Source organism: Octopus sinensis, linkage group LG4, assembly GCF_006345805.1.
Source record: "Octopus sinensis linkage group LG4, ASM634580v1, whole genome shotgun sequence".
Taxonomy (NCBI): Eukaryota; Metazoa; Mollusca; class Cephalopoda; order Octopoda; family Octopodidae; genus Octopus; species Octopus sinensis.
The window spans coordinates 23,648,937-23,713,983 of record NC_043000.1 but is presented as its reverse complement, the minus strand read 5'-3'; the positions used below and the strand labels follow the sequence as shown (position 1 = coordinate 23,713,983).

Genomic DNA, 65,047 nt, shown 5'->3' with positions numbered 1-65,047 from the left:
TGAAAATTTAAAATACTTCAAATGGTTGGAAGGAATTTCACAAGATCTTCTTGCATTTCCATAATAATCGCTTCAAATGTTGATACAAGGCCAGCAATTTTAGCGGAGGAGGTTATTCGATTACATCAACCCAGTACTTAACTGATGCTTTATTTTTATCAATCCCATAAGGATGAATTACAAAGTTGACCACGGCAAAATTTGAACTCAAAACGTAATAAGTCGGAAGAAATACCTATTTCTTTACTACCCACAAGGGGCTAAACACAGAGCGGACAAACAAGGACAGACAAACGGGTTAAGTCGATTATATCGACCCCAGTGCGTAACTGGTACTTAATTTATCGACCCCGAAAGGATGAAAAGCAAAGTCGACCTCGGCGGAATTTGAACTCAGAACGTAACGGCAGACGAAATACCACTAAGCATTTCGCCCGGCGTGCTAACGTTTCTACCACTAGGCATTTTGTCTGACACTCGGCGGAATTAAGAATGCCATATAACCCCTCATAACTTCTTAGTTTTTGGAATTTTTCAGTAAACTTTTGCGAATTTGTGTTCTACACTCAGGAATTCATACGACTATGCAACCTAACCCCACCAAAAACATTTGTGTGTGATTTAAGGGGTTCGGACTCACAATCATGAGATAGTGAGTTCGGTTCTTGGACTGAGTTGTGTGTTATGTTCTTGAGCAAGACACTTTATTTCACATTGCTCCTGTTCATTCACTGGTGCGAAGCTGTATCGGCCCCTTTGTCTTTCCCTTGAATAACATCGGTGACGCGGAGAGAAGAGGCTGGTATGCATGGGCGACTGCTGGTCTTCCATAAACAACCTTGCCCAGACTTGTGCCTCGGAGGGTAGTCCAATGGTCATTTACGACCGAAAGTGGTCTTTACCCTTTAAAGGATGTTTAGCTGTTATTTTTAGCACATCTCATGACCACCTCGTACCGTTCTCATTTGTTTGTCACTCCAAAAACTAAAATAAAAATTTGAGGGGTTTTATGATGTGCTTTAAGCAGAATTCTGCCCGACGCTCCAACGATTCTGCTACCTGGCCGAGCTATGCCGGAGCAGATCTATGATCAAAAGTTATCAATATCGTCTCTATATTTTTCTAGAATAGAGTACCTGAGATTATGTTAGCCAATGTTTCTGACTTTTTCTTAAAGCAGTGTGATTCGAAGGTGGTTTAACTGCTATTTCAAGCAGGTCCAGCAATCAAGTTAATAAATATATTATTAGCGGCTCCCTTGCCAGCTCGTGAATACATGAACTTACAGTTATACTCTTTGTGTGAGTGTGAATACGTATGTGTATGTGTGGAGTTATAGAATATTTAAACATTTAACGAAGACTCTTCGTTTCCTAATGATAGATTATTTTAATGTCCCATTGACGTATTTTACTGACAGCTTAAAACATTTCTCCTAATTTCAGTTAAGAGTTATCTCCCATGTGTTCAATATCTTTCAGGCCTCCAGAGATTAGTAAATGAAATATTTTCTTACACAATAACTATAAAATCTCGATCTTTCCTTACTTTTCGTTACATTTTAACTATTTCATTTTGGTTATTTCATTTATTCCTACTTTACATTACTGCATAAAAACATGTTTATTTTTTTTAAAGAATTATAATCTTTCTTTTAGTTAAATAATCTTTCTTTTCAGTTAAAAATTAATGCAAGAAATATCTTTTTGAAACATGTTCTATATGTTATATAGAAATACTGCAATCACTATTTTATTGAATTTAAACTGAACAGGTCAGAACAAACCAGCTTTTGATTCAAATCTTTAAATTAATTTTTTTTAGTATTTTTAAAAACAAAAACGGTAGAGTACTTAGTGCTGCATTGTTGTTGTTTTCCCCCATTTTTTTGTATTTTTCTTTTGTAAAATATATTTCTGTTCATATTTTGAATAAAAGATTTGTAAACGTAATCTACAAACCCTGGGTAAAAATGGTAGAGAAATTAGGTAATGTTTTGTACAAATCACTGAGATTTGAGTATTACATAAAATAAGCTGTGGCTGTGTGGTAAGTAGCTTGTTTACCAACCACATGGTTCCAGGTTCATTCCCACTGCGTGGCACCTTGGGCAAGTGTCTTCTACTATAGCCTCAAGCCGACCAAAGCCTTGTGAGTGGATTTGGTTGATGGAAACTGAAAGAAGCCCATCGTATATATGTGTGTGTGTATATATATATATATATATATATATATATATATATATATATATATATATATATGTACGTGTGTGTATATGTTTGTGTGTCTTTGTTTGTCCCCCAACATCACTTGACAACCGATGCTGGTGTGTTTACGTCCCTGTAACTTAGCAGTTCGGTAAAAGAAACTGATAGAATAAGTAGGGGGCTTCCAAAGAATAAGACTTGGGGTCGATTTGCTTGACAAAAAGCGGTGCTCCAGCATGGCCGCAGTCAAATGACTGAAACAAGTAAAAGAGTAATCCCAACTGCAATATATTAATTTTAAGTGATTACAAATTCATAAATTCCCTATTCTAGATATGGAGGCACTTTCTTTGCAGTATCTATACTCCTTCATATTTAATTTTCTTTATCTAAATATCAGTTTCAGTAACTGTGGTAAAAAGCAACTCCAAAATGTTACCTTTTGTAGGGGGAACTGGCACTCTGTAAGTTATGAGGACAAGGGTTCCAGTTGATCCAACCAACAGAATAACCTGCTTGTGAAATTAAGGGGCAAGTGGCTGAGCACTCCACAGACATCTTTGCCCTTAATGTAGTTCTCAGGAAGACTCACTGTGACTCACCAAATATTACAAGGCTGGTTCTTTGAAATACAGATTCTACTCATTTTTGCCAGCTGAGTTGACTGAAACAATGTGAAGTAAAGCATCTTGCTCAAGGACATAATGCACTGCCAGGTATCAAACTCATGACCTTATGGTTGTGAACTGAGTGTCCTAACCACTAAGTCACGTGTCTCCACTTTTGCAAGGGAGGTAGTTACTTGGGGCCCATTTGAATCCAGCACTAAATCTTGGAAATCGTTTACACTTTGTGGCCAGTGAAAGGTTTCCCAATCAATCATTAGGTTATTGTAATCCCCAGTGATAGAAACACAAGTAACTACTTTCTTAAATGCTGCTGCTCTGAAACTGTCAAAATGCTGTGTGTTTTGGTGATAGTTTGGGGAATGGTAACCAATTCTAAGTGGAAGTGTTGATGTACTTACATAAATATCTCCAAGAAATATCGCTTGTTGTGACTGGTTCAAATTCACCATAAAGAATTGCTGAAAAGCTTGAATAACATCAACCATCATACTACTTCCAAGGAATTAAACTAGATTTTGATTTTCTTTTCGTCTACCTTTTTCCTATTGAGATTGACCTGCAGATGGACACTTGCTGTAAAATTCTCACTTGTCAACGGGCAGGTGAGTAGTCAGAAAGCATAGGTATTGATATTCCGCTCCTGACCAACTCATTTATTAAACAGTATGGAAAATAAAATTTAGTACAAATAGCTATGCTATATAGCAGTGAAATATGAGCTGTTACTGTTAAGGACATGCAAAGGCTTGTAAGAAATGAAGTCAGTATGTTCTACTGGATGGGTAATGCCAGTGTGCATATATAACAGAGTGTAGGGGAGTTGAGAAAAAAACTGGGTATATGCATCATCAGATGTAGAGTGCAAGAGAGAAGACTGTGCAGGTACAGTCATATAATGTATATGAATGAAGACAGTTGCATCAAAAAGTGCCAAGTTCTAATTGTGGAGGGGACATGTGGGTGGAGGCACATGGCCTAGTGGTTAGAGCAGTGGATTCGCGGTCGAGGGATCGCGGGTTCAAATCTCAGACTGGGCAATGTGTGCGTTTATGAGCGAAACACCTAAGCTCCACGCAGCTCCAGCAGAAGGTAATGGTGAACTTCTGCTGACTCTTTCACCACAACTTTCTCTCACTCTTTCCTCCTGCATCTTGCAGCTCACCTGCAACGGACCAGCATCCCATCCAGGTGGGGAACCTATACGCCAAGAAACCAGAAACTGGCCCTTATGGTCCAGGCATGACTCGAGAAGGAACAAACTATGGTTCATGTGGAAAGAGTAGACCCAAGAAGACATACAATGACGTAGTGAGAAAGGATCTTTGGATTTTGGGCCTCACAGAGAGGATGACAGAAAACCAAGACTTCTTAAGGTTTGCAGTGCTTGAGAAGACGTGGTAATGATGATGATGGCAGTAGGATATTTGAAGAAGATTTGGCTGCTATTTTTAGCAGACTGATCAACCACATTTACTCATCGCTATATTATTTTACTTGACTCTATGCTTTCATTGGCTATATATATGAGGGGGTGCTGAGAAGTTCCTGGTTTTGTTTTAAAGAAAATATAGGCAGATCAGTTAATAATGATTTTACTCAACATATTCCCCTCTCAGATTCATACACTTGTTGCAGTGGTCCTTCAGTTTTTTAAAGTCTTGTAAAAGACCTCTCTCCATGTGTTCATTATATTGACTCTGCAAACTGAGGCACCAGCAACTAATGTTAAAACAATCGCAAATCCATGTTGTATGATCTGTATTACTTGAAATAGAATCACATCTTGAGCTGATTCGCTCCACAAGTGTGTGTGTGTACATGTGTGTGCATGCACATGCGTGTGTGTGTGGGGGAGAGAGAGAGGGTGAAAGAGAGAAGGTGAGAGAGAGGGGGCCCGATAATTGTATGTGTGTGTGTCAGGGACAGGCCAGCTGTTGATTGGGTGTGTATAATTGAAGGTCACCTGTTGACTGTGTTTGCATGTGTGTGTGTGTGAGAGAGAGAGAGGGGGAGGTCACTTCTTGACTGTGTGTGTGAGAGAGAGAGAGAGGTCAGCTGTTGATTGTGTGGGTATAAATGAAGGTCACCTGTTGACTGTGTTTGCATGTGTGTGTGTGTGAGAGAGAGAGGGGGGAGGTCACTTCTTGACTGTGTGTGTGTGAGAGAGAGAGGGGGGAGAGAGGTCACCTGTTGACTGTATGTGTGTGTGTGTGAGAGAGAGAGAGAGAGAGGTCAGCTGTTGATTGTGTGTGTGTGTGTCAGTGATAGGCTCACTGGTTCTATGTGTGCATGTAAATGACAGGCCAGCTGTGTCATTGACTGCCAGATGAAGATTGTGAGTGTGTCGGTGACAGGCTGTCTGTTGATTAATGCATACTGTGGAATTTTGTTGGAGAGTCTGTTCCTATTCATGAGTGGAACACTTAATCTGTTTAACACCACCAAATGATGCATTGGTGCTTTTGGAGGGCTTTGGACTGTTACAAGCATTCCCACCTGGTCTCTGATCTGAGGATAACTTCTAACCTTTTTCTAATCCCAGAAGCCCTTAAAGGTCTCTATCAATAAAGATTAATTTTTGTAACGGTTAAAGTTTATTGTATAACAGTTGAGTCACCAATTTGTAATGGTAGAAGTTTATGAATTTGTATGGTTGAAATTAACTTGTAAACAATAATATGGGATGTTGGAGTCGTAACCAGTTTGTAAGGATTGATTCTTTGTTGATTACCATTATGTAAAGATGAAAAAAAAGTGATTGAAGTTGTGAAGAAAATATTTATTTTACTGTTACATTATACAATACCTTGCCTTGATGGGCAGGTGATGAAATCATAAAGCATGCGAAGTAAAGATAGCTGTAGATTTTGCTTGTATATATTTGTGTACATGTTCTCTTAGTAGTAATCCACAGAAAGAGATAACGTGATGTTGTAAGAGGAAATCAAGTGAGCTAGTGAGAGTGAGAGGGTGTGGAAAGTTGTTTCATAGTTGCTGATTGTAAACTTCATTTCTCCCTCCGACCATTTATCTTTAGTAGCTGCCTGCTTGTGACCTGACTCGAGTTGTCACTCACTGACTAACTGAGTTGTCACCAAGTGACTAACTGATTTTTGCTTGGGGGTTCTTGTTTTTATAACTATCCAGTAGGATAGACATATCATTGAGAACAATAAATTTAGTTGGTGGTCTGTGATATCTTAATTCTAGCTTTTGGTGAAGTAGAAGAGGTTAGAAAGGTCAAGTGGTGAAGACATTATTTTGCTTAGTATCTGGAAAATGTAAAGTGCTGTCAAAGAAAAACTATTGTTTTACTGTGAGAAAAATTCTGTTGAAGTGTTAATTTAAACTTGACTATCTAGGATCGAATCTACTTCATGCCTGCAAGATTCAGTCTGAGGATAACTTCTAACCTTTTTCTAATCCCAGAAGCCCTTAAAGGTCCATGGGTGTTGCCTTCCTTTGTTGACAAAGTCATAAAAAATGGGAAACAAAATGTTTCCTTTGTATCTTTAACCCTCTAGTATTTAAACTGGCCATACCCTACCCAATCATTCAACCTATTTCATGTTCAAACTGGCCATATCCTACCCAATCATTCAACCTATTTCATGTTCAAACTGGCCAGATCTGGCTTCTCACACGGACCCTACAATGTCATTTTAAAAATAAACAATCACATCATCAAAATCTCAAAGCTAAAAAATAATACATGATTAATAAAGAGTAGAAATTAATATTATTAAATAATATTATTAAATAATATCAATTTCCACCAGTGGTCGTCAGCATGCTTAAAAAACGTCTGAAGACTGTGAATTCTTTTTAAATATAAACAATATGAGAGATCCCTATGTAGATCCCTTGTATGCTAAAAATAGATGTCAAACCGTCTTGAACAATTGAAAAGAAAAAGAAAGAAATATAGCACTATGTTTATTTTTTTTATTCATTTGTCTAGCTCGTAAACATCTAGTGTCTTGCTAATTTGAGAACACAGATTTTGTGGCAAGACAGTTTGCCATCTATTTTTAGCATACAAGGGATCCACTTAGTGAACTCTCATATTGCTTATATTTAAGAAAGACAATGTTAACAAATAAGCTTTACATTTGACAGAATAAACTGAATGGTAAACGGTTAATACTTATTTCTTTATTGCACAAAAAGCTAAACATAGAGGGGACAAACAAGGACAGACAAAGGGATTAAGTCAATTAGATCGACCCCAGTACACAACTGGTAATTAATTTATTGACCCAGAAAGGATGAAAGGCAAAGTCAACCTCGGCGGAATTTGAACTCAGTACGTAACGGCAGACAAAATACCGTTAAGCATTTCGCCCGGCGTGCTAACGATTTTGCCAGCTCGCCGCTAAAGGGTTAATACTGTTTTGATAAATATTGATTGAAACCAGTCTAAAATAATTCATATTTTGGCATCATTTTTATGGTTGTCTCTGGTGTCTTCTACCAGTTGTTCCTTATATTGGTACAATGCCATAAACACCCAAGAGAGGAAGTTAGTTGATTGAAATTCCTCCAATGCATGACAAGTGCCTTATTTCATCAGCCTTACCATCATGAGAATAACAAGGTGTCTCTGATTTCCTATCTCCAAGAAGAATAGGCACATACTACACCCTCTGGCTTTCTCCTACCCACTAGTTACCTTTCTCCCCCCCCCCCAACATCCTGTCTCCTCCTGTCTGGGCCTTCTTTTCCTTCCCTGTGCTGCTCTTCATTATCAATTCCTCACTTACTCGCTACCACCCTCAGTGCCCTCACATATCTACTGCAACCCCAGCCCCTGAGACCCCCCCCCTCACTATGTTTCTCAACATTATTTGCTTCAGTACATGAACAGAAGCCACTGTAGTAGTGTTAGAGAGGAAACCAGAACAGAACATTTGGTTGTAGTGAGCCGGTAAATGAGTCTTTACCAACCAGATGGATTAATGAATACTCATTCACCCTCCTCCCCCTTCTCCATCATCGTCGTTGTCGTCGTCGTCATCATCATCATCATCATCGTCGTCCTCCTCCTCCTCCTCCTCATCATCATCATCGTCGTTGTCATCATCATCATCATCATCGTCTTCATCATCGTCGTCATCGTCATCATCATCATCATCATCATCATCATCATCATCATCACTATTTAACATCCACTTTCCCATGCTTGCATGTGTCAGACAGAATTTATTGAGGCAAATTTTCTACGGCCAGAAGCCTTTCCTGTTGCCAACCCTCACCTCTTTCCAAGCAAGGTAATATTTCCCCATGGCCAGATATGTTTTCCATGGAAGACTTGAAATGAACAATATCACTTGTATGACACCGATGCTCATTTACCACCATTACATGGTGCCAACACAAGGGTACACACACACACACACACACACACATATGCATACAAACCACCTACTTACACACAATGGGCTTCTTTCAGTTTCTGTCTGTCAAATCCATGCACAAAACTTTGGTCGGTTCAAAACCTTTATAAAAGACTCTTGTTCAAGGTACAACACAGTGGAATTGAACCTGAGACCACATGATTACAAAGCAAGCATTAGCTAACTGCATCCACTCTATTTTATGTACTCATATCTCCCCATCCTTACACATCCTTATTGCATTGTTTCAATCCCCAGCACTAAACACATTTCCCAGTTATCTCCCCCTTTAGCTGCTACCTTCTCAAATTACCTATCTTTTAAAATTTGTTTTATAAAGTGGTAGGCATTTGGAAGGGCATCCAGCTGTAAGAACCATGCCAAAACTGACCTCACCTGTGCTGGTGCCTCATAAAAAGCATTCAGTTCACTCTGCAGAGTGGTTGGTGTTAGGAAGGGCATCCAGCTGTAAAAAAAACCATACCAAAACAGACAAAAGTATGGTTCAAGCTTCTACCTGGCCAGCTCCTGTCAAACCGTCCACCCATGCCAGCATGGAAAGAGAACGTTAAATGATGATCATCATCATGATCATGACCATCGTTTGTGCATGTGTATTTTTGTGTTTGTCTGTTGTCACCGCTTGACAAACTGATGTTGGTTTGTTTACGTCCCTGTGCATGGGTTAGACAGTTTGATAGGAGCTTCTATGCAGTCTCTCAATCTGCTTGAAATATCAGCCAGTTCTCCCTCAAATCCCACTCTCCTGTCTGAAATAGAGATGGATATATTGGACAATATATTTCTTGATATGAGATATAAGACCTGATTTTCACTGCTGAAATGCCTTTCAAAATAAGATACTTGTACATGGCCGACGTAGGGTTAAACAACTATAACAAACCTCAACCATAACAATCATATTAGTCAGGAAGTTCATAGCTATGTCCCTTATCTCTCTATATATAAAGCTGAAGTTGTCTGTGTATGGCAGGTTTGGTAGCCTTCAACTAACACTATCTCCTCCGAGACACTGCGGTGCAAGTTGACCAAAATTGAGAGTATGATAGAAGAAGGCTTGCTTTTCCTTCCATAGAAGAAAAAATTCAAATCGGACTATGTTAACACCAAAGATTATTTACATCAAAAAGGTGCTTTTTTTCTATGAAAATCCCTATTTTTTATGATTGCTGTGTCGCCATTTTTTGGTGTATTTCAACCAGAAAAAATGTTCACTTGCTACATAATGCAAAATTTTTACTTTTCAAAAATTCCAATTCTAAATGGTCGAAACAAACCCGAGCAACGCCGGGCGATACTGCTAGTTTTACATTATATTTTAATAAACAATTACATATCAGTCTTCTTTAAGCTCTTACTAAAAGTCACCTACTTCCAAAAATGCTATCATTTCATGCATGGCAACATTCACATAAAGTAGTTGATCACACAAGAAGTCAGTGAAATTACTATCACCTCCAGGTTAATCCTGAGAAAATATGCTACGTTTTGTATGTTAAATGATAAAGAATAATGGCAGCACGTTTGTTCAGGTTTCTTGGCAAAGTGCCATCTCTATTTTTATTATTTAGTTTCCTAAGAAGCACTATACATACATACACACTTACACACACACATACATACATACATACATACACACATACATACACACACATATACATACATACATACATACATACACACATACATACACACATACATACATACATACACACATACATAGATACATATATATATATATATATATATATATATATATATATATATATATATATATATATATATATGTATATATATATATGTATATATATTGTCTGCTAGCTTGAACAATTGGTTAGAAGCTATAGAATTACAGAATTTTGCATGTCTGGATATCTACCGTATAGTTAGTTAGTTCCATACAGGATACCTACCCCTTTGTTAGTTCACTAAAAATGTCACTAGCAAGTTAGTGTTGACAATGGCTTCGTTCCAAGTTAGAATTGGCATCTTCTGACTGGCGAATCTTTTGCAAGCAACACTTCTCTTCCTCATCTCAACCTATGCCTCTTGCAGCTGTTGCTGCCTTCCTCCTGCTCCTCTTACTACTACTACTAGTATGGTGTAGAGTACTTTTAAAGATGAGAGATAAACTAAGTGTTGTGTTATAAACTGGATGGATATACAACCTAGTTTCACTTTAATTCACAAAATACCTTGCAGAATGACATGAATATTACCACAGCCTTATTTCTCACCCAATATAACTTTACAAGCTGTCATTTATAGTTTTATATGCTTATCTACTTCAAATTGCTCTGTTAAGAATGAATGATTTCACATCCTCTGAAATTGCTAAATTCCTCTGCGTTTGTGTGTGTGTGTGAGTGAGAGAGAGAGAGAGGGAGTAATTTAATTTGTGTGTAAGAAAATTTCTATCAATATTAATGTTTTTTCTCCAATCCTAATGTTGTCCTAACAAGATGTGATGAATATTTACCAACATTTCAGGAATTCCTAGGTATTTTCATGATTTTCAGTTGTTGGATCACAATATGCCAAAGTCTCTAGATTCCCTTCAGTTCCCAGCTTTGCCAAGAGGAAAACCAACATGAATAAAGTCATGAACAGCACAACAACCAAATTTTTCCTGCCAAGTGTAAGCTATGGACACATAAAAGATGCAGTGGAATTGTGGGAAAGTTATCAAAAAGTTCACTTTTGTGTGTGGCAGATGCACAGGAACAGAATAACAAGCTACATAATGCAAAATTTTGACTTTTCAAAAATTCCAATTCTAAATGGTCGGAACAAACCCGAGCAACGCTGGGCAGTACTGCTAGTTTTACATAATATTTTAATAAACAATTACATATCAGTCTTCTTTAAGCTCTTACTAAAAGTCGCCTACTTCCAAAAATGCTATCATTTCATGCATGGCAACATTCACATAAAGTACTAAGAGCATGAGGGACTTAAACTCTCTCAAATGCCCAGGAGGCTCTCTTGAGGTAGTTTCTGCTATTTAGGTGACCAAATTAGTAATGTTGGTGGATGTTCTGAAAGTATTGTTTCTAGAATAAGAATAGGGTGGAGGAAGTTCAGAGAACTACTACCTCTGTTGGCAGCAAAAGGATTCTCTCTCAGAGTGAAAGGTAGACTATATGATGCTTGTGTGTGAACGGCTATACTCCATGGTAGTGAGACATGGGCTCTGATTGTGGAGGACATGCGTAGGCTGGAGAGGAATGAAGGTAATGTTCTGTTGGATTTACAACATCAGTGTGCATGACAGACAGAGCACAACTGTGTTGAAAGAAAAGTTAGGCATAAGAGGAATTAAATATGGTGTGCAGGAGAGGAGAATGCAATGGTTTGGACATGTGATGTGTATGAGTGAAGACAGCTGTATACAGCCTGTTACTGAAAGTGGATGGTACCTGTGGAAGAGAGAGACCCAGGAAGACATTGTGGTAAGGACTGATCTTAGGAAGTTGGGGCTCACAGAGGAAATGACAGTGGATCGAGATGTTTGGAGATATGAAGTTCTAGAGAAGACCCATTCATGAAAATTAGTGTTAGAAGAGTTGTGTCCCACCCACATGTAACAACACACTTTCACTCACTCTACCTTAAGAAATCAAACTATAACTCCTCTTCTAACTGCATCTTTCTCTTCCTCACATTTCCTCTTCATAAACTGTGATTGTTTTCCAATCCCCTTTCTTGCCCTCACTGCCCTGCTCCCACACCCCCAACACCCTATTTTTCTACCCAGATTCTACACTCATATTCTTGTTACTTATGAGTATACCCTAGCACTACACCATCTCTCTTCTACTCTCTATTACACTTTTGCTGTTTCCTACCCTCTCTCTCTCTTTCCCGTTGGTTACTCTCCTTCTCCTTCTCTTGTTTTTCCTCTGATTAGGAAACCAAGCATCTTCTTTACATCAGCACACTTGTTTCTGGCCTCTCTCTCTCTCTCTCTCAATGAGTAACCATGTACCTCCTCTATAGCAAGACGCCTATTTCTGCCTCTCTATTTCCATGTTACACTCTGACCTTTCATCATTTGATACTGGATCACCTCCTCTAATGCCCCCTCTGTTGTGGAAAGACACCTGCTTTTATCTCTCTGTCCCTTTGTCACACTCTAACCTTTCTTCCTCTGACACAAGTTCCCCATCCTCAAATGCCCTGCCCCTCTCACAATTCCTTGTCTTGTGAGTTACTTGGTTACCCTGCCAGTGCTGGTGCCATGTTAAAAGCATCCAATCCACACTGTAACATGGTTGGCATTTGGAAGGGCATCCATGCCAAAACTAACCTCACCTGTGCCAGTGTCACATAGAAAGCACTGAGTCCAGTCTGCAGAGTGGTTGGTGTTAGGAAGGGCATCCAGCTGTAAAATCCCTCCCAAAACAGACTCAGTAGCCTAGGGTAGTTTTTTCTACTTGGCTGGCTTCTGTCAACCGACCTAATCATGGAGGCAAGGAGATGGACGTTAAACGATAATGACGATGATGAAGTAATAAGGGAGCCTCTATGTGGCGGCTTCATCATCATCATCATCATCTTCATCACAGTCACTTAATGTCTGTTTTCCTTATTGGCATGGGTTGGCTGGTTTGACAACAGCTGGTAAACTTGAAGGCTGCATAAAGCTCTTAAGTCATCTGTTTTAGCATATTTTCTATGGCTGGATGCCCTTCCTAATGCCAACCACTTTGTAGAGTGTACTGGGTGCTTTTTACATGGTGCCAACTCAGGTGCTTCTGATGTGGCACCATCATGGGCGACTTCTTACATGGCACTTGCATGGGTGCTCTTTACATGGCACTAGCTTGATGTGTTAAAAAGTGCTGCTGGACTGGCTCCTGTGCAGGTGGCATGTAAAAAACACCATTTGAGCGTGGCCATTGCCAGTACTGCCTGACTGGCCCTCGTGCCGGTGGAAGGTAAAAGCACCCACTACATTCTAGGAGTGGTTGGCATTAGGAAGGGCATCAGCTGTAGAAACTCTGTCAGATCAGATTGGAGCCAGGTGCAGCCATCTGGTTCACCAGTCCTCAGTCAAACCGTCCAACTCATGCTAGCATGGAAAGTGGGCGTTAAATGATGATGATGATGATTATGATGAACATAGTTATCATTAAGCTAGTGTTAGGAACATAAATTGTGACTAAGGTTTGGTGGAAGATCTTAATTCAAAACTTATGAAAACAAGACATTTGTACTCAGAGCCAGAGCTGGTTTCAGCTGGGTTGGTAACAAAAGGGTTCATATAGTTCTCAGGGAGATTCAGTGAGACACAGAATGTGACAAGGCTGGCTCTTTGAAATACAGGTACAACTCGTTCTTGCTAGCTGAGTGGACTGCCTTCACTCCTGCTAAATTCAAGACACATCTTGATATCTTGTTCCAACTATTGTAATTCATTTGAGATAACTTTGCTGTTATCATTTGGAGCTAATCATGTACTGAAGCTGGCAAAATTTGTTAGCATGTCAGACGAAATGCCTTGCAGTATTTAGTTCTGGCTCTATGTTCTGAGTTAAAATCCCACCAAGGTGACTTTGCCTTTCATCCTTTCAGGGTCATCATCATCATTTAACGTCCGCTTTCCATGCTAGCATGGGTTGGACGAATGAATGAGGGCTGGTGAACCAAATGGCTTCACCAGGCTTCAATCTTGATCTGGCAGAGTTTCTACAGCTGGATGCCCTTCCTAATGCCAACAACTCTGAGAGTGTAGTGGGTGCTTTAATAAAATCAAATAGCTATTGACCATTGGGACCAATGAAATTGATTAACTCTCTCCACCAAAGACAGCTGGTCTCATATCAAAATTTAAAGCCAATTATCTTAGGAAATGGAAGGTGATGAGCTGGCAGAATTGTTAGCATGTTGGACAAAGTGCTAAGCTGCATTTCTTCAGGATCATTATGTTTTGAATTCAAAGACAGCAAGCTGGCAGAATTGTTAGCAGGCCGGACAAAATGCAGAGTGGTATTTCGCCAGTTGCTACATTCTGATTTCAAATTCCGCTGAGTTCAACTTTACCTTTCATCCTTTCGGGGTCAATAAATTAAGTACCAGTTGAGTACTGGGGTTGATGTAATTGACTATCCCTGCTCACCCAAATTTCAGGCCTTGTGCTTACAGTAAAAAGGATTATGTTCTGAGTTCAAATCTCACCAAGGTCAACTTCACCTTTCATAATTTCAGGGTCAATGCATAAGGGTCAATGCTATCAATTTATGCCTTCCCTCAAAATTCCTGGCCTTGACCCTGAATTAGAAGCTATTATTGAACATTCATCATCATCATCATTACCATTGTCATCATTTAACATCTGCTTTCCATGCTAGCGCAGGTTGAGTGGTTTGATGGAAGCTGGTGAGCTAGAGGGTTGCACCAAACCCTGTTGTCTGTTCTGGTATGGTTTCTTATTTCTTTATTGCCCACAAGGGGATAAACATAGAGGGGACAAACAAGGACAGACGAAGGGATTAAGTCGATTACATTGGCCCCAGTGTGTAACTGGTACTTATTTAATCGACCCCGAAAGGATGAAAGGCTAAGTCGACCTAGGCAGAATTTGAACTCAGAACATACTGCTAAGCATTTTGCCCGGTGTGCTAACGTTTCTGCCAGCTCACTGCCTGGTTTCTATAGTTTCTGGCTTGGTTTCTATGGCTAGATGCCCTTCCTAATGCCAATCACTTTACAGAATGTACAGGGTGCTTTTTATGTGACACCAACACACTCGTTTCAGTCATTGCACTGTGGCCATACTGGGGTACCACTTTGAATGGTTTAGTCAAAGGCATTGACCCCAGAACTTATTTTTTAAGGTTGGTACTTATTCTGCCAATCTCTTTTACTGAAACATTAAGGGGTCATAAAGAAACTTACACCAATTGTCCAGTGGTGTGGGGACGAACACAGACAGGCACACATGCATACGTATGCACACACACACACATACAATCCTTTCTACTATAGGCACAAGGCCTGAAAGTGGAAGAGCAGGATAGTTGATTACATCGACCCCAGTACTCAACTGGTACTTTTTCCATCGACCCCGAAAGGATGAAGGGTAAAGTTGACCTCAGCAGAATTTGAACTCAGAATGGAGCAAACGATTCTGCCAGCTCACCACCTTGCACATGCACACACACACGCACATGCACACACACACATGTATGCACACATACACACATACACACACATGTACACACACACACACACACACACACACATAATAACGGGCTTGAATGTAGTTTCAATCAACTACCCTAGGTGCCGTACAGTGAAACTGGACCCAAATCCCATGTGGTCACAAAATGAACTTCTTAACCACATAACCATATTTGCAATTTATTTTATTTTTATGTGAAATATTCTTTTCTACTTGAGGCATAAGGCCTGAAATTTTTGGGGAGGGAGGCAGTCGATTAGATTGATCCCAGTACGCAACTCGTACTTAATTTATTGACCCCGAAAGGATGAAAGGCAAAGTCAGCCTCGGCAGAATTTGAACTTAGAACATAAGGACAAATGAAATACTACTAAGCATTTCACCCGATGTGCTAATGTTTCTGCCAGCTTGCTGCCTTATTACTTCTGTAATTATAACACAGCTGAAGAAAAGAAGACGAAAAGAAGAGAAAGATTCGAGCCCCCCACCCCCCATTTTTTTTTGTGGACTGAAAGGGTGGTTTATTAGAGACCCCCTCCACATTTTTTTTTGGACCAGGAGGAGGTAGTGAGGTCATAGATCCTTGCTTCGGCTGAGATTAAATACCATAAATTTGTCCTATTGTAAAAAAGAAGAATAACAGAGAAGAAAAAAATGTATTTAAAGATTTACCCAGAAGCTTCTTAAGGGTACCAGAGTTGGAACTCCCCATCAACTATAAGAATAATATGATTTTTAAGAAAAATACTATTTTCAAGAGGTTCATATTTTATCCTTCTCTTCACATTGTTTCACAATCGGTTTGTAGTTGTTTAGTCTCAGTAATGACTTAAAAAACGTCTGAACAGAGATATTTCAGCTGTAACTGTTAAGTTTTTTTAATGGTTTCTTCTAGTAGCATCTCTTCTCTTTTCAAGATGATAAGACATGATTTGAGAGAGATTTGGCTGCTATTTGTAGCAGGGTGAATGACCTCATAGTGGCTCACATTTTTTACCACTAGGTCATTCCTGATATCGGAAATCCATGACCAAAGGTGTTCTAACTGTGACCATCCAACCACAGGCCATATTAGTGTGACATTCCAACATGCAATTAAGCGGAATCATCTGCATTACATTGTTAGATGAGTTTATGCCGTCTTTTCCTCACCGCATAAGTATTTCTGATTAGACTTGTGTGATATTCAGTGCATTAAGTATGTGCACACTAGCTTTATTGTTTTTATACAGTATCAGATGTCAACAAGGATTCTTTCATTGAAAGAGGTTGAAAAAACAGTTTTCTGATGCAGATATTTAGTTTGGTGTCTTACTGTTTACAGTTCCAATCCTACCGAAGCTGATTTTTACCCTCTAGCTATTCATTACATTAACGTACCATAAATAGCAAAGGCATTCCAATAAAAAGACAACTCATGCAAAGATGTTGTTGTATAGCCCTGGGAAGATCTGATCAGGCCAACAGAAGACCATCTTTAACATTCAGATTACTCTGTCTAATGTAATGCTTCGTTATTCACATTGTTTTGAATTAATCATGCTTTGAATTAATCTCATTGTTTCCATATTTCAATAATATCATCATCATCATCATCATCATCGTTTAACGTCCGCTTTCCATGCTAGCATGGGTTGGATGGTTCGACTGGGGTCTGGGAAGCCAGGAGGCTGCACCAGGCCCAGTCTGATCTGGCAGTGTTTCTACTGTTGGATGCTCTTCCTAACACCAACCGCTCCATGAGTGTAGTGGGTGCTTTTTACGTGCCACTGGCACAGGTGCCAAACAAGGCTGGCAATGGCCATAATCGGTTGGTGCTTTTTACGTACCACTGGCATGGAAGCCAGTCGAGGCAGCTCTGGCAACGGCCATGTTCAGATGGTTCTTTTACGTACCACCAGCACTGGTATCACAACTGCAATTTCCATTGATTTTTGATCGATTTTGATTGTTTATTTTTAGAATAACATTGCAGGGTATGTGTAAGAGGCCAGTCTGGCTGATCTGGACATAAAAGAGGTTGAATATTGGGGCCAGATACGGTCAGTTTATATAAATGCTAAAGGGTTAGAAAGATAAAACAGTGAAAATCAAAACGATAATGTTATTGCTTAATCCCAGGTCAACCTCATTTTAACAAACCTACAATCAAAAGCATTCCATCCATGACCATCACATCTTTTTAAGACTAACCAAAACTGCATCATCTGCACAGTTGAGTTGTTAAGTTCCTTTCACAACCATGAGGCACCACATTTGATTGACTCAAGCCTTGGACGGAAACTGTATGGAATCTCATTAGACAGATTGCATTTGTAATTCAAAGGTCCAGCCTTATCATGTAGTATGATGCTGATTTACCCTGATATGTTAACAGTGCATGTGTACACGGAATACTCAACCACTTTAACATAAATTTAACGAGTAGGTGGTTGAATGTTCAACAGTTGAATGTTCATTGCGGAAACTGAGGATTCATTACCATCATTTAACACTTCTACATCTAATGAGATTTTCTTTAAAATGGTAGGGTGTGATCTGATGAAGATTTGGTTGCTATTTCTAGCTGGTCGAACGACGACGTAAAGATTTTCTTATATGGCACTTGTTCCTGTTGCACTATTATGTCAGTGGTTAGAATCAGAATCACTAAAACAAGGGTAACCGATTATCAATGTTTGCCATTGAAACTGGGGGTGGTAGATTAGCAGTATCATGCTGAAATATGCAGATGACATCAAGCTGTAGCTCAAGATAAAGAGGACAGATCCTGTACATTATAGATCTTTATTGCAATCAGACCTGGACACAATGCAGCAATGGATCATGGACTGGCAACTCAAGCTGGCTGTTGACAAATGTACTACCATGCATTTTAGGAGGAAAGACCCAGCATCTACTTACTCCCTCCACATCACTAATCTCAAAAAGTCTTCTTGTGAATGTGACCTGGGCATTATTGTCAACAGCGATTTGATTTGGACACAACACATCGCTAAAATTGCCAATAAGGCTGAGGGTGTCTTGGCCACACTTACCACATCCTTTGTGAGCTGCTCTCTGGCTATCTATCTGAGGCTTTATATAGCTATGGTGCGACCTCACCTGGAATTTGCATCACTGGTCTGGAACCCCTATCTTGCCCAGGATATTAAACGTCTGGAAGCCGTTCAGCGACGTGCAACCAAGAGGATACCCTCCATCAGGCATTTGCCATATTCTGAATGCCTTACTTCCCTGGGCATGGATACATTGAAACTCCGACATCTGACTTGCCATCTTACAAACAATAACAATGAGCACCTTTTCAAACTCCACCTGTCTAACACCCATGGACATGTTTACAAAGTCAGAAAACAGCACAGCTCCCATGACTTTCAGAAATATTTTTTCACACTAAGAGTTACTGAAGCATGGAACAAACTGCTGGCATCAGTTGTTAGTTGTCGGAGCACTGCATCCTTCAAAACTTCCATGCTTCCTGAGATTCGCCAACACTACACCTGATTTTCTCCCCTCCATACACACGCAAGCATGTATCTGACTCATACACTGTTCACTTTCCAGACATTTATACATTACTGCACATGCTTTATATGCACTTTTAACAAGTTGTGGTGCACCTGAGCACTGTATACAATAATTTCGTTATTATTTTTTATTTTATGAGCATTTTAGGGTAGAACACCTGTTTCTCCTGGTGTGATATATATAAGGAAGGGCTGTGCAGGCCTCTGTTTCTATCATTCATTTACTGGTTTCCTTTCTTCTCCCTCTTTTTAGCTTCTCAATTTTCTTTCTTTTTTTTCATTGAATTGTAAATATTGGTAGGGCACTGATAGTGTTGTTAGAGAGACAGATGCTTGGGTGATAGATGGAACCTGTTTAACACCAGCACTGGGTCCTTGGGTGTCTTTTGTCACTATAGTTGGAAAACAATTCTTTTATTTGCCTCAGGCACATAATTGAGGAGGACACCACAAGGAGAGAAAACAAGGTGTAAGGATTTATGCAAAGGATGGGGGAAAAAGAAATGGAAAAGACAGTGAAAGTATACTTAGTATATAAAGTCTGTGATAACATGAATGATGCAATCCTCCTGATACAGGAAAAACTCCAATTAGGGCCAAACTCCAACTAGGGCCCCACAGATCCAGGATTACCCTGACCACAATAGGTATGAGCCCTCTCTCTGCTTTTCAATCTACAGGTGCATGTTTAGAGTAGAGCCATTCACTCTAACAATTTTTGTCAGTCACCCAGCTTTTCACAAATTCACTTGAAGGTGAAAATAATAATAAACTCCAGTTAAGTATTGGAGTTAATTTCATCAATTGTCCCTTCCTTCGAAATTTTTGTCTTTTTAGCTATATTAGAAATCCTTATTATTGCTGAAATACATGGGAAAACCCACGGGGAGGTTGCACATGAGGTTAGGTAGTACTGTGGAATGGGACAAATTGACATGTTTAATAAGATGAAGAGAGTTTCCAAACTTTTAAAATTTGCCAAACATCTTGTTGATGAAAAAAAATCACATAAAACATTTATCTTTTACTTGTTTCAATCATTTGACAGCGGCCATGCTGGGGCATCACCTTGAGGGTTTTTAGTCTAATAGATCAATCCCAGTGTTTATTTTCCAGCCTGGTACTTAAGCTGTCGATGTCTTTTGCCAAACCATTAAGCTACAAGGACATAAACAAACCAACACCAGTCATCAAGTGGTGGCGTCAGACAAGCACAGATACAAATACACACACATACACACATGACACGCTTCCACACAGTTCATTTCCATCTACCAAATTCACTCACAAGACATTGTGTCTCATATTACAGTAGAGGACACCCAAAGTGTTGTGGAGTAGGACTGAACTTGAAACAGCCAGGTTGCAAAGCAATACCTGTGCCTAGGGTAACATTTTATCTTCTCATTAATAGAGAAAAGGAGATGTGCCAAACACTTCCACAAACATTTGGCCAGGCTCTGTTTTATATTAGCTTTGAGAACTGCTGTAGGTGATGAGTAAAGTGGATTTGCGGGATTAAAAAGTGGAATCTGAGAAAAGCAGAAATTGTTTTTTAGGAGTGAAGGTTTTTATTCATGATTAATTACATAAGTTATATTATTAATCAACAATTTGCAAAAGTCAACAGTTAAAATGGTAAAAAAGAAATTAACCAACAAAAGTAAATAAAATAAAAAGGTACATAACACTTCCTTACTTATATATTGTACCAGGGTATATATGTGCCTCCACTAGAAATTGTTCAGGCGACCCAAAACATGGTTAAACTGTGGGTAGTCATGAGAAGTGAGGTACTGGAAACATCCGAGCACCATCACAGTCATGGCACTGACCTCTTACACAGCAACCAAGCTCCCACAATCTTCTCAAATGTCACAAGTTGAAAAAATGTAATTCACTGACAAATTACAGCATTTCAGTATTTTATTCCGTTCAATAGTTATCTATGATAGCGGAAAATTATTTGATAAAGTTTGTCAAATTGTGATAAATTTGATTTAAATGGTGAATTTTAATGTTTTGTGCAGGAAATTATATATATATATATATATCATTTGCTTGTTCTGCTTTACACCATGCATAATAGTTTGGAGTGTAAAATAAAATTATAAAAATTTATGTTAAATTTCTGTTGTATGAAACAGGAATACAGAGGCGGGAGATGAAAGTAAGGCGTTGGAGTGGCTGTGTGGTAAGTAGCTTGCTTACAAACCACTTGGTTCTGGGTTCAGTCCCACTGCGTGGCACCTTGGGCAAGTAAGTGTCTTCAGCTATAGCCTCAGGCTGACCAAAGCCTTGTAAGTGGATTTGGTAGATAGAAACTGAAAGAAGCCCATCGTATATATGTGTGTATATGTTTGTGTGTGTGTTTGTCCCCCCAACATCTCTTGACAACCGATGCTGGTGTGTTTACGTCCCCATAACTTAGCAGTTCAGCAAAAGATACTGATAGAATAAGTACTAGGCTTACAAAGAATAAGTCCTGGGGTCGATTTGCTCGACTAAAGGCAGTGCTGCAGCATGGCCACAGTCAAATGACTGAAACAAGTAAAAGAGTATATATATATATATATATATATATTACATACACACACACACGCACATATATATATATATATATATATATATATATATAGATAGATAGATAGATAGATAGATAGATAGATAGATATATATGTATGTCCTGTTTTTTGACTCCATAGACTGAGCAAAAGACTTTGGTAGAATGTAGATTAATGGCTGTCCTTCAAAGTCCCATACCTGATGAGAAATGAAAAGGGTACTTGTTTTACTTTCATCTCCCGCCTCTGTATTCCTGTTTCATACAACGGAAATTTAACATAAATTTTTATAATTTTAGTTTACACTCCAAACTATTATGCATGGTGTAAAACAGAACAAGCAAATATAATATGGGAAATCCCAAATGATATAAAAGTAACTTTGTTGTGCCACCTGACTGGCTCCTGTGCTGGTGGCACATAAAAAGCACCATTCAAGCGTGGTCAATGCCAGTACCGCCTGACTGGCTCCTGTGCTGGTGGCATGTAAAAAGCACCATTCAGATGTGGTCAATGCCAGTACCACTTGACTGGCTCCCATGGTGGTGGCACATTAAAAGTACTATTCAAGTGTGGTTGATGCCAGTGCACCTGACTGCTCCATGCTGGTGGCACATAAAAAGCACCATTCAAGCATGATCATTGCAAGTGCTGCCTGACTGGCTCCTGTGCTGGTGGCATGTAAAAAGTGCCATTCAAGCATGGTCGATGCCAGTACTGCCTGACTGGCTCTCTTGCCAGTGGCATGTAAAAAGCACCCTTCAAGCATGGTTGATACCAGTACCACCTGACTGGCCCTCATGCTAGTGGCATGTAAAATGCACCCACTACATTCTCAGAGTGGTTGGCATTAGGAAGGGTATCCAGCTGTAGAAATTTTTCCAGATTAGATTGGAGCCTGGTGCAGCCTTCTGGCTTGCCAGTGCTCAGTCAAACCGTCTAACCCATGCCTGCATGGAAAGCAGACGTTAAACGAAGATGATGATGATAATGATGAATCATATGTAACATATACATAATGTTGGTGGATTCATATCCGTTTATCCAATATCCAAAAATAAAACAAAGAAAAAGAAAAACAAGGAAAGAAAATTTCGATTCTGATTTTTTTTTTATACCCTCAATTTTCAATGTTTTATATTTTTGCCCTTCTCCTTAGTCCCATTCCTATTTCCTATCCCATGAGGTATGGGACTTCGAAAAACAGCTTTCCCAAAACTCTACCGGAGCCACTATGTGGTTGCCTGACCTGTTAAAACTGGCAGCCAAATTAGCCTCAAATCACATCCAACTGTTTGTAGTCCTAGATATACTGCACATGGAAAAAATAAATTTGGATAAAATAAATTGGTCACAGCAATAATGCCATCGATCGTGGATCGTGAGCAGTTCTGATATGAGGCTAGACATTAATTGAACCAGCCACTAATTTCCCATGTATATAGACTGCGGCTATGCTGGGGCACCGCCATGAAGAATTTTTAGTCGAACGTATCGACACTGGCGCTTAATTTTTTTAAAGCCCGGTACTTATTCTATTGGTTTCTTTGCCGAACAGCTTAGTCACGGGGACGTAAGCACACCAGCACCAGTTTCAAACATGGTAGTGGTTGGGGCACAAACACACACGCATAGATATATTTGTATACATATATACGGGCTTCTTTCAGTTTCCGTCTATCAAATCTTCTCACAAGGCTTTAGTCGGCCAGAGGCTATACTAGAAAACACTTGCCAAAGGTGCCAAGCAGTGGGACTGAACCCCGAACCACACAGTTGGGAAGCAAGCTTTTCACCACACAGCTACGCCTGTGCCTATATTTTTGTTAGATGGTACTACTTGAGAACAGTGGTCCCGGTGCGCGCACTCGCGTACTCGCGCTAGCTAGTCGATCCTTACTTTGTGTTTTTGTGTTATTTACTTTGTTTAAAAAATTATTTACTTTGTGTTTTTGTGTTTTATTTACTTTGCTAGGGAGTCGTTGTAGGATCGACTAGTCACGACTAGCTAGCGCGGATGCGCGACTACGCGAGTGCGCGCACCGGGACCACTGTTGTCAGGTAGTACCTTGTTAGATACAGCACATTGTAGAAGGAAAAAAAACCACAGCTGTAATGCCATTGATTACAAGTCTGTAAGGTGGGAGTAAACGTTTAACTAAACCTTCGGATTTCTCCCAAACACCTAGTTACAACTAACTATAACCATCGATATAGATAAATATATTTTCAGCAAAACAATCTTATTTCTTTATTGCCCTCAAGGGGGTAAACATAGAGTGACCTGTCAACATAATGTAAACGGTTTAATAACCGGAAGTAAATCTTTCGAATTAAAGTTAAACAACGTATATATTTACACTTTGCTGACAAGAGTTTGGTTTGACGACAGAGAGACAGAATGAAGGTCAGGGTCCGGTTTGGGTCGACAACCAAAGTAATTCCCATCGACGATGAAGTCGCAAATTTTGTTCAGTTGTCAGAACTTCGAAGACTTATCCACGAAGCATTTGGTGATTCCTTGACCGGGTGTGTGTGACTCGTTATTTTGGTTTTTTTTTTTTACTTCTTTTCCTCAGTTGATATTGATTTCTCGACACTGCATTCAGACCCGGTTTCACATTTACTTTTATTATAATTCTCTTCGCATTTAGGTTGCTTTATAGGAATATTCTAGATTTAACTGTGCACCTGTCCGCTACTCGGGTTTAATTCTAGTTTGCCAACCGTAAATGATATATAGAAAGAAAGTTTTGTTACATGCTACCGTCTATATCACAATGTTATATGAATGAAGCCTTAGTTACTTTTGAACGGAAAGGCAAACGAATTTGTAACGTTTTCACTTTTATTTTTCTCGAGAATAAATTACGTGATGGCCATAATCTCTACCCTTTTTCCTCAGAGGGTCGCAGATTCGATTTAGCGACGCTTCATGTTTGCTCTATGCGAAAAAATTGTTTTTTCCTATTACAGCTGTCTTGTAAAAGGTAATTGTTGTACTGAAAACGAACATAAAATTGGGGACAAGAATATTAAAAATTAAATTTTTTTGAACAAAAAGTTCTTTCACGGAGGGAATCAACCTCTTAATAACAAAGAAAACATTTAAATTTAAATAAACAAATGACTATGTTCGGATAAACAACAAATGTATTTGTAAATGACAAAATGTTTTTATTTCTATGGTTTAGAAGAGGAAGAGCAACTCTTATCGGCACCACTTAAATACAGAGGTCCCGAAGCATCTACGTAACGATATGTTTTTACAGTGCCCATTCGTAAGGGGGTTAGTTTTTAGGGTTACGTAGAGGCGTCGGGACCTCTGTATTTAAGTAGTGCCAACTTATCACCATTTTTCGATACCTCGGAGACTGGTGGGAACGAAGTTATCTACTGGCTGAAATGCTTGCAGCAATGTAGACTCCCTGCACTAAGCGTACTCAAAGGAACCGTAAGGTAGTGTTAAACCAGTTGACGGATTAAATATCCACCCATAGCAAAGTAATAACTTATAAACATTATGGCACTTTGCACAACAAAACAGTATTTTCTACTTCCTCATTTGAATCAACGAAGGGAAGCTCTCTGAAGTCGTTCGACCTGCTAAAAGTAGCAGCCTTTTAGAGAGGGCTGAGTTGGGGATAAACAAGAGCAACCTTAAAATTCAACAAGAATCTCAACGAGTGGGATTTGGGGATTGAGTACAAATTTATTAGTCAAAGGATTTACAAGGGTCCCCAATAGACTAAACAAGACTGAAGTGATTTGAAGCAGCCTCAAAATTGTGTAAAATTAGAGCGAAATATTTTTGTAACCGAAATATATATTTTAGAGTAAAATGTGTTCTATAAATCATTTGTGGAAATCTTAAATTATAATAATTTGTGTGTATTTTCGGTGATAGACTTGATTTTATTGTGTTAGTGATATATGTACACCATCATTTAACGTCTGTTATAGATGCTGGCATGGGTTGGACGGCTTGACCAGTCTGGTATGCTGAAAGGCTGCACCAGACTCCAGTCTGATTTCACATGGTTTTCTATGGCTGGATGCCCTTCCTAATGTTAACCATTCTGAGAGTGTTTATAAGTACCGTTCTTACAAAGATACTCTAAAATTGCTTTCTAAATTTGTAGAGGGATCAATAATATTCCGCAATCTTTTAAAAAAGGAATATCCATAATGCTGAATCATTTGCAAACAACAACTGTTTACTTGATGGGGCTACAGTGCCCAGAGAATGGCTGTAATATGAAACATCATTCGATATCTTTTCTATGTGGTGCTGGTAGAAACTTATCTAAGTATAACATGATTAGAAATGTTTGCATAGAGGTAAAATACTTGAGATATGGATAGATTTCAAAAGTCACCCTCAAACCACTAAAATTCGCCTGATTCAGTTACATATGGCAAAAGCCATTTGCAGAATATAACGACCAAAATTATTTAGAAAGCTTAAATTTTTAGAAATTGAAGGTAAACTTCTGAAGTGGTCTGAAAACTATTTGGAAAATAGAAAACTGTTCTGAAGATTGTTTCTCATTAAATTTGGATTTCATTTGGAGTTCTGCAAGGCAGCCTTATTGGGCTGGTACTTTTCCGAATTTCTATAAATGACTTGCAAACTGTAACTCATTTTTCTTGTTGTTTTCATAAGTTCTGAATTAAAATCTTCCATCAAACCTTAGTCATAATTTATGTTCCTAATACTAGCTTAATGATAACCAAGTTATTTTACTAAATTCTTTGTTATATCTAAAGTAATTGAAAGAAATACAGAGCATCTCAAAATAAATACTGTAACAAAAGGGTTAAAATCATATGTGGAAGATGTAAAATAATAGAACTTTGCTAATCTGTCTCCATGTTGGTTTTTCTTATGGCTCAAGGGATGCAGTTGTCTATCACAAAATATTTTATCTTACTCTTAGTTTGGAAAATTTTGATACTGAGTGTTTAAATTCCAAAAGTTTCTAATATATCTGATCTCGGGAATCTTTTGGCGTTTCGAATGCGTTCTGCTGAAATTGCCTCCAAAGATTTTCAAAAGATGCATTTAACCTTTTATGACTTTGCAGTTATGATAGAATCTTTTTGTTGGTCATGTTTCAAACTTACATAATAGATATGTATGCCTTGCTTCCCTAGGCATAGATACATTGAAGTTCCGATGTCTAGTAACTGACTTGGTAAATACCCACAAAATTATTAACCATTGTGCCAACAACCACCTTGAGCTCCATGTGTCTAACACATGTGGGCATGCCTACAAAGTCAGAAAACTGCACAGCTCCCATGACTTTTGGAAACATTTTTCCACACTGAGAGTTGTTGAAGCATGGAACAAATTACCTGCATCCTTTAAAACCTCCATACTTCCTGAAATTCACCAACACTGCACCTGATATTCCCTCCCTCCATACGCATGCACACATGTATTGGGTTGGTGCATAATTATTGCGGCTTTTTTTCAAATTTTATTCAACAAAAACAATAACAACGTGTAAGAAAAGCATCTTTAAATGATTATTCCGGAGCATATTCACCATCTACTTCAGTTACTGCTTTCCATTTGCTTGGCAGATGGACAGACCGTTATTTAAAGCTGTTTTTGTTAAATATTGTTTTTGTTGAATAACATTTGTTGAAAGAAGCTGCAACAATTATGCACCGACCCAATATATCAGGACTCATACACTGTTCACTTTCCTGGCTTTTGTACATAATTTTATGCACTGTACATGCACCTTTAATGGATTGTTGTGCACCTGAGCACTATAAACAATAGTTTCGTTATTATATATGTAAGTTGCTCTTTCAGATCCTGATAATTGATGTGTAAATACAAGGTTAAATAATTCAGTTCTAAGTTGCCTTGTGAAACTTAGATATTTAATACATCTAATGCACAGTTATCTCTTTTAATATTTATGTATTTTCTTCTTTCTTTTATGTTATTTTCAGCTCCTTCTCACTGAGCTTAAATAAAACAGATATTTTCAAAGATGAGACACAAACTCTAAAAGATTATGAAATTGTCTCTGGAGATTTACTGCACATAATCTCTGACAGTTCCTTCGCAGAACCCAATCAAAAGAAAACCAAACCTCTGGATCCACAGGTAAGGGAGAGTTATCTTCACAGAAATATTTATTACTTCAGAATTCCATTTTAGCTGATAACCATAACATTATTGTCATCATCATTTAATATCCATTTTCCAGGCTGGCATGGGTTGGGCAGTTTGACAGAAACCAGCAAGTCAGAAGACTGCACTACTAAGCTCTGCTCTCTGCTTTGGTATGGTTTCTATGACTGGATGCCCTTCCTAACAGCACCATTTATCCTTTTTTTTTTAGTAATATATCTGGAGAGGAGAAACCATATTCTTTTTCTTTTTTAAGATATTGATGAATAAATGCACCAAACTTATATTCCTTGTAAATTTAGGGAAGCAACATGTTTATAAATTCTCAGTCTTTGACGTTATGGGCAAAATTATATGCATTTTAGGAAAGATATTTTTAAAATGTATATCAAATGTTAAAGGACTCTTGCATAAATTTAGTAAAATTCCTCTTTAGAATAGCTTCAGTTTTTGGGTTTTTTTTCTAACTTAACTATATGTAGATTTCAAAAATGCAAAATTATGTTTAACAAGAAGTATTTGATATTTGAAATTACTATTAATCTCTATGGTAAAGACAAGCTTCGGTCATGAATGACCATGGGATTGCACCTAGAAAGTTACCCTCCGAGGCACAAGTCTAGGCAAGGTTCATTATGGAAAACCAGCACTCACCTATGCATGTCAGCTTCCCCTCTTCACATCACTGATGTTATCCAAGGGAAAGGAAAAGGCTGATACAGCTTGGCACCAGTGATGTCACAACTCATTTCTACAACTGAGTGAACTGGAGTAACGTGAAATAAAGTGTCTTGCTCAAGAACACAAAACACAGTCTGGTCCAGGAATCAAACTCACTACCTCATGATTGTGAGCCTGATGCTCAAACCACTGAGCCATGTGGTTAAGAAGTCTGCTTTCTAACCTGGTTTTTGGTTTCAGCCCCACTGCACGGCACCTTGGGCAAATGTCTTCTACTATAGCCTTGGACAGAAACTGAAAGAAGCTTGTTGTGTTTGTGTGTGTTGTAGCATGGAAAGCGGATGTTAAACAATGATGATTATCCAACAAATGTGGTGTTGAGCATTTACTGTCGTTGTTCAATGCTAGTGTGGGAATGTATGTATGCCTCTTCTATTTTTTAATTATAAATCTTCCACTGAGGAGGGAGCTGGTTTCCAACAAAGATACAAGGCTCCATCTTTGTGTATATATGAAAGTGTGTGTGTGTGTATATATATATATCATCATCATCGTTTAACATCCGTTTTCCATGCTAGCACGGGTTGGACGGTTTGACCGGGGTCTGGGAAGCCAGGAGGCTGCACCAGGCTCCAGTCTGATCAGGCAGTGTTTCTACAGCTGGATGCCCTTCCTAACGACAACCACTCCGTGATTGTAGTGGGTGCTTTTTACGTGTCACTGGCACGGAAGCTAGTCAAGGCGGTGCTGGCATCGACCATGTACAGATGGTGCTTTTTACGTGCCATCGGCACAACTGCCAGGGTAGGCTGGAAACGGCCATGATTGGATGGTGCTTTTTATATATATAAATATATATATATGTTCTTTTATTTGCTTCAGTCATTTAACTGCAACCATGCTGGAGTTACTGCCTTGAAGGGTTTTGGTTGAACAAATTGACCTTGGGACTTATTTTTTAAGCCTAATGCTTATTCTATTGGTCTCTTTTGCCAAACAGTTAAGTTACAGGAACATAAGCACATCAAGACTAGTTGTCAAGCAGTGACTGGGGGGGGGGGGGGGGCAGACACAAATACACACATACAACAGGCTTCCTTCAGCTTCTGTCTACCAAATCCATTCACAAGGTTTTGGTTGGCCCAAGGCTATAATAGAAAACACTTGCTTAAGTTGTCACGCAGTGGGATTGAACCCAGAACCATGTGGTTGGGAAGCAGAATTCTTACCACACAGCCAAAATTATATGTTCCAAATTTTGGCAGAAAGCCAGCATTTGGCATGAAGGGACTAGTTGATTACATTATTTTATTGCCCCCACTCTCCGTCCCCAAAAGGATGAAAGGCAAAGTTGACCTTGGCAGAATTTGAATTCAGAATGTAAAAACAGACGAAATGCTACCAAGCATTTTACCTGGTGTGCTAAAGATTCAGCCATCACACTGTTCTGTGTGTGTGTGAGAGAGAGAGTGTGCCTTCTTGTCTTAACATTGCATAATTGTTGTAAATAATAAATGTCATTTATTTCTAGTATTCTACAATAACATGTCTGGCCTTGGGAATTATTGCCTTGCTTGGAAAAAGATACAAGTTGGTGACAGGAAGGGCATCTGGCTGTAGAAACTGTACCTCAAAAAATTCTATCCAGTTTATGTAAACATGGATAAGTGGATATTAAAATGATGATGATGATCTCTTATCAAGTGTATTACAATTTATTGATGTTTTGTTTGATTATGGAAATAAGAAATATATTTTTAAAAATTTTATTTGAAGATGAATGTAAGTAACACCATAAAGGACAGTACATCCTCAAAAGATCCTGAAAATACCAATATTTCAACAGTGGAGATTGAACCAGAAGCTGCTACATCTCAGTCAACATGTGGTTTTGATACTTCCTATTCACCGCAATACATTAGTGGAGACAAAATATCACTTCAGATGCTCCTGTCAGAAACCCCTCCTAAAAATCTACATCAGTCTCTAATTGTTGCTCTCCACTATTTAATGCTTGACTCTGGATTTTATTTATGTGATGTAAGTTTACAAGGAAATGCTTTCTTTTGCTTGTTTTTTATTCCTTAATTCTAATAAGCTATTATGGCACCACGTATACCATATATTTCTGTGCCGTTGACTGAGCGGCTAACCGGCTTCCGTGCCAGTGGCACTTAAAAGGCACCATTCAAGCGTGATTGTTACCAGCATCACCTTACTGGCACTTGAGCCCCATGCTAGTAGGGTGCTAATCCACCATCCGAGTGTGATCGTTGCCAGAGCGTCTAACTGGCCTCCGTGCCAGTGACACGTAAAAGGCACCATTCGAACATGATTGTTACCAGTGTCGCCTTACTGGCACCTATGCCGGTGGCATGTGTAAAAAGATTCGAGCGAGGTCGTTGCCAGTACTGCCTGACTGGCTCCGTGCCAGTGGCACGTAAAAGCACCCACTACACTCTCGGAGTGGTTGGCGTTAGGAAGGGCATCCAACTGTAGAAACTCTGCCAGATCAGATTGTAGTCTGGTGCAGCCATTTGGTTCGCCAGACCTCAGTCAAATCGTCCAACCCATGCTAGCATGGAAAGCGGACATCAACTGAAAATACAATAACATAGCCCCTATCAGAATAGCAATTGTTCATTATCTGTTTCAGCTAATCTATTTCTGTTTTTTGTTGTCCATCCATCCATCTATCACCACTGACTTCATAATTTGTGTTAGTTTGTAAATTATCCTTATTGCTTTATTTTCAAAGTATTAAAATTTTAAGTATGTTTGTCTGTTGTGTGTTGCAGTTTTTAGCAAAGTTAGTACATTGTGCCATTAAAATTTTCTGACTAATGTACTTAGGTAACATGCCCTTTGCCTAAAATAACTTCCCCTTAATTTCTGACCCTTGGAACCAAAGAATGTGGATTATTGTATTGACATGTTTGTTCCTTCTTGAGCTGTGCCTGGCTCATAAGGACCGGTTTCCTTGGCGTATAGGTTCCCCACCTGGATGGGATGCTGGTCCGTCGCAGGTGAGCTGCAAGATGCAGGAGGAAAGAGTGAGAGAAAGTTGTGGTGAAAGAGTCAGCAGAAGTTCGCCATTACCTTCTGCTGGAGCTGCATGGAACACACACATCGCCGGGTCTGAGATTCGAACTTGCAATCCCTCGACCGCAAGTCTGCTGCTCTAACCACTGGGCCATGTGCCTCCACTTTGTATTGACATAGAAAAGTAATTTTCAGTCATTTTGATTGAAATAATAAATTCATGTGAAATTGCAAAGATTCTTACTTTACAAATTGGCCCTCAGCTGCTTTGCTTATTTCCTGGGTGATACTGAGTTTACCATATAATTGCAAACTTGCCATCAAAATACAACAGTGATTTTTTATTATATTCTTTCATAAATTCCTCTTTTAGTGATACACTTTTGACTCCCCTTCCTTATCTTCTTCTTGTAATTAAACATTTGATCTCCAATTCTATTTTTCTTCCATTTTTGAAGGAGAAACATCAATGTTAAAATGAATACATAAAATGAAACTAATTCTGTTTAAAGTGCTGTTTAAAAATATATAATACTAGCAGTAACGCCCGGCGTTGCTCGGGTTTGTTTCGACCCTTTAGAATTGGAATTTTTGAAAAGTAAAAATTTTGCTTTATGTAGCTTGTTATTGATCATTAAATGAACATTTTTCTGGTTGAAATACACCGAAAAATGTTGACACAGCAGTCAAAAAATCGTAAAAAATAGGGATTTTCATACAAAAAAAGCACCTTTTTGATGTAAATAATTTTTGGTGTTAACATGGTCTGATTTGAATTTTTTCTTCTACGGAAGGAAGAGCAAGCCTTCTTCTATCATACTCTCAATTTTGGTCAACTTGTGCCGCAGGGTCTCGGAAGAGATAGTGTTAGTTGAAGGCTCCAAACCTGCCATACACAGACAGCTTCAGCTTTATATATATTGAGAGATTTGCTTCAATTTTGCTGTTAAAAATTTACCTCTAGGCACAAAGAGAACTCCTTTGACATTTTGTATAATTAAAATTATTTTCTCATTTTATTCTCTTTTTCAGGGTTCTGAAGTCCCAGATGTTAATACATATGCAGCATGTTGTGATGTCAAAAACCAGTTGAGCAAGTTTGCCGATATTCTGAAAGCTACTGAATTTTACAAATTGTATTACTTCCACCCTTTCTGTAAAGGAGCGATGTGTTTAATGATCTGTGTTCCAATGGGGTCTAAGCTTGTTATCAATGGTAATCTTTTATATTTTGTATAAGCTTACTTGTAGCATTATTACCTGTTTCATTTTCGTGTTTGGTTTACAAGATTCTTGATGTGAACTTGTGTGTTAAAACATTTTGTTGAATCTTGGGAAGACCATTACACCAATAATAAATGCATGCACAGGTTGTATTTCACTTCTTTATTTTCCATTTATCATTATCCATTACTTCCTCCAGCTCGGCAGAATGAGTTAAACTCCACACTTTAAGCTAATGAAATATTTGTCACTGATGTTGTTTAGCCCCAGGTCTACCTTGACCAAACAGTCTTTTGATCAGAAGCAATCCAGCAATGATTACCATGGCCTGCCCTTGTGTATTGTGTATCTGTTGAGACCTCCTTCGGTCATGACTGATCATGGGATTGTACCTAGAAAGTTACCCTCCGAGGCACAAATCCGGACAAGGTTGTTTATGGAAGACCAGCAGTCACCCATGCATACCAGCTTCCCCTCTCCACGCCACCAGTGTTATCCAAGGGAAAGGCAAAGGGGTCGATACAGCTTGGCACCAGTGATGTCGCAACTCATTTCTGCAGCTGAGTGAACTGGAGCAACATGAAATAAAGTGTCTTGCTCAAGAACATAACACGCATCCTGGTCCGGGATTCGAACTCACAACCTCGCAATCGTAAGCTCGATGCTCTAACCACTGAGCCATGTGCCTTCATTGTGTATCTAGGACTACATTATTAAATGTCTCCTCCTTTTCAAGGTAGCAGGTTGAAATTTAAGGGAAATTTGGTTGCTATTTCTAGCAGTCAAACAACCACTAAATGATCTCTCGTTGGTCTCATTGGTACCACACTGCTGCTGTTGTCTACTAAGTAAATCATGCCACCAACCAGTGGTGCCTTTTGTAGAACTCTGTGAAGTTAGCTATTGAGAGCTGATTTTAGAATATTGTCCACAAACATACAAATCTAGTAACAGTGTACAGATTTCTAACTCGTTACTTCTCCACTACACAACCAACTCAATAATCTCTATTCTCCAATATAACATAGATAAGAATAAATATTATATCATCATCATTTAACATCTGCTTTCCATGCTAGCATGGGTTAGAGGACCTGCAAACCAGGAGGTTGCACCAGGCTCCAGTCTGATCTGGCAAGGTTTCTACAGCTGGATGCCCTTCCTAGCACCAACCACTCCGTGAGTGTAATGGGTGCTTTTTAGTGTCACTGGTACAGGAGCTAGTCAGGCAACCCTGGCATCAATCACATCATCATCATCATCGTTTAACGTCCGTTCTCCATGCTAGCATGGGTTGGACGGTTCGACCAGGGATCTGGAAAGCCAGAAGGCTGCACCAAGCTCCAGTCTTATCTGGCAGTGTTTCTACAGCTGGATGCCCTTCCTAACGCCAAGTTATACACACATGTATATATATATATATACATACAATGGGCTTCTTTCAGTTTCTATCTGCTAAATTCACTCACAAGCTTTGGTTGGTCTGAACTAGAATAGAGGACACTTGCTCATGGTGCCATGTGGTTGGGAAGCAGGCTTCTTACTACACAGCCACACCTGCACCTGATAATGTTTGAAAATTAAGGTATTTGTATGAATTTCATCAAAGCCATTATTTTTCCAATTAGTTGACTGAAATGACATAAATATGTACTTCAAATAAGTACCACCATCTTAGTTCCATCACCCATTCACAGTTTAATGTGTATAATGTGAAACATGAATAATATTGATTTTTAAGGCGGCCAGCTGGCAGAAACGTTAGCACGCCGGGTGAAATGCTTAGCAGTATTTCGTCTGCCATTATGTTCTGAGTTCAAATTCTGCTGAGGTCGACTTTGCCTTTCATCCTTTCGGGTCGATTAAATAAGTACCAGTTACGCACTGGGGTCAATGTAATCGACTTAATCCGTTTGTCTGTCCTTGTTTGTCCCTCTGTGAGTAGCCCCTTGTGGGTAGTAAAGAAATAGGTATTTTGTCTGCCCCTACATTCTGAGTTCAAATTCCGCTGTTGTCGACGTTGCCTTTGATCCTTTTGGGGTCAATTAAATAAGTACCAGTTACGCACTAGTGTCGATGTAATCGACTTTCTCTCTTTGTCTGTCCTTGTTTGTCCCCTCTACGTTTAATCCCCTGTGGGCAATAAAGAAATAAATATTGATTTCTGATTTGGGCACAAGATCAATAATTGAGAAAAAGGGATTTACCATATTTGGTGGCATGAAAGATGCACAGATTTATTAGATGCACTGAAATTTGTCAGCAGTGCATATTGAAGAAAAATGCTTTTAGTGCCCTAAAGCATGTAATATAGGGCCCAGGGTGATCCTTCAGAAACATCTTTTTGAGAAAAAAAGTACATTTATACCATCAAATATGGTAGTTGATTATTTGAACTTCAGTACTTGAGTCGTACTTTAATTAATTGACTCCATAATAGTGAAAGATGAAATTTACCTGAGCAAGATTCTAACCCAGATTCTAAATAGATATAATTAAACACCATCTGCTTTTTTGTCTCATTCTACCTGTTTCACAAATCCAAAATACATTCGAGCAAGGTCATTGCCAGTGCCACTGGACTGGCTCCTGTGCTGCTGGCACATAAAAAAACACCATTTGAGTGTGGCCGTTGCCAGTAATGCCTGACTGGCCCTCGTGCCGGTGGCATGTAAAAGCACCCACTACACTCTCGGAGTGGTTGGCGTTAGGAAGGGCATCCAGCTGTAGAAATTCTGCCAGATCAGATCGGAGCCTGGTGTAGCCCTCTGGTTCGCCAGTCCTCAGTCAAATTGTCCAACCCATGCTAGCATGGAAAGTGGACGTTAAACGATGAACCAATTGAAACTTCCTGAAGTTGGTTCACCTACTTAAGTAATTACAATCATATCAGATTCACTTTAAGTTTGCATAAAACTATCATTTTTCTCTTTAGTCAGGGAAGTTTTGCATAACTTTTTAAGACCAGAACAAATTAATACTGATTTAATATGATTTTCTTCTGCTGTTAGGTAAAGTTGTGACACCTAAAGTGGAAAACAGCAGTTTACCAAAAGCTATTTTGTGCCCTAAGGAATATGTCAATGAAGAGAACAACTCAGGTTTGTGTTTTTTAATGCTTTTGATGCCAACCCATCTGAGACTACCCTCGTTCAGATACAAACTTCCTGTTTTAAAGTGATCTAAATTAAAACTTTTCATTAAAATTTAATGTTAATTTATATTTTAAATACTTGGTTAATAACGACAATTATTTTACTAAATTACTCATTTTCAAAAGGTGGTTTTATAATGAAATCGGTATTCAAAATTATACACCCTGGTATTTCTAATCCCTGTGTTTTTAAAGTGTCTTAATATATGCAGAGGTTGGCATAAAACAAAGCTGTTTGTTAGGTTTCTGTTGGTTAAAACCTATTTGTAACCAAGGCAAAAAAAATCATCATCATCATACGTCTGTTCTCCGTGTTGGACAGTTTGACAGGATCTGGCAAGCACAGAGCTGAATCAAGCTCCTATGTCAGCTTTGATTGCTTTCTATGGCTGAATGCCCTTCCTAATGCCAAACACTTGACTGAATGTATTGAATGCTTTTTCTGAACCACTAGCACTAGTGTGGCTGCTAGGAAGAGAACAAGAAAAGGAAAAAAAGCCCCTTTGCCTAAGTATTTGTGTGTCATCATCATCATACAGTGTTTTAAATTTGGCTTTTGTCCCTGTTAACAGGGGTGGCCAGATCTACCTCAGTGCCATAGCAACCACTCTCACACCCTCTCGCCATCTTGCCCAGTTTTGGGCGTCCTCCTTTTTCAAGCCAAACCTCCCAATCTCTTCCTCCACCTGTCTCCTCCACATTTTCCTCAGTCTATTTTCCTTTCGCTTTCCATTTACCTCAAATACAATTACCCTCCTCAGAACATGCTCTTCATCCCACCTCATTCCATTCACCCACCAACCGTTCCACCGGTTCCTCTAACCCCAGTATCCCCATCAAATCGTCAATCCTCCTCTTATCAAACAGCTTCACTCCACACATTTCTCTCGCCATTGCTCTCTCAGTCCTCAAAATTGCCATCAGTGTGTGTGTGTGGGGGGGGTTAGTATTTGGGGGGAGTAGCTTTAGGCTAGGTGTTGAATGGCTAAAGTATGATAGAGGAACAAGTGTAGATATCTTGCTATAAAGGAGATAGATGGCTGCCCCACATTATATAAAGTGGAGTGGGAGCAGTTGGGAAGAAAATAAGATGTTTAAAAGATAAAACAAAAGTCTTCTCTCTTCCTCTCAAAACTTTTGGTTTAAGTACTATCAGTTTTTAAAATGGTGTTATTTTGACTTTCAGTTTTATCATGTTTATGATGTAAATTTCTAATGATATCTTAACCATCCAAATTAAGCAATTTTAACCATGAAATATAAAAGTTTTAGCATGAAGTATTCTCAAAAAAATCATTTGTTTTTGTCTTTCAGAGTCTTTTACAACTTCCTACCAAAAGCTGTCTAAGCTGACTCGCATTTTTAAAGATACTTTTGTCTTATGTATGTTGGGAGAACTAAAACATGGTTAGTACTTTGACGCTTTTTATAAATTTGTTTGAAAAATACGATTTAAAGACAGTTTCTTTAAAATTGTGTTTGATCAGCTGTGCTCAGACACACAATATAGTGGTTGATTATCAAATACAACCTTTAGATTGAAACCCAAGACACAGGAACACAGCAGAAACAGAATCAATGTGGTAGTTTGTTAATGCTTAAGGGCGGCAAGCTGGCAGAAACGTTAATACGCTGGGCGAAATGCTTAGCGTTATTTCGTCTGCCATTACGTTCTGAGTTCAAATTCCACCGAGGTCGACTTTGCCTTTCATCCTTTTGGGGGGTCGATTAAATAAGTACCAGTTACGCACTGGGGTTGATATAATCGACTTAATCCCTTTGTCTGACCTTGTTTGTCCCCTCTATGCTTAGCCCCTTGTGGGTAATAAAGAAATAGGTATTTCATGAAGGAGAGCTGGCAGAAACGTTAGCATGTTGGGTGAAATGCTTACCGGTATTTCGTCTGCCGCTACATTCTGAGTTCAAATTCCGCTGAAGTCGATTTTGCCTTTCATTCTTTCAGGGTCGATTAAATAAGTACCAGTTACGCACTGGGGTCGATATGATTGACTTAATCCGTTTGTCTGTCCCCTTTGTGTGTAGCCCCTTGTGGGCAGTAAAGAAATAGGTATGCCGACTGTCGTTACGTTCTGAGTTCAAATTCCGCCGAGGTCGACTTTGCCTTTCATCCTTTCGGGGTCGATAAATTAAGTACCAGTTACTCACTGGGGTCGATGTAATTGACTTAATCCCCTTGTCTGTCCTTGTTTGTCCCATCTACGTTTAGCCCCTTGTGGGCAATAAAGAAATGCCTTCATTATCATCAGCAGCAACATTTTATGCACATTTTCCGATGCTTGCAAGTTGATCAGATCTTCTAGCACAGCATCCCACCAATTGTTTGCAGTCTATTGTTAGCTTCCTGAGATCAGTCTTCACCACTTCTACCCATGCCTTCCCCTACTGTAGTTTCCCTTTATTTGGACCTTTTGGCACTTTTTACCCAGCTATCATCTTTCATATACATTCAATAATATATCTGTATCAATACAGTTTCCTCTCTGCTACACTACTTAGCAGTGATTATTCCGGTTCTTTACATTCTAAGTTCAAATATCGCGGAGTTCAGCTTTACATTCTATTGTTTTGGGATTTATAAAATACGATAGTATCAAGTACTAGTGTTAATATGTGTTTCTAGCTCCACACCCCCAAATTTCACATCTTGTTTAACTCAACATTGGGAGTGGTGTTGCTTTCGTCATAAGAATTTAAAAACTTCTAGAACATGTGAAATGATACTCTTTTGCATACTTCGTGATGCGATGCACTTAAAATTGAAATTATTCATGCTTACTTGACATTTACGCATGAAGTATTGTTTAACGTCCGCTTTCCATGCTGGCATGGGTTGGATGGTTTGACTGAGGGCTGGCAAACTAGAAGACTGCACCAGGCTCCAATCTGATCTGGCAAAGTTTCTACAGCTGGATGCCCTTCCTAACGCCAACAACTCCAAGAGTGTAGTGGGTGCTTTTTATGTGCCACCAGCATGAGGTCCAGTCAGGCGGTACTGGCATCGACCACGCTTGAATGGTGCTTTTTACATGCCACTAGTACTGGAGCTAGTCAGGCAGTACTGGCAACGACCACACTTCAGTGGTACTTCTTATGTGCCACCAGCACATGAATCCAATAGTCGGTACAAGAATTTGGCAACCTTATTCACTGTCCATGGAAGAGGAAATTCTTCTAAATCTGGCCCCTAATAGAGCATGCTCACCTCATTTCTTTCCATGCAATGTTGAACTTTGTCCTTCATTCTGAAGGAGAATTTCTTTGTTGCCAATTCATGTAGTAGATCCCTGATCTTTTCTCACCCTGGCTGTTTTACTTTTACAAAACATATCCACAGATAATTAGACGGATGCTAAATCACCTGTAAAGGATTTTGTTAACAAAAATAAGGTGCAACAGTTAAAAATGGATTGAAATCAAATTCTGAATGTTTGTCTTGCAGAAATTGCTCCCCTTCGACTAATCCCTTCTGATTACGTTATATTCCCTGGCAAAGCTATTTCCGAGAAAACATTTGGAAATTAAAACAAGTTTTTTTTCTCAGTATATAGCTAGAATACACTGCTGCTTACTAGGCCAACATCTCACCTTTCATATCTTTATCTTGTCTTTGCCACCTGAATAAAGGCTAACAAATCCTCTGGAGCTCTTACATTCATTAGCATAATAGTGTCAACCTATGGCTTTTGAACTTATTTCTGTAAATATGTACCTTGAGTCATGGAATCATTCTATCTTGCACTTCCAATGTCAAGAACATCACTGTATCCAGAAATCTTGTCTTTTTTTTTTTACACTTGACCTGTTTAATACTAACCTGCTTGAGATTATCCCTAAGATACAAATTCCTTTTTAAAAGTGATCTAAAATAAAACTTTCTGTTTGAATGTTAATTTAGATTTCCAACACCAGCTTTTAATGACAAAGTTAATTTAATGAATTCTTCAGTACTTTCAAAATTAATTGAAACAAATGTAGATAGAAGTTTGCTTCCCAGCCACATGGCTCCGGGTTCAGTCCCACTGTGTGGCACCTTCAGCAAGTGTCTTCTACTATAGCCTCAGGCCGACCAAAGCCTTGTGAGTAGATTTGGTAGACGTAAACTAAAAAAAGCCTAAATACCTACATACATACATACATGCATACATATATATATGTATGTATTTGTGTGTCTGTGTTTGTCCCCCCAACATCGCTTGACCACCGATGCTGGTGTGTTTACATCCCTGTAACTTAGCAGTCCAGCAAAATCAAGCAATAGAATAAGGTACTAGACTTACAAAGAATAAGTCCTGGGGTCGATTTCTTCGATTAAAAGTGGTGCTCCAGCATGGCCTCAGTCAAATGACTGAAACAAGTAAAAGAATAAAAGAATATATTATTACAGAAAGGTTAAAATCTAGAGATGCTAGGGCTTAGCTATCTTCCTAGGCTTTATCATGGTTCAGAGACAAAATTTAAATATTTTTATTAACATTAAGATGCAGACATAAACATGTCATTGACCAATCCACTTTGTAACCATGTGGTTCTTCATTTTTTTATTGTTTATTTTTGTGATAAGTAGCTTGCTTACCAACCACATGGTTCCAGGTTCAGTCCTACTGCGTGACACCTTGGGCAAGTGTTTTCTACTATAGCCTCAGGCCAACCAAAGCCTTATGAGTGAATTTGGTAGATGAAAACTGAAAGAAGTCCGTCGTATATATATGTGTGTGTGTGTGTATGTTTGTGTGTCTGTGTTTGTCCCCCCAACATCGCTTGACCACCGATGCTGGTGTGTTTACATCCCTGTAACTTAGCAGTCCAGCAAAATCAAGCAATAGAATAAGGTACTAGACTTACAAAGAATAAGTCCTGGGGTCGATTTCTTCGATTAAAAGTGGTGCTCCAGCATGGCCTCAGTCAAATGACTGAAACAAATAAAAGAATATATTATTACAGAAAGGTTAAAATTTAGAGATGCTAGGGCTTAGCTATCTTCCTAGGCTTTATCATGGTTCAGAGACAAAATTTAAATATTTTTATTAACATTAAGATGCAGACATAAACATGTCATTGAGCAATCCACTTTGTAACCATGTGGTTCTTCATTTTTTTATTGTTTTATTTTTGTGATAAGTAGCTTGCTTACCAACCACATGGTTCCAGGTTCAGTCCTACTGCGTGACACCTTGGGCAAGTGTTTTCTACTATAGCCTCAGGCCAACCAAAGCCTTATGAGTGAATTTGGTAGATGAAAACTGAAAGAAGTCCGTCGTATATATATATGTGTGTGTGTGTCTGTGTTTGTCCCCACAACATCGCTTAACAACCGATGTTGGTATATTTACATCCCCGTAACTTAGCAGTTCAGCAAAAGAAATATCGATAGAATAAGTACTAGGCTTACAAAGAATGTCTTAGGATCGACTAAAGGCAGTGCTCCAGCATGGCTGCAGTCAAATGACTGAAATAAGTAAAAGAATAAAAGAATATGGTGCAGCCATGAGGAAATATTACCTTGTTCAGATACAGTTGAGGGTTGGTGATAGGAAGGTCATCCTGGTCATAGAAAATCCATCTTAAATTCTGTCCGATCCAAGCAAGCAAGGAAAAGTGGACGTTAAAAAAAAATAAAAGTGAAAACAACAATAATAAAATCTGTCTCTCTTAATTTTTTGCAGCCCTCGGGTTTCCAGACTACACAGGATTACTTGCTTTACATTCTGAAATCATGGTAAGTACATTTTTGCTAATTTTTTTCAACATTAATGTCCTGTTATCATTTCATAAAATTCCAGCAACAAAGAATATTAATCCTTATTGTCGATGTAATGCCAGTGCCCCACCTTAGCTACAGTTTGCTAGTAAAAGAGTATTTATATATGTATGGAGACCACTCTGTTGCAAGCATTTGAGCCAGGACTCCAATTTGAAACTATCTTCCTTCCTCTCTTCCACCAACCTCAAAGGCCTTGTAAAATGCTATGGGCACTACCCATCCCTCTTGATTAAAGGGATATGAAAAAGCTAGACATATTATTTGGTCAGCAAGTAGTGATTGCAAGATTATGATTCTGTTGTTTTAAAGAGGAATCTTGTTTCTGTTGGATGTTTTACTTCCTAGTCACTTCATTAAGTTTCTGTTTATACAATCCAAAATATATTAAAATAGCTGTTCTCATTACTGTTGATTGAGTTCTGATTACATTGCAGCTTCGAGAAGCTTTACAAATAATAAAACTAGAAGCTTTTATAATAAGGTTTGAGGCTTTCTCACTGAATAATAATAATAATAATGATAATAATAATAATTGTGTACAGTGCTCAGGTGCACTACAACTCATCTAAAGTGTATATATAATCAGGTGCAGTTTCGGCGGATTTCGGAAAGCATGAGGGCCTTAAAGGATGCAGTGTCATGGCAGTCAACAACTGACGCAGGCAGTTTATTCCATGCTTCAGCAACTCTGAGCGTGAAAAAATGTTTCCGAAAGTCATGGGAGCTGTGTTGTTTTCTGACTTTGTAGGCGTGTCCACGTGTGTAAGACACATGGAGATCAAAAAGGTGTTCAGTGTTGTTGGTGAGGTGGTTGATAACTTTGTGGGTGTTTACCAAGTCCGTCGCCAGACGCCGGAGCTTCAGTGAATCCATGCCCAGGGAAACAAGGCGCTCAGAATATGGTAGGTGTCTGATGGAGGGTATGCGTTTGGTTGCACGTCTCTGGACAGATTCCAGGAGGTCAATGTTCTGAGCAAGATAGGGGTTCCAAACTGATGATGCGAATTCCAAGTGTGGTCGTACCATAGCTGTATACAGTTATAAATAGATGGCTGGAGAGTTTACAATACTGAATGTTTACAATACTTAAGGCTTTTTCTCCATGCATATAAACAACAACTTTCATCATCATCATATATCCATTTTCTGTGCTAGCACAGGTTGGACGGTTCGACCGGGGTCTGGGAAGCCAGGAGGCTGCACCAGGCTCCAGTTTGATCTGGCAGTGTTTCTACAGCTGGATGCCCTTCCTAATGCCAACCACTCCATGAGTGTAGTGGGTGCTTTTTACGTGCCACCGGCAGAGGTACCAGGGGAGGCTGGCAGTGGCCACAATCGGTCGGTGCTTTTTACGTGCCACCGGCACAGAAGCCAGTCAAGGCGTCGCTGGCATCAGTCACATTCGGATGGTGCTTTTTACGTGTCACTGGCAGAAAACTAGGGGCTTGTTCATACATTTATTTTTCACACTCCAAGTGGAAGAAAAGGATGAAAAGTTATGAAAGATCAGAAGAGATGTGTAAGCATTCTTAAAACAAAAATTCTCAACTTTTAGCCTTATATCTTAAGTAGAATTGATATATCTCTTATAGGAAATGTGCCAACCACCCAATCACCTGCCAATCAGGTAAACACAAAACCTGATAGATTTTATTCTCAACAGGAAATAAGATTTTGAAATCCAAATCTGTTGCAACAATAAGAGAGGAATCCCTGTTGAGTTATGTCTTTTCTTTTCTTTTGTGAAACAGCTAAACATCATGAGTCACCTTGATGTGAAAAGCCTCTCAAAATTTAGTCAAGTCTGTCGACATTTATGGATTTTAAGTCAAGATAACCTTTTATGGAGAACATTGTGCCAAAGAGACTTCAAAGGTAAGTTGAATGAAAGTTAAAAAGACCATCGTCATCACTGGTTCTCAACTAGGGTCCATTTAAGATTTCATTAAAATATATTTTGCTTACGAACCTCATGGTTCTGGGTTCAGTCCCACTGCATGGCATCTTGGGCAGGTGTCTTCTATAGCCTCGGGCTGACCAAAGCCTTGTAAGTGGATTTGGTAGACGGAAACTGAAAGAAGCCTGTTGTATGTATGTGTATATATATATATATATATATGTACTTGTGTGTATATGTTTGTCCCCCAACATTGCTTGACAACCGATGCTGGTGTGTTTACGTTCCCGTAACTTAGCAGTTCGGCAAAAAGAAACTGATAGAATAAGTACTAGGCTTGCAAAGAATAAGTCCTGGGATCGATTTGCTCGACCAAAGGCAGTGCTCCAGCATGGCCACAGTCACATGACTGAAGCAAGTAAAAGCATAAAGACTAATTAATCGATTATAGTTTTACGATACACAAAATACATGAACAATGTTTTTAACACAATTCCTAATTGATTTTAATATCCACTTTTCCATGCTTATGTGGATTGGATGGAGCTAATTGAAAAAGATTCTCGATAGCCAGATGCCTTTCCTGTCACTAACACTTACATGTTTCAAGCAAGGTAGTATTTTACCATGTCCAGACCAGACATGTTATTGCAACATATTGGAAATGAATGACATTGTTTCTATGACAGAACATTCATTTACATCTATCATATGAGATGTCGATATAAGGAGACACACACATATATATCTAATAGGATTCTTTCAGTTTCCATCTGCTGAATCTACTTACAAACTTTAGTTGGCCTGGAGCTATATGACATTTGCCTGAGGTGACATGTTGGGGAACTGAACCCGAAACTGCATGTTTGTCAAGTGATGGTGGGGGACAAAAACAAACATACATAAGTACGTACACACACACACATATATATATACATACATACATACACACGCGATGAGCTTCTTTCAGTTTCTGTCTACCAAATTCACTCACAAGGCTTTGGTTCACCCATGGCTATAGTAGGAAACACCCAAGGTGCTACACAGTGGGACTCAACCTGGAATCATGTGGTTGGGAAACCAGCTTCTTACCACACAGCTACTCCTTGTTGATCGTGTTTCAATTATATAGAATTACCCACATTTTAACATAAAAGTTTGGACAGAATTGCAATTCCACCAGCTTAATCTCTTTCTGATCACACTCTGCCCTCTGTGAAAAACAATATATTAGATAATATAGTCCTAGATAGACTGTGGCTGAAAATATTACTGGAAGGTCAGGGCTGCTCAGTCTGGGTTGAGCTTTGAGTAAACAAGCATACAATATTCACTTTATACTGCAACACAACAGGTGTCCCATCCAGAATATATCTACTCCCTGGACAGGAGTAAATATATTCATCATGGAAACCAAGAAACCAACCGTGTGAGTCTATATGATTCAGAAAGGATCTCCTCTATTATCATTCACTGTATGGTTATCTCATCATAATCATCATCATCGTTTAAAATCCACTTTCCATGCTAGCATGGGTTGGACAATTTGTTTGAGGACTGGTGAACCAGATGGCTGCACCAGGCTCCAATCTGATCTGGCAGAGTTTCTACAGCTGGATGCCCTTCCTAACGCCAACCACTCCGAGAGTGTAGTGGATGCTTTTACGTGCCACCGGCACGAGGGCCAGTCGGGCGGTACTGGCAACGGCCACACTCAAATGGTGTTTTTTACATGCTACCTGCACAGGAGCCAGTCCAGCGGCACTGGCAACGACCTCGCTCGAATGTTTTTTCACATGCCACCAGCACAAGTGCCAGTAAGGCGTCGCTGGTAACAATCACGCTCAAATGGTGCCCGTGTGTCAATAAGTGCAAATTACTTTGCTCTTTGCCAAATTCTCACAAGAAATATCCCCAATTCAGTTTTATGGGGACAGGGTTCTTGGCATTTTTTGTTTACTACAATGTCCTTTTTTGAAATTACTATTATTGTCTTTATCTAAATGGACTTCAAATCTTTTTCAGGATGTGACACAACAGATGTTGCTAATGACTGGAGAAAAGTAAGTCTCTAATAATAATAATTCTTTCTACTAAAGGCACAAGGCCTGAAATTCAAGGGAGGGAGATTATCGATTAGATTGACCCCAGTGCATAACTGGTACTTCATTTATTGACCCTGAAAGAATGACAGGCAAAGTTGACCTCAGAACATAGCGACAGATGAAATACTGCTAAGCATTTTGCCTGGCATGCTAACGATTCTGCCAGCTCGCTGCCTTAATAATAATAATAATCCTTTCTATTAAAGGCACAAGGCCTGAAAACTAGTCAGTTGTGTACTGACTCCAGTACACAACTGGTACTTAATTTATCAACTCTGAAAAAATGAAAAGCAAAGTCTACGTCAGTGGAATTTGAACTCAGAATGTAAAGCCATAAGAAATGCTGCCAAGCATTTTGTTTGATATACTCACAATTCTGCCATCTTGTCACTTTATTTCATCCTCATCATCATCATTTAACATTCGTTTTCCATGCTGATATGGGTTGGACGGTTTGACTGGAGACTGGCAGTCCAGGAGGCCACACCAGGCTGCAATCTGATCTGGCAATGTTTCTACAGCTGGATGCCCTTCCTAATGCCAACCACTCCAAGAGTGTAGTGGGTGCTTTTTATGTGCCACCGGCACGGGAGCCAGTCAGGCGGCACTGGCATTGGCCTTGTTAGGATGGTGCTTTTTACATGCTACCAGCACAGGAGCCAGTTCAGGCTAGCATCAACCACATTCAGATGGTGCTTTTTATGTGCCACCGCACAGGGAGCCAGTCAGGCAGCACTGGCAATGACCCACGCATTTCATAATAATAATCCTAATTTCCCACTGTAGGGCACCTTTGGCAATGATTCTGCCAGCTCAGTCTTACCCCAGCTTTATAATTGACAACAATTTTACTAAATTCTGAAGTTAATTTTTGCATTCCATCCTTTTGGGGGTCAATAAAATAAATACAAGTTGAGCAGTAGGGTCAATGTAACAAACTAGTCCCCACCCCTGTAATTGCTGGCCTTGTGCCCAAATTCAAAACCAATGTTGATATTTCTTCTAATCAATATAATAGCTTGCCAGCATCACCAGGTAAGTAGATAAACTACAGGATCTACCAATTAGTTTAAATAATTACATTTTGTTGTCATTCCATAATTAACTCAAATTATATTCCACTCACAAATTAAAAAATAAACTGGAGGAAGTTGTTTAAGTTTCCAATATTCTATGCAAGTTGATTTTTTCTTTTTCTTTTTTTTTTTTTTTTTTGTTATGCTTAACAATGAAAATATTTTCTCCACAGAAATATAAGGGACTGTATCAGTCTCAGAAACGAACTGAAGTGTTGCGAGGTCCACTAAATCCTTTGTGCTTCCAGATGCCTCATCCTTTTTGCTTCCCCCCTCCCGCACCACAGCCATCACCTTTCTCAACTATTGGCGGAGACTATGACCTACAACCAGCGTACTTTAGCAGTAAGTATGTTTCTGGATAATTTTATCTGTGTACCAAAGATGCAGGAAATTATTTAGGGAGGGGAATAAACTGAAATATGGCTCACTTAACTGTCGATCTTCATCATTGTTTAACATCTGTTTTCCATGCTGGCATGGGTTGGACGGTTTGACTGAGGTCTGGAGAGCTGGTGGCTGTACCAGGCTCCAATCTGATCTGGCAATGTTTCTACAGCTGGATGACCATCCTAATGCTAACCACTCTGAGAGTGTAGTGGGTGCTTGTTATGTGCCACCAGCACAGGAGCCAGTCAAGCAAGCCTGGCATCAACTATGGTGCTTTTTGCATGCTACTGGCATGGGAGCCTGTCAGGGGGAACTGGACACAGCTACGATATTGGTTTTACTTCTCAAGCATATCATATCACCCAATGCATCAGGAGTATTCTCAACAGGGCCAGACATGCGTGGCTGCGATCTCACTTTAGTTACCGGGCCTTCTCAATCTGTCTGCTGAAGAAAGGACTGAGTGCACCAGAGATGCTTGAAAATGCAGACATAGCTGTGTGATTTTAAGAAGTTTACTTTGCACTTAGGTGTTGAGAGTTCAGTCCCACTGTGCAACACTTTAGGCAATGTTTCCTACTATCCAAAACCTTGTAAATGGCATTTGGTAGATGGAAACTGTGTGAAAGCCCATCACAGAGATTGTTTCTGTTTGTGGGTGGTAGACTTAATCCATCATTCAGTTTACCACCACCTCCTGGTCCTTTCGGGGTCGATAAATTAAGTACCAGTTACTCACTGGGGTCAATATAATCGACTTAATCCGTTTGTTTGTCCTCTCTGTGTTTAGCCCCTTGTGGGTAGTAAAGAAATAGGTATTTTATCTGTCTTTACGTTCTTTCGGGGTCGATAAATTAAGTACCAGTTACTCACTGGAGTCGATGTAATCGACTTAATCCATTTGTCTGTCCTTGTTTGTCCCCTCTATGTTTAGCCCCATATGGGTAAGAAAGAAATAAGAAACCACAGGCTTTTACCAAATTTACCCCCCTCTGGGGAAACAAAATAATTGCTTAATTTTTTTAGCAAAATGAGAGTACGTTGGATATAATCAGCTTTTAAAATTCAGTTTTAACTATCTTTTGCAGCCAGGTCAAGACTCTTCCGAGATCCATTCATGTAGGCAATATCAGAAAAGTCTACTTCAATTACTACTCACTGAGATCAAAGAAGATGAAGAAACTTTCTTTTTTACCATCAGTTTTCAAACACAGATAATCCTTGCAATAAAATATTAATTTTATTATTGATTTATGTAATTCGTGATATTTTTTGTTTTGTACACAGTTTACCAGGTTTGGTATTGTTTGTAATCTCAGAATGTAAATAACCTCAGTTGCTTTTCATGTAAAATATATTGATGACTACTGTAAATATATAAATGCAACATTGTGTAATAAAGTTTATTTATCTTAGTTTTTATCTTATTTTATTTTAATACAGGTTTCCAATAGGTCAATCATTGATTCATTACATTTCGGATAGTGAGAATTATAAAGGGAGTGCCTGTAACTAAGTGCAGAACAAATATTGTAAAGGGTTTTGTTCAAAGAGCACTGACTTTGTTTTCTTCACCAAAATTTACATGGAGACACACACAAGTCTTCTTTCAGTTTCCATCAAATGAATCCACTCATAAGGCTTTGGTCAGCCTGGGGCTGTAGAAGACACTTGCCCAAGGTGCCATACACCTGAAACTCTTTATCAACCAATTGGCTGCTCTTCCTACTGTTTTTTAAATGAACAGTGAAAGAATAGTGTCTATTGTAAGCCAAAGCTATGGACCTTGTTTCCCAATACAATAACTGCATGGAGGCACATGGCCTAGTGGTTAGAGCAGGGGTCGCGGGTTCAAATCTCAGACCGGGTGATGTGTGTGTTTATGAGCGAAACACCTAAGCTCCATGTGGCTCCAGCAGAAGGTAATGGCGAACTTCTGCTAACTCTTTTGCCATAACTTTCTCTCACTCTTTCCTCCTGCATCTTGCAGCTCACCTGTGACGGACTGGCATCCCATCCAGGTGGGGAACCTATACGCCAAGGAAACCGGCCCTTATGAGCCAGGCATAGCTCAAGAAGGAACACAATAACTGTGACAAGGTTTGATTTCCTGATTATTTTATCTGGTTTATTTTCAGTTCTATTCTACAAAAATTTTATCTGGGCAAGACAGCGTTAGCTTGTTCTATAAATTCAAATATTTCCTGGATTTTTTTGATCAGATTTTAGAATTTATCTTGTAAACACCTTTCTTCTAGAGTCATGTGATTAGCAATTGAATCGCTACCTCACTAAAGAAATTTTACTTTTCATCTTTTAATCAGGAGGGGAAACCGGCACCCATGACCTTTTAAAGGGCCTCTGAGGCTGGTGGAATGGAAGGAGAGAGTGGGAGTGGATTCTGAAACCTGGCTCAAATGTTTGTAAGAGAATGGACTCTGCTAAAGGCACTCAAGACACCAGATTATGTCTACAATCCCAGTAAGCTATGGCAGGATTTCAAACGCAACACAAAGAACCACAACAACCAGCACAAGGAATCGACCATAGCACTTTTTCTGTTGACCCCTAAAAAGATGAAAGCAAAATTTACCTTGGTGCAATCTGAATTCAGTGTCAGGTGTCAGAAGAAATATTACAAAGTACCTATTTCTTTACTACCCACAAGGGGCTAAACACAGAGGAAACTAACAAGGATAGACAAACGGATTAAGTCGATTATATCGACACCAGTGTGTAACTGGTACTTATTTAATCGACCTCGGTGGAATTTGAACTCAGAACACAGTGGCGGACGAAATACCGCTAAGCATTTCGCCCTGCGGTCCAACATTTCTGCCATCTCGCAAAGTACCTTATCAGTATGCTAATGACTCCTCCAACTCGCTGCTGACATAAATCACTATCACAATACTTTATCTCTAAAATGGTCTATATTCCAAATGAAACATGCCTAATTAAATAACATTAATTGTTTTTATTCATTTATCTAATCCACAGTGAAAAAAAAAAAAAAAGGCTTGCATATAAAAATTAGGCAGAAGCAAGTGAAGAAATGTAGAAAAGGATCAACAGATCCTAAGAATGTCTTTCGTTTTGGTTTTGGATAATAATGGCAGGCTTCTTATTTTTCCATGTGACTCGTCAAGTTTAATTTAAAGGTGATTGATGTGGGTGTTGTCTGGTCAGCAACATATATTTCTTGACCATTCGTTAAACCAAGCTCTGAAAAACAAAAGAAAAAATGGTAAAAGTAAGAATTGTTTACATTTAGTTCTATCAATATTTCTTTTATGTCTGTGAGATGTGGAAGAGCACCATGAAAACTGACAGCTAGATGTGTTCCACCAAAGATACTTGTACTTGTGGCGACATTCACCCTGGGCGGGTTGAGTCGGCTTCTTCTACTCATGGAAGAAGTTTCGTGAGAATATGTGGATTTCACAAGCGGTCCCCAACAATCCTGCATGTGGAGACATCCTGTTTGCCGAAGTTCCCAATGGCATAGCTCTGACACTACCCGTTGCCAGTGTCCCCACCACCGTGAGGAGGGGATGGACTTTGGGGCATGTTTGAAAAGGATTCTTAGAAAGGACTAGCGAGACCACATGACCAATGAAGACATTCTCAAGAGAACCATCACAAGATCACTTACCAAATCATCACGGAATGAAGATTAAAAACAAGCAGGTCACATATCCCAGCAACCAGAACAACACCATTCTAAAACAGCTTTCAAATGGACACCACTGGAGGGTAAAAGAAAAGGGGGAAGACCGAAAACAGAACATTCATAGCCAACACGAGAGAGGCCAATATCACCATGGCTGGCTGCAGAGAAATAAACCAGTGGCATCAACTTACTGCTCAATGTGCTCAAGAGAATAGGAGATACTGACATACAGATGTACAGGTTTAAGATTTATAGGAGTGAGGTGAGGATGGGATTAAGCGATGTTCATCCTGTTTTGTTTTTTTTATCTTTTTTTTGTGAATGGTACAAGTGGAGTAGAACAAAATCACTGAGACTCCATAGATATGGATTGCTAGATAGCATACATGGCACTTCCTATAATCATAATTTTAATATCCACTTTTCCATGCTTGCATGGATCAGATAGAATTTCATTGAGGCAAACATTTCTTTTGTTTTTTTATGACAAGATGTACATCTTGTTGCCAGCCCTCATATTTCCCCATGGCCAAATAAATTTGCAGAAGAGATTAGGGAGGGCATCCAGCCATAGAAACCATGCCAAAACAGACAATTGGAGCCCTGGTGCAGCTCTCCAGCTCCTGTCAAACCATCCAACTCATGCCAGCATAGAAAAAGGACATTAAATGTTGATAATGATGATTTGAAACATGATACTACTTGAAAAACTGATACTCGTTTATAACAAGGAACCACAAACACACACAACAAGCTTCTTTCAGTTTCTGTCTATCAAAAACACCATTCATCATCATCGTTTAACGTCCATGCTGGCATGGGTTGGACGATTTTGACTGAGGGCTGGTGAACCAGATGGCTGCACCAGGCTCCAATCTTGATTTTCTACAGCTGGATGCCCTTCCTAATGCCAACCACTCCGAGAGTGCAGTGGCTGCTTTTTACGTGCCACCGGCACGGGGGCCAGTTAGGTGGTACTGGCAACGACCTCGCTCGAATCCTTTTACACATACCACCAGCACAGGTGCCAGTAAGGCAACATTGGTAACGATCATGCTCGAATGTTGCCCTTTTACGTGCCACTGGTACGGAAGCCAGTTGGCTGCTCTGGCAACGATCACGCTCAGATGGTGTTCTTGGCATCCTACTAGTATGGACACCAGTCATCGAATTGATTTTGCTTTAGATTGATTTGATTGATTTCATTCCTGAATTGAAAAAGCCTATTTCTAATCTCCACAAATGATAATCTCACAATCATTACTACCTTGCAAAGTATATAACATGGCAATGTTAACATTATTAGTAAAGTTTAGAAAACGATCTTCATCATTTAATGGCTGTATTTTACGTTGGCATGGGTTGCATGGTTTGTATGGTTTAATAGGATCTGATGGGCCCAAGGGCCACATCATGTTCCAGTGTCTGTTTGGCATGGTTTCCGCTCCTGGATGCCCTTCCTAAATAGCAAACACTTTACAGCATGTACAGGGTATGTTTTCATGCCACCAAGCACCACTGAGGTCACCATGCAACTTGCAAGACTACAAACCTCGAATGAGAAAGAGGACCTTTATGCTGGAAGAGTAAGGAATAGATAGGGGTAAAGTAGAAGAAATGAAGAGCCAGAGCAGAACGGGTTTCTTGCTGAAGAGGGGCTACATAACCACTCAGATTTTAGAAAAGAGGGAGCTGGAGCTGGAAAGTGATATAAGTAGTAACAAGATGTCAAAGCAGGTGGCAACTGGGATAATCCAATCAGTCAACAATAGGTGGAACTAATGAATAAAATTTACATAATTTAGGACCATACCTTTTAGTGTTTTCTTCAAGTTGTCTCGCGTCTTTACTTCAATTGATTTTACAGATTTCATGTACAGAGTTTTAGATTTTCCATCAATCACTGTAGTAATGCCAGGAGATTTCATTTGACTGCAGGCAGAAAGAAAACATTTTTGAATTAATATTTAAAAAAATATTAAGGCAGCAAGCTGGCAGAAACGTTAGCATGCCAGGCGAAATGCTTAGCGGTATTTCGTCTGCTGTTATGTTCTGAGTTCAAATTCTGCCGAGGTTATTTTTGCCTTTCATCCTTTCGGGATCAATTAAATAAGTACCAGTTATGTACTGGGGTCAATGTAATCGACTTAATCCCTTTGTTTCCCCTTGTTTGTCCCCTCTATGTTTAGCTTCCTGTGGGCAATAAATAAATATTTCAAAAATATTAAAGCAGCGAGCTGGCAGAAATGTTAGCATCTCAGGCCGAAATGCTTAGCGTATTTCATCTGTTTTTATGTTCTGAGTTCAAATTCTGCTGCGGTCAACTTTGCCTTTCATCCTTTCGGCGGTCGATAAATTAAGTACCAGTTGCATACTGGGATTGCTCTAATCAACTGGCCATCTCCCCTCCTTAAAAATTTTGGGCCATGTGCCTAGAGTAGAAAATAATATTTTAAAAAATACAAAGAATATAGCAATGTGAACCATCTTCAGGGAAAGAGAATTGATACATCATCAAATTATTTTTACTCTCTCTCTCTCTCTCTCTCTCACACATATAACATTACAGTGTTTGCCAAAGAGAAAACTCAGCTGCTTTCAAGACTTGGTCCTTCAGTTTCAAGCCTCTATTAATATTCCAGCAGCGAGCTGGCTGAAATGTTAGCATGCCAGGAAAAATGCTTAGCAGTATTTCATCTGTCTTTACGTTCTAAGTTCAAATTCTAAGGTCGATTTTTGCCTTTCATCCTTTCAGGGTCGATAAATTAAGTACCAGTTGCATACAAGGGTCGATCTAATTGACTGGGGCCCTCCCCCAAAACTTCTGGCCTTGTGCGTAGAGTAGAAAAGATTATTCCTTTTTAGTGCATCTCCTTTGTTCATTTGAGGAGTTGACAATAATAGTACAACACCTGTCACTGATTATAACACAAGGGCCAGTCAGGCAGCACTGGCAACTACCACGCTCAAATGATGCTTTTTATGTGCCACCAGCACGAGGGCCAGTCAGGTGGCACTGGCAACGACCATGCTCGAATGGTGCTTTTTATGTGCCACCAGCACAAGACCAGTCATGTATTTTATTAAAGGGGATTGCATTATATTGAAATAAAACAAACTTACTATGCTGCACTTTCTATAAGGTAATCATAAATATCCCGTAGTTTACTGTCTTCAGAAAAAGTCAGGGTCTGTGGGATGAGGCTGCAAGCCAGACAGTCTTCCTGGAAATAGAAACAGAGGCAAATATATAACTAATTTAATATAAAAAACAAAAAAAAAAACAGACAGAACCATCCAAGAGCAGAATAAATAACCATAAAAAACAGATTCCTTAAAACTATTGGGGCATCATTTAACTCTTTTGATACCAACTTGGCCGAAACCACCTCTGGCTCTGTAGTATAAACCTCTTTGTTTTCATAAGTTTTGAATTAAAATCTTTTCCCAAACCTTAGTCGCAATTTATGTTGCTAACACCAGCTTTAATGATAATTAAGTTATTTAACTAAATTCTTTTATATTTAAAATAATTGAAAGAAACACAAAGGATCTGAAAATAAATATGTTAATGAAAAGGTTAAAGTTATATAAATTTTAATACTTCAGCATTTGGAAAAAGAACTAAAAAGACAAGGAGAAAATTTTTAGGATATAGTTTCTTGATTCTAAGAGATTTAAGACAAGTTAATATGTGTCAGTCAATGGTTTAAGGATATTTCATTTTTGTATTTGGTTTGCAAGAGTTTTGATGTGAAGCAGCGTGTTGAAACAGATTTTGTTGTATCTTGAGTGGGTCATTATGCCAATAATAAACACATACACTGATTATATTTCACATCTTTTGTTATTAGTTTATTCATTAGCTATTTAACCAATTAACTAATTGATTATTTGATTAATTGTTCAGGCAATCAATCAATCATCTAGATCTGTCAAAGTCCTTTTGACACTATTCGTAACCTCATCAGCGATATGGCCTTTCTATACTGAAGCAGATCTGGAGTAAACTGAGAGAGAAAGAGCATGTCACTGATGTGGTTGTGAAGAATAGCAAAGATAGGACTTGCTGATGATAGATTCACTGACCCATTCATTATAATTATTATCATTATCATTATGCCACGTAATAAAGCATCTGTGCTGGTGCCACATAAAAAGCACCCAGTACACTCTGTAGAGTTGCTGGCATTAGGAAGGGCTTCAAGCTGGAGAAACCAAACTAAAACTGACTATGGAATCTGGTGTGACTCCTGGTCTTGCCAGTTCCAGTGAAACCATTGAACCCATGCCAACATAGAAAAAGGGACATTAAATGATGATGATGAGGTTCCATGCTGGCATGGGTTGGATGGTTTGACAGGAACTGATGTGTCCAAGATTGGTTAATTGGTTTAATAGTTAACCACAAGGAGTGAAATAGAACCAGAGTAATATTTTTACTATTAGTATAACAAACCTACTGAGATACAACAAAGTTTAAAGTCATTAATTTGGGGTTAGGTAAATGCTTTGTATTTTGGTTTATTAACTTAAAAAAAATTTGAATACTTTTGTTCTTACAGCATGCATAAAAGGAAAAGGGTCATTGAAGGTAATGTACTGTTAACAGCAATCATGGAAATGAAGCAAAATGTCAATGAAATGCTTGTAGGAAGTCTGATTGCTAATGGCTACAGTTTGGCATAGACGTGAAGATTGCAGTAGAGGTGTAACTAGTGTAGGGCTGCTTTGCAGGCAACATTTTTGGTATTTCCTTCAGGAGCATAGATGAATAAGTTATCTGGATGGCCAACTCTGGAACAACTGATGGAGAACTGTTCATGTGAAAAGCATGATGTTCGAAGGTCCAATCTGACAACTTTCAACAACTGACCTTGTGCTTTGTTAATTGTTATGGTGAAGCTGAGTTTGAGAGGTAACTGAAATCTCCACCTAGAGTAAGGGCAGTCTGTTGAGATTAGCAGCTTTTAGGAATAAAAACGGTATCATTTTTGTCGTGTTCCATTATTTGTTTGACCACAAGGCAAGTTCCACTGCATAGTGTGGGTGTATTTAGATTGCGTAGGAGGAACTTTTAAGTGAAGTTCACGCATTGTAACAACTGTATAATTGTCACAACTTTGTATGAGTAAAAGCAGAGAATATATATATAATATAGATTAATTGCTGAAAGTTTTTTAAAAAATAATTAAAAGTTGATTTAAACTGCATGGCTACTTCAAGGAAATGCTAATGTGCAAATATAAGCAGTTTGCAGTGAATGAGCATTGTAAAAACTGTAGTAGAAGACGAAGTGAAAGTAGCAAAACTGTGTCATCAAGAGTAATGTCCCTTGAAGCAATGATCATTGGTATTTGTTATTTACCTATGAGAAGGTGTTTTTGTCCACTAGGGGCAGCATTACTCATTATGTGGAAAGTTTGAAGAGTCTATGACCATCTCTGGAACATAAGTGATGTATGTTCCCAGTGTGAACAAAATCGGATGAAAAATATTGATTTTAAGGGTGATCAAGAAAAAGGCCTATACACACACACGCATATCTTCCATTTTATTATAAGATATATATACATAAATATATGTGTGCATGGTGAACATGACACTATCTTCACCACTTCCTCTCTCTCATTGCTATTACTTTCTCTCAGTCCCTGTCAGTTATGGCTATTTCTCTCACTACTTCTCCTTCACTGAATTACTATTTTCTCTCACTACTTCTCCTTCACTGAGTTACTATTTTCTCTCCTTTCCCTTCACTTATACTACTCTTTCTCTCACTCCCTCCTACTGAATGATTTTGAACATTTTAGATATATATATGTATGTGTGTGTGTGTGTGTATATATATATATATATATATAAACATTACACTCATTAATATATTAGAAGATTGCAAATATGTTAAAATATTTAAACACTGAATTATGTGCGTCCTATTACAAAGAGCAGGCATGACTATGAGCTTGAGAAGTTAGCTTTTCCAACCACATAGTCTCAGGTTCAGGCCTACCTTGGGCAAGTGTCTCCCATTATAGACTTGAGCTGACCAAAACCTTGTGAGTGAATTCAGCAGATGGAAAATGAAAGAAGACATTTTGTGTGTGTGTGTGAATGGGTATTTGCATCTGTGACTGTTTATATTAAAAAGTGGTTGGTGGTGGTGTCATCAATTTCTATTGCTAACAGATCATCCAGTCACTTTGTGTCTTGGAAACCATGTGAAATAAAGGATCCCTTACTTGGAAATATGGGAAAATGGGCATAAAATGAATGAATGAAGATTGATCAATAACATGGACATTTTTTCGTTAGCTTCAAGAAGTTTCCTCTCTAACTTCTGAGTTCATATACCTATGTCAGTGCATGTTAAGGTACATAGCTTATGGTTAGGGTAGTATTGGGTTCACAATCATAACATTGTAGATTTGATTTCCAGACTGAGCAGTGTATTATGAGTCCTTGAGCAAGACACTTCATTTCACATTGCTCCTGTTTACTCAGCTGTAATAGATAGTTGTTGAATGCTGGGGTAGTCCTCTTGCCTCTCTACCTGTCACACCCTGGATGTTCTGCTGGGTCATGGGTGGTTGATTGTGCAGGAATATATCTGCATCTCATACAATGAAAATTAGTTTAAATTTGGGGTTATTTTAACTTAAGTTATTAACAAATGATTATTATTAATTGATAATTAGTTCCTGACACATGATTTAGCAAGAAAATAAATTACAACAAACCTTTTTCTCAGCTTCAAATGGATAAGTATACACTCCATCAGTATCTGTGAAGTTGACATAGTTATTTAAGGGCATACAACAACTGGAAAAGAAAAAAAAAGTAATTGCTACATACATCAGACATGAAAAGATACTAGTGATCATCATCATCATTGTTTAACATCCGCTTTCCATGCTAGCATGGGTTGGACAATTTGATTGAGGACTGTCGAACCAGATGGGTGCACCAGGCTCCAGTCTTGATCTGGCAGAGTTTCTACAGCTGGATGCCCTTCCTAACGCCAACCACCCCGAGAGTGTAGTGGGTGCTTTTACGTTCCACTGGCACGAGGGCGACTCAGGCGGTACTGGCAATGGCCACACTCAAATGGTGTTTTTTACGTGCCACCTGCACAGGAGCCAGTCCAGCGGCACTGGCAACAACCTCGCTCGAATGTTCTTTCATGTGCCACCCGTACAAGTACCAGTAAGGCGACGCTGGTAACGATCACGCTCGAATGGTGCTTTTTACATGCCACCGGTATGGAAGCCAGTTAGCTGCCCTGGCAATGATCATGCGCAGATGGTGCTCTTAGCGCTCCACTAGCTCGGATAGCTAAACAAACACTACAATCACAAAGTTCTAGGATAAAATAAAAGTATAAAACAGATACATTATCGAAGCTGTTTGATAAGAGGACTGTGGTGTGAAGCTGTTTGACGAGGAGGATGCTGGGGTTGGAGGAATCGGTGAAATGGCTAGCAAGGGCGAATGGAGCGTGGTGGTATGGACATGTGTTGAGGAGGAATGAGGAGCATGTTCTGTGGCAAATAGACCATGAAAGTAAGGTAGACTGAGGAAAATGTAGAGGAGATTGGAAACAATAACTATCACCTGATCACTTTATTTTGAGTTGTTTCATTTATCACTTCCCAGACATTTGTACATTACTGCATATACTTTATACACACTTTTGACAAGTTGTGCACCTGAGCACTGTATACAATAATTTCATTATTATTATTATTTTATATGAATGATACTTGAAATAGTGACTGTGTAAGGCTTCTTTCAATCGTCAACATTATCATCATCATTTAACATCCGTCTTCCTTGCTGGCATAGGTTTGACGGTTTGACAGGGGCTGGCGAGGACTGCACCAAGCTTCAGTCTCTGTTTTGGCACAGTTTTTACAGCTGGATGCTCTTCTTAATGCCAACTTTACAGAGTGGAATGGATGCTTTTTACATGGCACCAGTACCAGCGAGGTTTATTTTGGCATGGTTTTCATGGTTAGATGCCCTTTCTAACGCCAACCACTTTTTCTTACATATCTCCTGTGCTTTCCTTAGCCATCATGAAACATTTAAAAATCCCATCGCAGTACCTCCCTTCAGTGAGGACTAGCTAGTAGTCTATGTCTTGGCAGTGAAGCATAACAGCAACAAACTTAGGTCCTTCATGCAAAGCTTTCCAATATCGCTTGGAACACAGGAGAAACTTCATGATTTGTTTAGTAGTTTGTGGAGAACAGATCAATGTGGGAAAGGAGTTTTCTTCTGCCGAAACATTTAATTCCTTTTGTGAGTGGGGAATTAAACCTCAGGAGTGCAAGCCAGTGTAATTTCATATCATCATCGTTTAACGTCCGTTTTCCGTGCTAGCATGGGTTGGTCGGTTCAACTGGGGTCTGGGAAGCCAAAAGGTTGCATCAGGCTCCAGCCTGATCTGGCAGTGTTTCTACAGCTGGATGCCCTTCCTAACGCCAACCACTCCGTGAGTGTAGTGGGTGCCTTTTACGTGCCACTGGCACAGGTGCCAGGGGAGGCTGGCAGCAGCCACGATCGGTTGGTGCTTTTTACATGCCAGTGACATGGAAGCCAGTCAAGGCGGCGCTGGCATCAGCCACGTTCAGATGGTGGTTTTTACATGCCACTGCCAATACTACCTACTGTACTAAATTATATCAACTGTAGTATCTATATAGAACTAGCTGGACAGCACCAATGACAATATATAAACTACAAAGCCCTCATCTGGCTGTCTCAGGTCTTATCAATTGGGTCATTTATGGCTTAACTTTAAACGCCACAGAATTCCCTAATAGAGCTTTCCATTGAAAGAAAATTGGCAGAACCAAAACACATAGAAATATATTATATCTTAGACTTATTCAAAATATCTATAAATCCAATGAAGATGGTGGTGGTGGTGGTGGTGGTAGTGATGAAAATAACTTAACTCACCTTGTTGTAATTTTCAATACTTCTGTAGCACAAGCAGCTGAAAATATCCAAAAATATTGATACAGTGAACATCCAAAAAATAGAAGAGACTTTATATTTTTTTTAAATGTTCATTTTGAAAAAAAAAGATACTCATATAACGTCTCTTTTTACTGGTTTAAAAATTCAATATTTTAGCAGAAAGGAAAAGAGAGAATTCAAGAAACTATTTGAGAGTAAAATATTGTGGCTGTAGGACAAGGAATGTAATATAAATGTAGAAAAAGTGTACAAAAAGACATGTTGAGAGAAAAAAGAAAAGAGGAAATGAAATAGAGAAGAATTTGAAAGAGAAAGAATAAAAAGGTATACAACTAAGAAAGTGTAAAATAACAGAGAAACTGAAATGAAATGAGAGAACATCCAAGAGAAGAGAATTTACCTGCAATTACAGCATTTGTTGAGGCCACAGCTGGGATAATCCTTTTTACTACACCTGTACAATAAAAGAGAAAAAAATGATTTTCTTTATACAGTGCTCTGCAACAATTTCCCTTCAGGTAAGTCAGGAACATTCCAAACACAAACTTATCAGCAATTAAACCATTGCAGGACTAATTCAGCTGTAAGAAACTGATTAGTCAGAGACATCAGGGAAAAAGTTTTCAATATCAAAGGGCAGACATGTATTTAAAAGGCTAGGACAGCTGAACTATGACTGTTGTGTTCTACGTTGAAGGGAAGCAATATGAGAAAGTGATGTGACACAAGCAAATTCACTGATAAGACATTTTCGACAAACAAATCCAAAACGAGATCAAGAATCATCATCATCATCGTTGTTGTCATTTAACGTCCGTTTTCCATGCTAGCATGGGTTGGACGGTTCGACCAGGGTCTGGGAAGCCAGGAGGCTGCACCAGGCTCCAGTCTGATCTGGCAGTTTTTCTACAGTTGGATGTCCTTCTTAACGCCAACCACTCTGTGAGTGTAGTGGGTGCCTTTTACGTGCCACCGGCATGGAAGCCAGTCAAGGTGGGGCTGGCATCGGCCACGTACGGATGATACTTTTAACGTGCCACTGGCACAGGTATCACAACTACAATTTCCATTTAATTTTTTGATGTTGATGTACTTGACTGAATAGGTCTCCTCAAGCACAGCAGGCCATCCTGTGATCCAAGGCACTTGGATGGGCTGGGGCTTCTATGTGAAGCTGGTGCAGAAAACAGCCATGATAAATTAAATGTCTACTAAAGCTCTGTTTTCATGTCATTTCTTATATTGTGGGTTAACTCTTACAGAAATGGCAAAGAATATCAAAGAAGAAGTACATCTTGTGATTTACTTGACTGATATTGTGTGGTCAAGATGATGCTTTCAGCAGAGTACTATCAAACAGATGGAAGTGGACATAACATAACTTTCCCAAGAGTGTTATCAACAGAAACTGGATGGCACCAATAAAATCACTAAGGCTAAGTTTACCAAGTATCATTATGTGACAGTAAGTCACATGATGACTCTCAGATGGGTCATGTAACAAGAAGATTATACAATTTTACAATCAGAAAGACCATTAGTGCATAGGAAAGAAGATAATCTACTGATTAATTACAAAAGAAAACTATAAAATTTGCTGGTACCTTGAGTTAATCGATATGTGACACCAAGGATATTGAATTCATTTGCCCTGTCTAAAGACTTTTCATAAATCCATTTAATATGCTGTGGGTCGTCTCCATCAATTACAACATTCGCTGAAATATATAAATAACATGATTATTATTTCTTAAATAAATATAAAGTTCAAGTTTAGGTAATGTTTAAGTATTCTGTACTGTATTTGTGGAAAAATTCATATTTTCCCCTCCCATCGTCTGCATTAATCTTCAATGTAGAGCAACGTCTAGAGTATCATCAACATCAACATTTAACGTCCGCTTTCCATGCTAGCATGGGTTGGACGATTTGACTGAGGGCTGGCGAACCAGACTCAAATCTGATCTGGCAGAGTTTCTACAGCTGGATGCCCTTCCTAACGCCAACCACTCCGAGAGTGTAGTGGGTGCTTTTACGTGCCACCGGTACGAGGGCCAGTGTGGTGGTACTGGCAACAGCCAAGCCCAAATGGTGCTTTTTATGTGCCACCTGCACAGGAGCCAGTCCAGCAGCACTGGCGATGACCTCACTCGAATGTTTCACATGCCACCAGCACAAGTATATCTTCTAAAAACAATCATGTCTATTTTCCACAGAATTACCAAAAAGCCAACATCAAATTGATGATACATACTGATTCAATAATCCTTTAGAAACCAATATACCTGAGACTGTCTCTAATTCATCATCATCGTTTAGCATCTGCTTCCCATGCTGAGATGGGTTAGGCGGTTTGACTGGAACTGGTAAGATGGAGAACAGCACCAGATTTCAGTTTGATTTGGCATGGTTTGAACGGCTGAATGCTCTTCCTAATGCCAACCACTCTGAGAGTGTAATGGGTGCGTTTTATGTGCCACCAGCATGGCTGCCAGTTACGCGACACCAGCATTGGCCACAACAACAATTTCACTTGGCTTGATGAGTCTTCTCAAGTATGGCATATCACCCAAGATCTTGGTCACTTATCATTGCCTCCATGAGGCCCAACATTCAAAGGGTGCCTTTTATGTGCCACAAGTACAGGGCTTGTAATGTGACACCAGCATCATATTTAGATCTAAATTAAAACTTTCCATAAAAATTTCACATTAACCCTTTCGTTACCAACCCAGCTGAAACTGGCTCTGGCTACAAATGTCTTGTTTTCAAAAGTTTTGAACTAAAATCTTCCACCAAACCTTAGTCACAATTTATGTTTCTAACACTAGCTTAATGATAACCAAGTTATTTTGCTAAATTTTTTGTTATATTTAAAGTAACTGAAAGAAGCACAGAGCATCTCAAAATAAATACAGTAACAAAAAGGTTAATTTGTCCCAAGTATCAGCTTAACATTAACAAAGCTATTTTATCAAATTCTTCATTATCTTCAAAACTAATTGAAACAAAGCCAGTGTTTTTTTAGCAGAAATACAATAACAAAACGCCCCAAATGCCTGCTCCAAGAGTTTTAAGCATGCAAAAAAGTTTACCTCCAAATGGTTCCTGTTTAGGCCACAGTAGTAGCCGGACATATTCTATACAATGTTCTGGAAGTCTTGGTGTGTGAGCAATTGTACACAGTGGGAAATTGATCTAAAACAAAAGAAAAAATATTTTGGATTTTTATTGGAATCTTTGTAAAAATATAACATTTAGAATATATAAAAAAAAGTTCTATTTGAGAATTTCTCAGATGAATTTTAATAGAAATGGGAAAATATTCAACTTTAAAAGTTTCAATAATAAAAAGATTATATTAATATCAGCCAAATCAAATGAAAATTAAATAACAAAAATTTTTAACGGTTTGGGTTTCAACCAGCCAAAGACAATCCTTAGTTCTAAGATACAAAACCTCTTCTATTAAAGTGTTTGTATTTAACCCTGTTGTTACCATACCTCAGTTGAAATACACTGCCTAAGTTTCAATTAATTATGAAAATAAAAAATTTACTAAAATAATTACGATGTACTTGCATAGCAAGTGACCTGATCTGATATCGTGTACTGGAATGAAAACAATTGCAGTGTGGAAGGTGTTTATAAGCCATTTAAGAAACACATGAAAACTGTTAGATTCACTTCAACATTTAAATTTAATTTTCCAAAATATTTTCATCACTTTCAGACCGTGACCTGTTCACTGACAATGGGATTGCAAGGGCAGAAAGAATTGCAAGGGGTGCACGGAATTTTGTCAGTGAACAGGTTGCGGTCTCAAAGTGACGAAAATATTTTGGCAAATTAAATTTAAATGTTGAAGTGAATCTTACGGTTTTTGTGTGTTTCTTAAATGGCTTATAAACACCTTCCATGCTGCAATTGTTTACTAAAATAACTTTTGTCATTATTAAGTTGGTGTTTGGAAAATAAATTAAAAGGAATTTTTAAAGGAAGGTTTTAATTTAAATCACTTTAAAATTGGAAGTTTGTATCATAAAACAAAGGGCAATCTCAGGTGGATTGATAAAAGGGTTCAATTAAAACATTTCATAATTTCAATAAGATTATTGTTTTTAAAAGACAAAAGCAATGTCTGAATACAACAGTCATGTCACCATATAACATAATCACCATCTGCTCACTGAACTAGCTAGAAATAACAACTAAATCTCCCTCAAATCTGACCCTACCATTGTAAAAGAGGATACTATAGACAGCATAATCATGGTTGCACAGTGAAAACATGATATGGTTGTGGCTAGAATGACTTTGGTCAGTTCAATCAGGGTTGATATGGGCCTAACAACAACACAGCAGCAATGCAGACAAGGCTGTGGAGTAGACTTCATCTGTTATCAGGTAACAGATGAAGTCTATGACAGAGGGAGTGGGTAAGTTTGCAAGCATGCGAAAGGAGAGTAGCAGATGGACAGAGATTGGAATAGAGGGGCTCAGGTGTTAGAAATTATCTATATAATAATCTACTTGTTTATTCACCCATTACACTTTAGTTAATTAAAGAGGTGGAAGTGGAGTAAGAGTGAGAGAGAGAGAGAGGAGTGGAGAAAGAGAGGAGGAAGTAGAGAAAGGTGAATAATTTTAATACACTTAGGCCAAATGTGTCATGTGGTCAGCTGAAGGGAGACACGAAGAATGAGAGAAAAGATGGCGAGAGAGAAGTGTTGAGATGCATCATCAAACAGCCGAACTGAAATGAGCTTTGTTTCTGAAAATTATAGTGATGATGATGATAGTGGTGGTAGTGGTGTGTTGATAGTGGAAAGTTACAGGGAGAAGATATAATAAAAAGAGAAAAAAAGACAACACCAACTGAGACATGAGGAAATGAATGTGGACAAACGCCAAGTATATTTAAAGAAGGCTAAACTATGAAGACTATAAAAATGCAAATCATTCTTTCTTTCTTAAATGGGTCCTCTTAATTTTTTTCTTTCCATGAAATATACATGGGTCCCATCATAGTTTAACGTCCACTTTCCATGCTAGCATGGGTTGGACGATTTGACTGAGGGCTGGCGAACCAGATAGCTGCACAAGGCTCCAATCTTGATCTGGCAGAGTTTCTACAGCTGGATGCCCTTCCTAATGCCAACCACTCCGAGAGTGTAGTGGGTGCTTTTATGTGCTACCTGCACAGGGGCCAGTCAGGCAATACTGGCATCAACCTCGCTCGAATGTTTTTTCACGTGCCAGTAAGGCGACACTGGTAACAATCACATTTGAATGGTGCCTTTTATGTGCCACCAGCACGGAAGCCAGTTAGCCGCTCTGGCAAC

The 65,047-nt window shown here is 38.9% G+C and overlaps 2 protein-coding genes across 4 annotated transcripts in view; one reads left to right on the top strand and one right to left on the bottom strand.

Annotated features, from left to right (window-relative positions):
* Nucleotides 1–23,872: 23,872 nt before the first annotated feature.
* On the top strand, nucleotides 23,873–48,291 carry LOC115210668 (F-box only protein 7). Of its 2 annotated transcripts, XM_029779330.2 has the most exons (11): nucleotides 23,875–24,062; nucleotides 27,507–27,663; nucleotides 30,148–30,411; nucleotides 32,446–32,629; nucleotides 35,649–35,738; nucleotides 37,106–37,198; nucleotides 41,476–41,528; nucleotides 43,325–43,448; nucleotides 45,496–45,533; nucleotides 46,825–46,996; nucleotides 48,130–48,291. In XM_029779330.2, exons 1-11 carry the CDS (start codon nucleotides 23,935–23,937, stop codon nucleotides 48,162–48,164), a joined length of 1,338 nt encoding a protein of 445 aa, XP_029635190.1. In that variant the 5' UTR covers nucleotides 23,875–23,934; the 3' UTR covers nucleotides 48,165–48,291. The 2 variants fall into 2 exon arrangements, with proteins under 2 accessions (XP_036357808.1, XP_029635190.1); XM_036501915.1 differs by lacking the exon at nucleotides 48,130–48,291 and having other exon boundaries at nucleotides 23,873–24,062; nucleotides 45,496–45,537; nucleotides 46,825–46,945.
* Nucleotides 48,292–49,998: 1,707 nt separating this feature from the next.
* LOC115210620 (NEDD8-activating enzyme E1 catalytic subunit) overlaps nucleotides 49,999–65,047 on the bottom strand; it is an 89,782-nt gene continuing 74,733 nt past the window's right edge. For both annotated transcript variants that reach the window (XM_029779222.2, XM_029779221.2), the window contains 8 exons: nucleotides 62,798–62,900; nucleotides 61,307–61,420; nucleotides 60,103–60,156; nucleotides 59,682–59,718; nucleotides 57,455–57,536; nucleotides 53,838–53,938; nucleotides 52,528–52,646; nucleotides 49,999–50,266 (listed from right to left, as the gene is read on the bottom strand). In XM_029779222.2, the coding sequence (XP_029635082.1) occupies nucleotides 50,166–50,266; nucleotides 52,528–52,646; nucleotides 53,838–53,938; nucleotides 57,455–57,536; nucleotides 59,682–59,718; nucleotides 60,103–60,156; nucleotides 61,307–61,420; nucleotides 62,798–62,900 (711 nt within the window). In that variant the 3' untranslated portion in view covers nucleotides 49,999–50,165. The remainder of the gene's footprint in view (nucleotides 50,267–52,527; nucleotides 52,647–53,837; nucleotides 53,939–57,454; nucleotides 57,537–59,681; nucleotides 59,719–60,102; nucleotides 60,157–61,306; nucleotides 61,421–62,797; nucleotides 62,901–65,047) is intronic.

Bases quoted from the DNA above. Each gene is read 5' to 3' on its own strand.
- LOC115210668 (XM_029779330.2), top strand. From the start codon at position 23,935: ATGAAGGTCAGGGTCCGGTTTGGGTCGACAACCAAAGTAATTCCCATC. The intron at 35,739-37,105 runs GTTTGTGTTTTT...TTTGTCTTTCAG, and splicing joins CAATGAAGAGAACAACTCAG to AGTCTTTTACAACTTCCTAC. The intron at 43,449-45,495 runs GTAAGTTGAATG...AATCTTTTTCAG, and splicing joins GTGCCAAAGAGACTTCAAAG to GATGTGACACAACAGATGTT.